The sequence below is a fragment of the Armigeres subalbatus genome, chromosome 2, assembly GCF_024139115.2.
Source record: "Armigeres subalbatus isolate Guangzhou_Male chromosome 2, GZ_Asu_2, whole genome shotgun sequence".
In the NCBI taxonomy this organism is placed as follows: Eukaryota; Metazoa; Arthropoda; class Insecta; order Diptera; family Culicidae; genus Armigeres; species Armigeres subalbatus.
This window is the reverse complement of record NC_085140.1, coordinates 392,921,230-392,992,827: the sequence shown is the minus strand read 5'-3', so window position 1 is coordinate 392,992,827 and position 71,598 is coordinate 392,921,230. Positions and strand designations below refer to the sequence as shown.

At 39.0% G+C, this 71,598-nt stretch overlaps 4 protein-coding genes across 5 annotated transcripts; 1 reads left to right on the top strand and 3 right to left on the bottom strand.

The window, feature by feature from the left end:
* The first annotated feature begins 12,031 nt into the window (after positions 1–12,031).
* On the top strand, positions 12,032–14,560 carry LOC134210210 (transmembrane protease serine 9-like). Its single transcript, XM_062686253.1, has 4 exons — positions 12,032–12,095; positions 12,157–12,891; positions 13,587–13,682; positions 13,742–14,560. The coding sequence occupies exons 1-4, from the start codon at positions 12,041–12,043 to the stop codon at positions 14,506–14,508; spliced, it is 1,653 nt and encodes a 550-aa protein (XP_062542237.1). The 5' UTR covers positions 12,032–12,040; the 3' UTR covers positions 14,509–14,560.
* A 5,120-nt stretch (positions 14,561–19,680) lies between these two features.
* Positions 19,681–20,951, bottom strand: LOC134217398 (chymotrypsin B-like). The gene is made up of 4 exons (XM_062696145.1): positions 20,715–20,951; positions 20,339–20,649; positions 20,121–20,270; positions 19,681–20,058 (listed from the first exon to the last, which is right to left on the bottom strand). The coding sequence occupies exons 1-4, from the start codon at positions 20,779–20,781 to the stop codon at positions 19,738–19,740; spliced, it is 849 nt and encodes a 282-aa protein (XP_062552129.1). The 5' UTR covers positions 20,782–20,951; the 3' UTR covers positions 19,681–19,737.
* A 763-nt stretch (positions 20,952–21,714) lies between these two features.
* On the bottom strand, positions 21,715–22,348 carry LOC134217397 (uncharacterized). The gene is made up of 3 exons (XM_062696144.1): positions 22,190–22,348; positions 22,055–22,131; positions 21,715–21,996 (listed from the first exon to the last, which is right to left on the bottom strand). The coding sequence occupies exons 1-3, from the start codon at positions 22,260–22,262 to the stop codon at positions 21,844–21,846; spliced, it is 303 nt and encodes a 100-aa protein (XP_062552128.1). The 5' UTR covers positions 22,263–22,348; the 3' UTR covers positions 21,715–21,843.
* A 762-nt stretch (positions 22,349–23,110) lies between these two features.
* Positions 23,111–64,613, bottom strand: LOC134213206 (uncharacterized). Of its 2 annotated transcripts, none has more exons than XM_062691922.1 (3): positions 63,863–64,613; positions 23,880–24,040; positions 23,111–23,818 (listed from the first exon to the last, which is right to left on the bottom strand). In XM_062691922.1, the coding sequence occupies exons 1-3, from the start codon at positions 63,915–63,917 to the stop codon at positions 23,612–23,614; spliced, it is 423 nt and encodes a 140-aa protein (XP_062547906.1). In that variant the 5' UTR covers positions 63,918–64,613; the 3' UTR covers positions 23,111–23,611. The 2 variants fall into 2 exon arrangements, with proteins under 2 accessions (XP_062547906.1, XP_062547907.1); XM_062691923.1 differs by lacking the exons at positions 23,111–23,818; positions 23,880–24,040 and adding exons at positions 24,116–24,462; positions 24,525–24,679 and having other exon boundaries at positions 63,863–64,607.
* Positions 64,614–71,598: the final 6,985 nt, after the last annotated feature.

Below are 71,598 nucleotides of genomic sequence, written 5' to 3'. Positions count from 1 at the left end.
GCCTCCTTCAAGAGGCCCAGCCTCCTTTCAAGAGGCCTGGAAGCCTCCTTCAAGAGGCCCGGAAGCCTCCTTCAAGAGGCCTGGAAGCCTCCCTTTCAAGAGGCTCAGGCCTCCTTTCAAGAGGCCTCAGGCCTCCTTTCAAGAGGCTCAAGCCTCCTTCAAGAGGCCTGGAAGCCTCCTTCAAGAGGCCTGGAAGCCTCCTTCAAGAGGCTCAGAAGCCTCCTTTCAAGAGGCTCAGAAGCCTCCTTTCAAGAGGCCTGGAAGCCTCCTTCAAGAGGCTCAAGCCTCCTTTCAAGAGGCCTCAGAAGCCTCCTTTCAAGAGGCTCAGAAGCCTCCTTTCAAGAGGCTCAGAGCCTCCTTTCAAGAGGCTCAGAAGCCTCCTTTCAAGAGGCTCAGCCTCCTTTCAAGAGGCCTCAGAAGCCTCCTTCAAGAGGCCCGGAAGCCTCCTTTCAAGAGGCTCAGGCCTCCTTTCAAGAGGCTCAGAAGCCTCCTTTCAAGAGGCTCAGAAGCCTCCTTTCAAGAGGCCTCAGAAGCCTCCTTCAAGAGGCTCAGGCCTCCTTTCAAGAGGCTCAGAAGCCTCCTTTCAAGAGGCTCAGAAGCCTCCTTTCAAGAGGCTCAGAGCCTCCTTTCAAGAGGCTCAGGAAGCCTCCTTCAAGAGGCTCAAGCCTCCTTTCAAGAGGCTCAGAAGCCTCCTTTCAAGAGGCCTCAGGAAGCCTCCTTTCAAGAGGCTCAGAAGCCTCCTTTAAGAGGCCTCAGAAGCCTCCTTTTAAGAGGCTCGGAAGCCTCCTTTCAAGAGGCTCAGAAGCCTCCTTTCAAGAGGCCTCAGGCCTCCTTCAAGAGGCTCAGAAGCCTCCTTTCAAGAGGCTCAGGCCTCCTTTCAAGAGGCCTCAGAAGCCTCCTTTCAAGAGGCTCAGAAGCCTCCTTCAAGAGGCTCAAGCCTCCTTTCAAGAGGCTCAGAAGCCTCCTTTCAAGAGGCTCAGAAGCCTCCTTTCAAGAGGCTCAGAAGCCTCCTTTCAAGAGGCTCAGAAGCCTCCTTTCAAGAGGCTCAGAAGCCTCCTTTCAAGAGGCTCGGAAGCCTCCTTTCAAGAGGCTCGGAAGCCTCCTTTCAAGAGGCTCGGAAGCCTCTTTTCAAGAGGCTCGGAAGCCTAGTTTTACCACTTAGTCCAACAATTTAGCTCATATTCTTATTGCACTGAACATTTTTTTCGTTAATAAACATTGTTTTATTTAGTTTTTCTTCGAAATAAAAAACATCGAAATTTTGTATGTACAAAAATAATGCGGGTAAAATGAACACTGCCTGGTGGTAAAATGAACATCGCTTCTAAAACCCTTTTGAAACATTTATTTTCTTTTTTTTAACTCCGGCACCGTAAATATAACCAATAAAGATTACGAGAGCCTTTTGGAAAATCTGGTATATCTTTTGAAAAGCTCTTAATTATCAAATTAATAATAAGAAGAAAAAAAGTTTTGGAATATTAGATATTTTGAAATTAAATTTGGATATTCAAAGTTTTATCTTGGTTATTTGATATTGTTTGTTTCTTGAACTTCACAATTGCACAACTTTTGTCATAAACTCGTGTCAGTTTGATACAAGTGTTCATTTTACCTGTATAGGGTAAAGTGCCCAATAGTGGACCCCTAACCAATAGTGGACCCTCCAGCCATTTTTGCATTATTGCAGTACAATGTAAACATTTTGCTATGAAATTCCATCGGGAGAACCTACCTTACAGTTCTATGATTTGATTACATGCATTGGAAATGCTATGAAAAGTAAAATTATATAATGTTTTACAATTTTATAAAAAATAAACACGAGAGTGTCCATCATAGGAATACTTTGGGGGGTCCATAATAGGGATCGATAGGTCCATCGACTATGAGGAAATAATTTCCTATTATGGACCCCCAGGGGGTCTACTATAAGGCAAATTCAGTCAGACTTTAACATGTTGATTCCAACGAATAACGTTATGTATTTGAGTGTTTTATGTATGTTTCGTGAAGATGAGAAGAAAAACTTGTTATTAGATATCAAACAGAATTAATATGTTGAAAATGTTTACTCCATATGACAGGAAGAGCAAAAATCCGCTACTAGGGGGTCCACTATTGGGCATTTCACCCTACATGCCATGTGATAAATAACTCTTTCTATAACGATGCAAACCAAAAATTTTACTATTTACCCCTGCAACATCTTTGTGAAGGTTGTCCTGTTTGCCGTTGTAGTTTGAACCAATGATGAATTTATTAAGAATTAAAGCTTACGGAAAAATGGTTTAAAATTACATCAGACCCTAATTTTACGGCCTTGTTCGATATTTTGGATAGTAATGGCTATGCATTCGGTCTCAAAACCAAAATTTTTGCTCGGGTACCTTATTTTATTTCGAGGAAAACTTGTTCATGGTTAATATACGCTAAAATAATGGTGGAGGTGGTTATCGACTGTAATTGACTCGTTGAAGTGTTTATCGGCTATGCAGTCAGATGACCAGCTAAAACGCTATATTAATTCTGATCCGACGTTTCGGTACCTTTATTGGTCCTTTTTCAATGGATTCTGTAGATGTAGTGTATAGTTAGTTAAAAAATTTAGTATAATGTTATGTTCTATTGTGTCTTACAAAATCGCTCAGCGTTTCATTGTCATAAGTGTCCTTCGTATAGTCAAATAATTGAGTGTTCTTAAAATCATCTAATCCCTATTGAATATGTGGTTAATTAAATTATTTTTGTTTTTTTTTTGTCATTTCTATATAATCTAACTTATGGTATCCGTTATATTATGTGAACTGTTAATTTAAACACCAGATTATTATCACGTCAGGTTATTATCTATGGCACAATTGTTATGAAATAAATAAATAAATATTGTATTTGTTGTGTTTGTGATTATTTCTTGTCTATTTTGTGTTAGGCTGTTCTTTAATGTTTGTAATATCCCTGCATAGGCTGAACTTAAGTTGTCTGTGTCACTACGCTTGTTTATGGTTTGGTTGTTTACAATATGGCATGTTTCTAGAATAGCAAGAGCTCTATTATTTTTGTGATGATCAAGGATGTTTGTTTTGTCTAGTGCAAATTTATGATCTGTTTCTGCTACATGTTTAATTAATGCTGTTTTTTCTTTTAGGTGTTCTATTCTAGGATCGTTAGGTGCGATGTTCAGATGCCAGAGGGATGGCCATCAGTAGCACCTACTTTGCACGAAAGAACATCCGAAAGCACACCTGGAGACACCCAAATGGTGAAACTTGTAACCAGATAGACCATGTTCTGGTGGATGGGCGCCATTTCTCGGATGTTATCGATGTGCGGACATTCAGAGGTCCGAACATTGACTCTGATCACTACCTCGTTGTCAGTAAAATTCGATCACGGTTGTCAACTGTATCGAACAAAAGATCACAGCGAACGATGCGTTACAATATCCAGTGATTGTCGGCGGAAGGAGTATCGGCTGAGTACCGCCAGAAGCTCGACGAACGGATAAGTGCAATCAACGTTAGCGACAACATCAACGATCTATGGGAGTCGATCCATGGAGCCATGGACCAAGTGGTAGGCACTGCACAGAGGCGACCCAGGACGGGTTGGTTCGATGTGGAGTGTCAGAGAGTGACAGACGAGAAGCACGTTGCCAGAAGCCGGATGTTGGTGTCGGGTACCCGATCGAATAGAGATCGATATAAGGAAGCAAGAGCAGCCGAAAAACGAACCCACAGCAGGAAGAAAAAAGAGTACGAAGAACAAGTTATTAGTGAGGTGCAGGAAAAAATGGAGCAGAACGATATGCGGAGGTTTTATGAGTCTGTCAATGGCGTGCGGAGAAAGACAGCGCCATCTCCCGTCATGTGCAACGACCAACAAGGGAATTTGCTGACAGATAAAACTGAAGTGGCTGCCAGGTGGAAGCAACACTTCGAGACTTTGTTGAATGGAGGAAATGACGGTGCATCGGTGAACAGAATAAATATTAGCGACGATGGACAAGCTGTGGAGTCACCTACACTAGATGAGGTTAAAAAGCTGTCAAAGAGCTGACAACAATAAGGCTGAGGAGAAGGATCAGCTCCCGGCTGAATTTCTCAAACATGGCAGTGAGCAGCTTTATGAAGTTCTGCACCATATTATGTCGAACATATGGGAAGACGAGGAATTGCCTGCTAGCTGGTTGGACGGCCTTATTTGCCCTCTCTTTAAGAAAGGGCACAGACTGGAGTGCGCCAATTACCGAGGAATAACCCTCCTTAATTCGGCGTACAAAATTATGTCCCGTATTCTGTTCAACAGGTTGAGACCGCTTGAAGAGTCCTTCGTCGGCGAACACCAAGCAGGTTTTCGGGGGCCGATCAACGACGGATCAAATGTTTACCCTGAGACAAATCCTTGATAAATTCCGGGAGTACAACTTGCAGACACATCATCTGTTTATTGATTTCAAGGCGGCGTACGATTCAGTGAAACGGAATGAATTATGGCAAATTATGCTTGAACATGGTTTTCCGGCGAAACTGATACGGCTGATTCGTATAACGTTGGACGGATCGAAATCAAGTGTAAGGGTGGCGGATGAAATATCGAGGTCATTTGTTACCTTAGATGGATTAAAGCAGGGTGATGCACTCTCGAACCTACTGTTCAATATAGCGCTCGAGGGAGCGATTATGAGATCTGGTGTGCAAAGAAGCGGTACCATTATCACAAAATCACATATGCTCCTGGGATTTGCGGACGATATCGATATTATCGGAATTGATCGCCGTGCCGTGGAAGAGGCTTTTGCGCCTTTTAAGAGGGAGACAGCGAGGATTGGACTCACGATCAATACCAGCAAAACGAAGTACATGGTCGCTGGCAATCAACGTGGGTTCATTAGTAGTGGTGGTAGCGAAATAGTGCTGGATGGTGAAAAATTTGAAGTGGTAGAAGAATTTGTGTATCTTGGAACATTAGTGACGTGCGATAATGATGTTACCCGCGAGGTGAAAAGGCGTATTGCAGCTGCAAATAGGGCTTATTACGGACATCGTAACCAGCTTAAGTCCCGTAGTCTGCAAACGAAAACAAAACTCGCGCTGTATACTACCCTGATTCTTCCGGTGGCTTTATACGGCCATGAGACATGGACGTTAAAGGAGGCTGATCGGAGAGCTCTCGGAGTGTTTGAGCGTAAGGTGCTGCGGACAATACTCGGCGGTAAACAGGAGAACGGTATCTGGCGGCGTCGCATGAACCACGAATTGTACCAGGTGTATAAAGGGCTGGATATTATTAAGCCTATACAGCACGGCAGACTACGGTGGGCTGGTCACGTTGTTCGTATGCCGGAAGAACGTCAAGCGAAGATAATATTTAGTAGAGAACCCGGAAGAGGCCGCAGGCTTCGTGGAAGGCCGCGTACACGATGGCTTTTTGCAGTTGAAGAGGACCTGAGGGCGCTCAATGTTCAGGGCGACTGAAAAGCGATTGGCCCAGGATCGAGTCCAGTGGAGAAGGATACTCCATTCGGCGTAGGTTCATCGAAGAGCTGTAGCCCATCAAGTATCAAGTAAGTATTTTATTCAGATAGGTGGGCATAAAAGCAAATTATAGTCGTTCCATACTCTCCGACCATCACTCATAAGTATCAACAAGAATAGTAAGAACTAGAGCACAGTGTGGTAGATCTTACTCCGTAATGCACCACGTAAAGGTGTCTACCCAGCATTACGGGTCAATTTTTCGTTTGCTACCCATCTGATAAAACATCATGCCGTCAATAAAATGTGTTTGTTCAATTATTTTCCGCATTTTTCGCAACATTTTCTTTCTTTTAAAATAGAAATTTGATGGCAACACTACCCACGTACATGTTCAGCACTTACTGAATGGTAGTACAGCCAAATCTTTTTTTTATGGGATTGTACTTGGAAAATTATCTGCACTGGAACCAACAACAAACTTGATTAGTACTTTCGAAATTGACTGATATTATACTTATTATACAAGAGGTCACAAATAGTTCTTCCAGTTATCTAAGAGATTTCTGGAACAAACAGCTTTAATTCTACACTCGTGAACAAAGTTCTATAGTGCTGTTTTAAATATGATACCAGCTCCTTGTGGCCAGAGAAAAGATATTGTAAGCAGTATATGTTCTGGTCATCCAAAGAATCCATGAAGTAAGTCCTTTCGTAATCAATCTGCGAGTTGTGGTGCCTGCCTAGGATGTCGTGGGGTTTGACATTGGGATCTGTTAGAACTTCTATGAAAAGCAGCATGTATCCGCAAGCAGGCTCCACCAAAGCGACTGTGTACCGCTCAAAGTGCCCAGCCCAAGCCCTGGTGTTAGGTGGGAAACTAAACAGACCTGACACGAAGGCCCTCCGATGCGACAGGAGGTTTGCCTAGGCCCGAAAAATCCATCTGTAAAACCACAAATTACAAACGAAATAAGAGAAAATATTACCTGAAATAATCGGCAAAGACCCAGGCGACGAATAAAGGATCTCGATTGGAAGCTTGTAACATGGAACTGAAAGTCGCTAGTTTTCGCCGGTTGCGACAGGATAATCTACGATGAATTTCGGCGTCGCGGCGCTGCAAGAAATTTCCTGGACAGGACAGAAAGTGTGGAAAAGCGAGCATCAAGCGACTACAACCAACGAGCTGGGAAGCGGCTTCATAGTATTGGGCAAGATGTGCAAATGCATAGTGTTGGGTCAAAATTGGACGACTGCGGTGGGCCGGGCACGTAGCCAGAATGTCGGACAATAACCCTTTGAAAATAGTTCTCGTCATCGATCCGACGGGCACGCGAAGGCGAGGTGTCAGAAAAATAAACAAATAAATGGAAATTGTCGGCCGAACATTTGAAAAGGCGGCAGAAATGCACTCCCGCTTGAAACGTGAGGCAACAAAAGTTATACTGGTGGTGAACGCTTCGAAGACAAAGTAGGGGAAGGGTACGATGGGCAGGGCATGTTGTAAGAATGCCGCGAGCGAGGTGGGCTGACCAGGTGCAGAATGACTTGGCGAGCATGGGGCGCATTTGTGGATGGAGAGATGTAGCCTCGCATAGTCATTGTGACGTCAAATTGCTAATTCAGTGTTATATGTTTAGATGTAAGCTAAATAAATTAAATAAAAAACTTCAGAATTATTTGAAATTAAAGGTAAAACATGGTGCCCTCCATAGCTGTGCGATTCCCAGTGCCGGTCTAGGCAATTTTGAGATTGGAAATTATCTCGACTTCCCTGGGCAAAAATATCATCGTGTTAGCCTCATGATATACGAATGCAAAAATTGTAACCTGTCTTAGAAACCTCGCAATTAATAACTGTGGAAATGCTTAATAAACACTAAGCTGCGAGGCCGCTCTGTCCCAGTGTGGGGATGTAATGCAAATAAGAAGAAGAAGAAAGGTAAAACATATAATCCTATGTGATAACTGACGTCTCTCTGCAGCTTAAGTTAGTGATAAACTACCGGTTTTTTCCTCCGAACTTAAAACCCCTATGGGTAAGGATACAGATGTTGTGAAATCACGTTGGAGAACAGTACCCCGGCAATAACCGCCATGCATGAGCCGCTCTGACATGTAATTCCTTGGAGTATCGTTCGCCATCCTATCCAGCAGACCCTTTTGCTACATTTTATATCGTAGTTCAAAGCTACATATGCTACCTATTCGGAAAATTTGACGTTGTTCAATTTTATCTACTTCGGTTCTGGCCCATCACAGCGGATCACGTTTGGGTTAGTTTCTTTGTAAATTATTGATATCTACTATAAAATATTGTATGCGACTTCTGTTTAATTAAGATTTTTCAAATTCAAAGAGTGAAGAATATTCCGAAATAACCGGATCACTTAAAGGTGTAGTACAATCTGCAAGTTTTGCAAAAATGTTTGACTAATAAAACTTGGTGTATCTACATTATCTTAAACTTTACCCGAAGTTCATGAGACATTAAGTTCCGGTGTTACAGGCCGAAAAGCGAAACATTTTCGCAGCGCTACGAAACACTGTTACACTGGGGTCTTTTTTACGCTATTTTTTAGGCGGGTTTTGGAATTTATTTGGTTTTTCGTATTTTCGCGGTTTTTTACACGCCAAACTTTTGATAGAAGGCTCGGAGACCCGGGAACGGGGAATCCTGTCCCATTGTTTGCTATTGAAAATTGGCCAGATTGGACTATGGGATCAGAAGTTATGGCCAAAATACTATTTTCTATGCGCAAAACACGCTAAAAAAACACTCTCATATTTTTTTTGTATTTTTTTTGCACGAGAAAGGCTTCAATACCGCTATAGATCCAGTGATGAACTTAAAAAAATCACTTTAATAAAGATTAAAAAAAACGCTATAGATTTTATTTTTCAACATTTGCTGTCGTTAAAAATAAAAAAAAATAAAAAAAATCTTAAGCCACCAGAGTATACTACGTCCTTATATTGAACAACTGAAAACATGCTTCATTCCCGATATAAAATTCATTGTTAAACTAAGTTTACGAATTTGATACACTTTTTCACCGCCAAGAAGAATTTACGCGAGATTCTTAGTTGTCAACTGTGATAAAAAAATTTAATTACGTGACGCAAAAATTGGCCATTTGTAACACCCCCCTCCCCCCTATGTCACACTTTTTGTATGAATCATTCAAAAATTTTGTATGAATTGTCACACTTCGGTCAACCCCCCTCTCCCTCTAAGCGTTACGTAATTTATGGATGCTCCCTTTCTCGTGTATGTATTATAAAACAAGAAATCACATAAAAGTAACAAGAAAAGCACATAAGAGAGGTCAAAATTGCACTTTAGGGAGATAGATTCAGTTATTTCCATCAATTCATATCTATTTCTGTTCATTTGAATGCATTGCAGCAGTCTTTGAAATTTTTTTTTCGTTTTTGAAAAAAAATTCCAAGGGGGGACCCTTTGGAAAAATGAAAGAAAAAAACAAACTCCGGAACGCAATGGCCGATCGAGCCAACGAAAAATTAGGAAGGATTCCGCGTCGAATGCAACCTGTTGATACGAGCAACTTTAGGGAAGATCGGGGGAACTATGGTCGTATGCCGACAGGGAAGGGGGGATTTGCTCCTCTCCGGAGGTGCAAATCTAATCGAGCGTCTGTCCACTGTTAGGAGCGGCTCACAACAGCGTCTGTTCCCCATGTTAGGGGCGGCTGATCATCGTCCGAGTACCAGCGAGGTACCCTAAACCAAACTGTGCACATCATGCTGCATCGTGTCAGCATCGAGAAGGCAGCCCCTTCAACGCGATGTAGGTAGCGCAACCCTGGTAATGTAGCCTAGCGAAGATTCTACAGCTACCAAGAAAGGCAAAAATTAGCAAACGGATTGATTCAACGGCAACAGAGCCGGCAACGAATAAAGGACAACGATTGGAAAGTCGGGTCTTTGAACGGCGTGAGTGTGGCAGCCATCCAGGAAATACAGTGGCTCAGAACTGGAGAACGTGAATTCCGGGCGGTGGATCCCATCGCGAACACTTTATTCAAATACCACATCTACTATAGCGGCGGTGACAGAGCAGAACGAGAAGTTGGCTTCATGCTGATCGGGAAGCAGATGAAGCGTGTTATCCGGTGGAAGCCGATAAGCGACCGTATTTGCGTATTGAGAATGAAGGGCAAATACTTTAACTATAGCCTGATCAGCATCTATGCCCCAACGATAAGCCCGATGACGTGAAGGATGAGTTCTATGAAAGCCTTGATAAGGCTTACGGAGAGTGCCCAACACACGATGAAAGGATTATTGTCATCTTTACACACCTGGCAACATCCGAGTGGAGACACTTGCTCACAGATAGACCACGTGCTGCTCGACGGACGACATTTCTCGGATGTTATAGATGTAAGGTCATTTAGAGGTCCGAACATCGACTCGGATCACTACCTTGTAGTTGCAAAAATTCGGGCGCGACTCTCCAGCGTCACGAATTCACGAAACAACAGAACGATGCGTTTCAATATCCAACGCTTGCCAGTTGAAGGAGTTGCTGAACAGTACTACCAGAAACTGGAGGAGCGGATTGGAAATGCCACCGGATCTGGCGACGTCAACAGATTGTGTGAAAATATCGAAAATATCCACGAAGCTGTGACTACAACAGCGCAGGAAGTGTTAGGCACTGCACAGCGATGCCAATGAAATGGTTGGTTTGATGAGGAGTGCCAGCGAGTGACGGACGAGATAAATTTTGCTAGTAGTCGAATGCTAGTGGCTCGTGCCCATTCCAACAGAGAGCGGTACAGTGTAGCAAGGGCAGAAGAGAAACGAATCCGCAGAAAAAAAAGCAACACGAAGAGAGTGTGATAGCTGAAGCGCAGAAGAACATGAATAGAAACGATATGTGGAGGTTTTACGCAACTGTCAATGGCACGCGACATAAGACTGCCCGCCATGTGCAATGACCGAAAGGGGAATTTGCTGACAGACAAGACTATGGTGGCAGCCAGGTGGAAGGAGCACTTCGAAGATTTGTTGAACGGTGGAAATGAAGGTGTATTAAAAATCAGGATGGACATAGTCGGCGACGGTCAAGCTGTGGAACCACCAACGCTGGACGAGGTGAAGAAAACCCAAACGAGCTGTAACTTCTTTGAACTTCTGTTACAAAAAAGTGCTGTAACCCAATAACAAGTTCTGATATAAATCAGTTACCATCTTCTGACGGGTACTGTAGAACAATGAACACTGGGCTCGCACCGGAAACACGCATGTCACGAATGAGCGGCGAGGGCTTCAGCTGGCCATAAATACTGTGCGGAGGTCGGAAAAAGGCCGTTAGATTATTGTGGCTTGGCAAAACGTCAAAGGTTATTAAAGTCCCCTGTGCGATAGCATAAGGAGGAGCCAATCTTGAGTGTACAGTTAAATTACTACCAAGTTTGAATAATTTTTGGTGGCTCCAAAAATGTCAAATATAATCACTTTACTCCACATATTCTCTTTAGCTTTAGGCGTTCTTAATCATGATAATATGTGAAGTAGAGTGATTGAAATTTTGTTTTTCTGCTCGCTTATGCTTAAACGATCACATTTGCCCACAAATAATCTTTTTGCTCGAAATCCACTCTGCTGCTTCTGGAGAGTCGCATCGTTTTTCTCATGAATCTGGGTAAAAAAAGGACACAGTTAGGTCATTCTTTTATGAATTTACCCAACATCCTGTGGACCGGGAAAATTGCGGTATGGCGGATATTATGGAATTTATTATGTTGAAATTTTCACTTATGGTGACTGTTAGCAATGTACTTTTCGGTGGTTATTTGGCGTTTCAGTCTATATTGTGAATGAAAAACAACTATATGCTTTCTGCCTCCAACGTTTCGATCCTTATTGGATCTTTTTCTTCCAATAAGGATCGAAACGTTGGAGAAAGAAAACATATAGTTGTTTTTCATTCACAATATAGACTGAAACGCCAAATAACCACCGATAAATGAAATTTTTACCTAAATTGGTATAAATAAAAGTTTTTATACGATTGACAGCCTGCATGATTTTACATATCGATACTCATAATTCAAGGAACGCTAATATGAATGATTTGCAGAACCAGGAGCATCTTACGTTGCTTCGACAGGAGTTATCTCAATCGATTAGAAAATACTGTGAAAACCCATTGCTTTGGTGTTACCCATTGGTCTTACCAATTTGATAAGCAAACTCATACGAACCGCATTTAGATTAAGCAAAGACAAACGAACTTACAAAAAACTTCTGACCATGCCTTGTTATAGTAAATATAGTTTGGTTAATCAAATAGACATTCTAAATCACTGGTGAAAATATCATTATCCTGTACCATGGCCAAGAATTATCGACAAAAACAAGTTTAAGTCTGATTCTCTATGATCAAAATCAGTTCGGTATCAGAATAAATGCATTTTAACAAACGATCTCATCTAAAGCAATATGTAATTGTATAAGCAACACCCCCCAAACCCCAAGTTATATAAATAGAAGCTTATGCAGTCAAAAGCTACAGTTGGTTTGCAAAAATGAAACTTCTAGCATTGTTTCTGTTCGCAGTTGTTGCTGTCTCGGCAGCTCCTCGTAAGTAGATTTAATTTGTACATACGTTAATGAATTAAACTAATTGTCCTTTAATTTCAAGACAATGACTACATTGAGCTAGCCAAAGGAGGACGCGTGGTTGGTGGAATCAATGCTTTGCCAAATGAGTTCCCAAGTATTGTGTCGGTTCAAAGGTTGATCCTTACCCTCTCGGCTCACATCTGCGGTGGTACCATCATCAATGGACGTTTCGTCTTGACCGCTGCTCATTGCATTACTGAATCCCCTGAGAATGCGCGCTTCGCCATCTGGGCTGGATCGCACGACATTACTGTTGCCGAAACTAACCGTCAGACCATTAACGTGGACGAAGCCATTGTGCACCCGGAATACCTCGGAGGAGTGAACCCATCGGACGTTGCAGTGATGCGTCTGTCCAGTTACCTAAACTTCAACGCCTTCGTTCAACCAGCCAATCTACAGCCAGCTGGCGTCACCGCACAACCTGGTCCGGCTACTCTCGCCGGATGGGGAAGCACTTCCTCCACTACCGTTCCATCGATGCCCGCTATTTTGCAAAAGGTCGTCAAACCCATCATTGATTACGATACTTGCACCGAAGCCAACGGAGGAGCAGGAAACAGCCCGCTGGGAGTTACCAACGTCTGCACTGGACCGCTAACTGGAGGAGTATCTGCTTGTTCCGGAGATTCCGGTGGCCCACTCTACACTATCACTGGCGGAGTGCAGACTCAGGTCGGTATTGTTTCTTGGGGATGGATGCCATGCGGATCGATTGGACGCCCTTCGGTCTATGTCGGTATTTCTCACTATCGTGATTGGATTGATGCCAATTCAGCGTAAAAGCTAATAAACTTGTATTTATCGCATTGAAACTTGTTAGTGTTCTTTATTTAGATTTCTAGATAGCATCGAGAAACTTAAAAAATCTCTGCGCAGGTGGCTGATTATTGTAAAAATTCAATCAAATCAAATCTAATCTATTTAAATAATGATAAAGCACGTTTAGCTTGAGTTGCGTTTAATGTCGCCAAACGTCAATCGTTTGCGTTAATCCTATGCTCTTTATTCGGAGTAACACCACAATTGAGGCCAAACCTACTCAATATCAGATAGAAATATGGCAATTCATTTTATGTCTTAAAATGTTGTCCTGTAGTGATTACGAATCACTTGTAACTAGAATTTGAACCCTGCCTTTTCATCTAGCATCCATAGTCCATTTTATTGGATGTCGCAACTAAGTTAAATGTGATCCTACAAAAAAAACTTATCAAAGTGAAAATCTCTTTGATAACCGTACCATACGTAGCGCGTCAATACGATGAAGTAGTAATCATATGATTATCGGATATTGTGAATTTCCCGAACATTACGCAGGTTATTCTGAACGATAAGCAACCACTTGCCTATCAACATATGGTAGCGCGGATTTTTGAAGATAACGGAAGCGTTTGAACTTTACCAAAATGTGCCTCTGACTATGAACTGCCTTAAATGTATAAATAGGTACAGCTCTACTCGATGAAGCCTACAGTAATTCGTCGAAAATGAAACTGTTGGTGCTTTTAGTTGGCTTGATCGCTGCTGTCTCTGCAGCGCCTAGTAAGTACTATTCATCCGTTCTGCGTTGCATCACATTCTATAAACTTAATTTATTTAAGGCAAGGACTACATTGAATTGGCCCGTGGAGGACGCGTGGTCGGTGGAATCAATGCCCTCCCAAATGAGTTTCCTAGCATTGTATCTGTCCAACGTTTGATTTTGACTCTATCGGCCCATATCTGCGGTGGTACCGTCATTAACCAGCGATGGGTCCTGACAGCTGCTCATTGTATCACTGAATCGCCTGAGAATGCTCGGTTCGCCATTTGGGCCGGTTCACATGATATCACCGTTACGGAAAGCGCCCGCCAGGTGGTAAACGTGGATATTTCTATCGTTCATCCAGAGTACCTTGGTGGAGTGAATCCATCGGATGTGGCCGTCATGCGTTTGGCTAGCTACTTAAACTTCAACAATTTCGTCCAACCAGCCAATCTGCAACCGGCAGGATCAACTGCTCAGCCCGGCCCAGCAACTCTGGCCGGATGGGGCAGCACCTCCACCACCAACAACCCATCGATGCCCGCCATCCTGCAGAAGGTTGTGAAACCAATCATTGATTACGATACTTGCGTCCAGGCCAATGGCGGCGAAGGAAACAGTCCCCTTGGAACAACCAACGTTTGCACTGGCCCTCTGACCGGAGGAATTTCGGCCTGCTCTGGAGATTCTGGCGGCCCACTGTACACCATTGCCAATGGTGTGCAGACCCAGGTCGGTATTGTATCCTGGGGATGGATGCCATGCGGTTCTATTGGACGCCCATCTGTTTATGTTGGTATTTCTCACTACCGCTCTTGGATCGATTCCAATTCTGTATTGTAAAATGTTTCTCAACCAATCAACTTGCAATAAATTTGATTTTTGTTTCTAGTTATGTTTGGTTTTTGTACTTTTTCCGTGTCATACATTTTTTTTTCTTGTCATACAGTCCCGAGATGTGCTGAGCTGATTTCTGATTATGCTACGAAAAATTTTTGGATAAGAGAGTCATATAAGCAATAATTTAGCTCGACGAATTCAAGACAAAATTTTCAAAACGACTTATCTGCTTTTGTAAACAAAGATTCAAACGACGATTTGACGAATCTGATAGCTCTCCCACGCAAACCAACACCATTAACAGGAAGCGGAAACCTTCACCTACCTATTGATGGTGTTGGTTTGCGTAGGAGAGTTATTAGATTCGTCAAACCGTCGATTGAATCTTTGTTTACAAAAGCAGATAAGTCGTTTTGAAAATTTTGTCTTGAATTGAAGTTTGTATGTAATGTGTGAGTGTGTGCTAATATGCATGGTTTGTGCACTCGTTGTTATGTTGTTTTCTATGAATACTCTAGTCGCATGGGTAGGAGTCTGCGAGTTTTTGGGATATTTTGAGATTCTTTGGAAAACTCTAATATTAAGAGTAAATCTGCCGTCCCAAACAGTTGTCTAATGTCTCTTTAACCAACTAAGCTACAAAGGACCTCCGTCGGCCTTTGCGACCTAGCGGCTACTTAGTGGGCTCGAGATTCCCAAATTGGACACATAGTCGACCGACATAGGCCAACTGAGGGTCGTGGGCTCGAATCCCATCGAAGGGAAAGTGGTTACCTCCAATACATTTTTCAAATCAATATCTTCCACATAATGTAGGGGAACGGTTTGGCACTTCATCTGTAAATTAATGTCCAAGTCGGGTGGTTTAATACCTGGAATATAGGCAATTAACTTTGATTGAACTATCCAATGCCATTTTTAGATGATGGTCCTTTGTCCTGGAAGTCACCAGAAGTATCCATCAGTGGATTTGAAAAAAAAAAACTAGAATTGATTGCTGGTAAGTCTAGTACAGTGGATTAAAATGTACTGTCTTGAACTGTAAATCTGTTGATGGTCACGTGTTGCATGTGTAACGGTCATGGAACACAAATCAGTAGCATGACAGAAAAAAGTCATGAGCTACCGTATGTCACAAATGAAACGAATGAAATATAATTTTGAAGGTGATGAATGCATCACCAATGGAGCAAAATATTTGAAAATAATACAGTTAATTATACGCTTACATCGCATTTTGTGCTTTTTTACGCGGATTGTGGGATTCATAAGTTTATTTTCCTATTTTCCGGGTGTTGGCCACCCGAAAAGAACAATAATTACAATATTATGAAAACTCGATTTGCATATACACAGCAAGTGAAAGATTCAAGAAAGCTGAACGCTAATTTATACAAAATGTTTTTTTCTTTCACGCGAGTAAAGCCACTAGAAATCGATTTCGTTGAGCCGTTTCTTACGTTTATTTTAAAATTCGCGTTCACGGATTATCGATATTGATTTATTAGTTTTTTTCGGCATGCATTTTTTTCAAAATCAATCAGGACCATTGGAAAAAAATCCAAGAAATATGACCATAACATGTGTCCTTGTCCTTTTCCGGGCAGCAGGGACTTATCCAAGTACGATCCCTCCCCAGGCCATCTGCGAGTTGTGAGGCTTGCCTAGGATGTGGTGGGGTTTGACAGTGGGCCCTGTTAAACCTCTATAAAAATCTGCATGTATCCGCAAGTAGGCCCCACCAAAGCGACCGTGTGCCGCTCAAAGCGCACAAGCCCAAGTCCTGGTGTTAGGTGGGACGCTAAACAGCCCTGACACGACGGCCATCCGACGAGACAGGAGGTTTGCGTAGGCCCAATAAGCCGCCTAGAAAACCAATCATTACGAACAATATAAGAGATAATGCGACTCGATATAATCGGCAAAGACCTAGGCGACGAATACAGGATCACGATTGGAAGCTTGGAACATGGAATTGCAAGTCGCTATGTTTCGCAGGTTGCGACAGGATGATCTACGATGAATTACATCCCCGCAACTTCGACGTCGTGGCGCTGCAGGAGATTTGCTGGACAGGACAGAAAGTGTGGAAAAGCGGGCATCGAGCGGCTACCTTCTACCAAAGCTGTGGCACCACCAAAGAGCTGGGAACCGGCTTCATAGTGCTGGGTAAGATGCGCCATCGTGTGATTGGGTGGCAGCCAATCAACGCAAGGATGTGCAAGCTGAGGATTAAATGCCGTTTCTTCAACTATAGCATCATCAACGTCCGCTGCCCACACGAAGGGAGACCCAACGACGAGAAAGAAGCGTTCTACGCACAGCTGGAGCAGACATACGATGGATGCCCACTGCGGGACGTCAAAATCGTCATCGGTGACATGAACGCACAGTTAGGAAGGGAGGAAATATATAGACTGGTCATCGGACCGGATAGTCTGCATACCGTATCGAATGACAACGGCCAACGATGCATAAACTTCGCAGCCTCCCGCGGAATGGTAGTCCGAAGCATCTTAAAAATATCCACACCGCAAAAATATCCACAAGGCCACAAGGAGATCACCTAACCAAGAAACGGAAAACCAAATCGACCACGTTCTAATCGATGGTAAAATCTTCTCCGACATCACGAACGTCCGCACTTACCGCAATGCGAATATTGAATCCGACCACTACCTCGTTGCAGTATGCCTGCGCCCAAAACTCTCGATGACGTACAACACGCATCGAAGTCGGACGCCGCGGCTTTACATTGGGCGGCTACAAGACGGTAGGCTAGCCCAAGAATACGCGCAGCAGCTGGAAGTGGCACTCCCAACGGAAGAGCAGCTAGGCGCAGCATCTCTTGAAGATGACTGGAGAGATATTCGATCCGCCATTGGACGCACCGCAACCGCTGCACTTGGCATGGTGCCCCCGGATCAGAGAAACGACTGGTATGACGGCGAATGTGAGCAGTTAGTAGAAGAGAAGAATGCAGCGAGATTGCTGCAACACCGCACGAGGGCGAACAAGGCACGATATAGGTGGGCGCGGAACAGACAAAACTCGATTTTCCGGAGGAAAAATCGCTAGCAGGAAGATCGAGACCGTGAATAGACGGAACAACTGTACCGCGCTAATAACACACGAAAGTTCTATGAGAAGTTAAACCGTTCACGTAAGGGTCACGTACCACAGCCTGATATGTGTAAGGAAAAAAACGAGAACCTTCTTACGAACGAGCGTGAGGTGATCCAAAGATGGCGGCAACACTACGAAGAACACCTGACTGGCGATGTGGCCGAGGATGTGGCAGACGAAGATGGCGGTATGGTGATGGACCTGGGAGAACGCGCGCAGGACATAGTTTTACCTGCTCCGGATCTCCAAGAAATCCAGGAGGAGATTGGCCGGCTGAAGAACAACAAAGTCCCTGGGGTCGACCTTCTACCAGGAGAGCTATTTAAACACGGTGGTGAGGCACTGGCTAGAGCGCTGCACTGGGTCATTACCAAGATTTGGGAGGAGGAAGTTTTGCCGCAGGAGTGGATGGGAGGTGTCATGTGTCCCATCTACAAATAAGGCGATAACCTGGATTGTAACAACTACCGCGCAATCACATTGCTGAACGCCGCCTACAAGGTACTCTCCCAAATTTTATGCCGTCGACTAGCACCAATTGCAAGGGAGTTCGTAGAGAAGTACCAGGCGCGTTTTATGAGCGAACGCTTCAACACGGACCAGGTGTTCGCCATTCGCCAAGTACTGCAGAAATGCCGCGAATACAACGTACCCATACATCATCTATTCATCGACTTCAAAGCCGCATATGATACAATCGATCGGGACCAGCTATGGTAGCTAATGCACGAACACGGATTTCCGGATAAACTGACACGGTTGATCAAAGCGACGATGGATCGGGTGATGTGCGTAGTTCGAGTTTCAGGGGCATTTTCGAGTCCCTTCGAAACCCGCAGAGGGTTACGGCAAGGTGATGGTCTTTCGTGTCTGCTATTCAACATCGTACAATTTTCAATAAGTCCGTCCAGCTATTTGGCTTCGCCGACGACGTAGATATTATGGGACGTAACTTTAGGAAGATGGAGGAAGCCTACATCAGACTGAAGAGGGAAACCAAGCGGATCGGACTAGTCATCAACACGTCGAAGACGAAGTACAAGATAAGAAGAGGTTCAAGAGAAGACAATGTGAGCCACCCACCGCGAGTTTGCATCGGTGGTGACGAAATCGAGGTGGTAGAAGAATTTGTGTACTTGGGCGCACTGGTGACTGCCGAAAATGATACCAGCATAGAAATTCGGAGACGCATAGTGGCTGGAAATCGTACGTACTTTGGACTCCGCAAGACGCTCCGATCGAATAGAGTTCGTCGCCGTACCAAACTGACAATCTACAAAACGCTCATTAGACCGGTAGTCCTCTACGGACACGAGACCTGGACGATGCTCGTGGAGGACCAACGCGCACTTGGAGTTTTTGAAAGGAAAGTGCTGCGTACTATCTATGGTGGGATGCAGATGACGGACGGTACATGGAGGAGGCGAATGAACCACGAGTTGCATGAGCTGCTGGGAGAACCATCCATCGTTCACACCGCGAAAATCGGACGACTACGGTGGGCCGGGCACGTAGCCAGAAAGTCGGATAGTAACCCGGTTAAAATGGTTCTCGACAACGATCCGACGGGCACAAGAAGGCGAGGTGCGCAGCGGGCAAGGTGGATCGATCAGGTGGAAGATGACTTGCGGACCCTCCGTAGACTGCGTGGTTGGCGACGTGTAGCCTTGGACCGAGACGAATGGAGAAGACTCTTATATACGGCACAGGCCACTTCGGCCTTAGTCTGAATAATTAAATATTTATATGCCCGCCAATGTATGAATATGTATTTTGTGTGACAAGTATAATGGATACACTATGCCCAGGGAGTCAAGAATGTTTCCCACTCGAAAACATCCTGATCAACTCGTCATCTCCTGATTGGAAATCCTACGTCTTTGCACGCAAGGATAAGTGGAGACCCATCCCCTCCTGACAGATTTTTTTGGCTACAATGCTGGTGAGCTACGTAGAGCAAAATATTTAAAAAGGAAATTTCTTGCACACAATCAGTTCAAATTTCATTGAAAACATATTTAATGATAAATTATTACTGAGCATCTTAGAGGAAATGTTACAGAGTTAAAAGACTTCACTATTCCATTTACTTCCAATATGATACAATTAAGGGAACACATCAATAGTTTCAATAGTCTGCACAAGATTTGGAGTAATAACGTCGAGAATCCAGTTGATGTGAGGCGAAATAAGAGTATGCATCGACGGTCCGCTACCGCACGGGCTAACCGTCCAGGATGGTATCGCTATCAAATTGAAGGCTTGCTGCTCTGTAGCAATAATGACTGGACCACCGGAATCCCCGACGCAGGTTCCAGCGCCATCAGCACCGTTATCAGTACAGATGGTATCAGTTGTCAGATAAGCAGCCAGATAACCGAGTCGTTGGTAACATTGTTCGTTTGACAGTATTGGAACGGTGGCGGCCTTCACAGTGAGCGTTTCAAAACTGATTATGTTTCAATATATTTTTATGACTTCATCCATACCTGTAAACCATTTGCTCGCCATCCTGCTACGTCGTACGAAGATAATCCATAACCGACAATTGTGGCCTCGTTAGATGGAAGCGGCTGTCCATCCCAAATTGTAATGGGTTGTACGTTGTCACTGAAAACCAGTGGTTTCTTGAGCAAAACCTATGGTAGAAGAAACCGAATAAAATGAAACAAGTGCATTGTCCACTCAATTACGGACGAGAACACACCAACGCCAAATCATTTCCTTTCTGTCCCTGGACATAAGCCGGGCTGGTTTGAACCAGCTGGATGGTGCGGGCTTGGCGTAGGCCACAAACAACCAATATACGAGCGATATCTAGGCCGAAAATGCAATGAGCGGAAGTGAGCAGCCAGTTCTGATTTACGACCGTTCCCCCGCACAACCAGCTCCATTGGCCGTTATCTACTGGCGGTCCCGTATTTCTCTGACGGATGGAACAAATGAAGGGAATTGCACCGATGGTGATGCTGTAGCCACCGACGATCCGAAAAGCCGTTGAAGTAGCATTGGGCTCATCTGTACGAGGAATAATCTGGCAATTCTCTAAAGGGAGGGACAGAGTATCTGACATGGATACTTACCTGATGTCGTCGCTGCCGAGTAAAAGAAAAGCAAACCAAAAAGAAGAACAATGAATGAACGGTTCATGATTGGGCTGTCGGACGATCGGTTGTCGAATGTTGTCAAAGGGTGGCATATGACTAGCGTGATTTACAACGGATATATCAACTGGTTACAGTGAACCTTTGTTCTGGATATGAATAGGCTCCGAACGGCAATTGAAAGTGGAACGGTTGCATCACTGCATCATCCACTGAGAGCATTGAGAATGGCACAGGCATCAGATAGCACACAATTAGCTTCAGAAATTGCGAAACCTCAGATAACATAGTCGATAAAGGTACGTAAAATACCAATCAGAGAAGTCCTGGGTTCGATTCTCTGACTTCTCGATTGAAATTTTGGGTTAGAAAACAATAGTGCTTTTCGCACAACATACGCGTTTCTGCATTGGTTATTGGAAATTGACAACTTGGAAGTATATTTTACAAAACATGACTAGGCTATTTATATTACAAGCTATGTCACATGGTATGGACTAACTACCTAGATGCCATAGTTAATACATCTAATTTTCATTGGTGTGATGTTTTATGTCAAGTACTGTACATGTTTGTAAAACGTATGTATCGCAATCTAAATATCCTATAAGTTGGGAGTCGGCATGAGTAAGTGAGCTTGCAAATGCCTGGAAGATAATGCAACCTGAGGTGGTTAATAGAAGTGGCATTGATTTATCGGAGAAACGGTTGAGGCTGATGGGAATGACGTTGGCCGCTTCTGGAGTTGTGGTTGGTAGCACTTGCACGGACTACTTATCGTGATTTAATGTTGATTGTTCAGACATAATAGGTGTGCGTTTGTCATCAGATTGATATGGATTATATTGTGATTAGCTACCACTAAAATACATAAAGCAATAATATATTGTATGAGATGAGGTACATATTTTATTATTCATGATCTTTTAGAATGAATTGTGGTTCTCTCGGAATTAGTTAAAAAGAAGTTGTAATCAGCTAACTTTATATAACATATAAACATGTATTTCAATTGTTATAGTTAATTATTATAATAGTCATTTGTTCGAATGTTTCACACGTTTTACGTCTTGAAAACATTTATAACGTTTTGAAGTTTGAAACTGCCTCAATAATTTACTTGTGGTATTTGGTTACCCGTGTTGATCAATGAATTGCCCGTGTTGGTGGGAACATACGGTACTGGCTTGTACTTCAATTCTTCCGAACTATCGTCGTGGCTGTTACTGGACGAAGACCATTTGGCGTCCGATTGAAGAAGCTGCGATTGAACTCATTTTATTCTTGGCATCCCAATCTAACTGAGTCATTTAACTTACCCGTATAAGATCATCCTTACTGAGCTGCTTTAAATTGTTTTCGGAAATTATGTCTTGGCGGTATGCAGGGGTGCTTTCTTTAAGAGGAGGAAAAATGTACTTCACGGAACCGCTGAATGGAAAATCACCACTTACCAATTTTGGCAATTAGGACGAATGCCACCAACAGCAGCAGTGCCATGCGAAGCGCACTTGTTGTAGTTTTCATTTTAATTGGACTAGTCTCGTTGCGTCTTGCTGGGAGATGCTACCAGAACGTAATGGCTAAGCGATTGTGTCTGACGTTAGCTTTTAATATTTCTATAACGAAGAGATTCTGCTTCGCGGTGCAGTTTTTTTTTGCGATCTTTCACTCAGTTCTGGACGGTTGCAAAGATGATAACGAGGTGCACAATGGTTTTACTATGGGTCATAATATCACGACTTTGATCTCAATGGAATAGAACAATTTTGACTTCCACGTACGTGAGAATGTATTAAAGGCATTACGGTTGGCGTAAATTTAAACAGGCGATTTTTGATAATTTTACGAAATTTAATCGAAGTTGGGTTCTTTAAAAGGATTGGTCAATATTTATATAATTTAGGGTTGCACTGTTAAACATTGTGTCGGTTCGTTTTGCTCCTGCAACACAAAAATAAGTTAAATTTATTTTGTTTTTTTCATACTCATTTTTTATAACGTGCGATATACGAGATGAAGAATCAGAACAGAAACCCTATAACATATTTGTTACGATGTTTTGAATTTGTTACTATACCCCTTTCAACCTTTATTTCATAGTCAGAGGCCATGTTTATTTTTCATAAGCTACTCTCCTATTCTGTATGTTCTTTGGGAATCCACGCATTTTTTAGTTGAAATACAAACATTTACCAGAAACTCTGAGAATGATACAACAAAACCTGCCAAAACCATATATGGTTGAGAGTAAAAGGGTTCTTTCGAAGATTCTATTTTCGGCCATTTGCGAGACATTGTGCACTGTTCACGACATAATTCAAGATTTCGCGAAATAATGGGAAATGGGTCATCAAATTATAGAGCGTCAGCTGTTTTCGTTTTATTCCCTATATTTATATTTTCGAAATTGTTCTTATCATTGCTTGTTTTTATTATGGGTTAGTACTTATACTTATGCATGCTGATGATGTTCTTAATACGCAATTGATGAGGATGCACGTGGAGTAGGGAGAAGTTATTCTTCGACGGCAATATATATTCCTGCCCGTAGCCACAATTACTCATTCACAATCCAATCGAATAATTTGATTTTTTGATATTCAGATATCAACAATGTTTGAACAGTCATGAATTTGTTTGGAATGCGGATGAGTAATAAACGTTAAGGACGGAAGATGGGATGCGGCCCAAATAGACTTCCTAACCCAGTTTAAAATAATAATAATAATAATTATGATAATGATGATGAATTGAATCACATTCTGCATTTGAAATCATTCGGGCAGTATTTTGTATTATTTCAGTCACAATAGATGGCAGTGTGAGTGTTTTGCGACAAGCTAACCAGGTGCAACGGTCATGGTCGCCATAGTCTAGACCACATTGTTGGAGATAGCCGAAGGCTTAGCCCGAACAAAATCGAGTAGCAGCTCGGAGGAGTTGGATTCGCTGGAGTTTGAGTTCGATTCGGAACTGATGCTCCTGTTATCAATGCTGCGGATCTTTGGAATGATATTGTTCGCCTCCTCGCTGGAAATACTGCTTGATTCGGAGGAAAAACGTGCGTTGTGATTTAGCTCCTGCAAAACGTAAGAAAATGAGATTCATATTCAGATGGATTTCCCAGATTATGATTGTTACCTGAATCATTGTTCCTCGAATGCTGCGGGCATTGGCCTCTTGGAAGGCTCTGGCCAAGTCACGGTTTATTTGCTCCAACGGAGTATTGCCAACGCGAATATAGACAGGGACGTATCCGGCTTTCTTGGGTAGATCCTGATACTTGGAAACGGGCTTGGAATCTGGAATTATTCGAATCAATATTATTGTGCAATAGTGAAAACGGAAAATCCACTCTTTCCCCGGACACTGAAATATAACCCAAAGCACGTTTTTTAAGTTTTGCGGCTCAGATATGGCGTTTTATTGAAGTCTCTCGGTCAGTACAGAAATATGTAACGGAAAAACATTAAAAAAAACTATTTGTTAACGTCTTGTCTAACTGTGGGTAACTGCATCTTGCTGGTAGCTCCGGTTACCGAACACCTTCCCTCTGTCGTAGATTTGTCCATGGTGGACCTAGTTAAGGTTTGGCATTTTCATTCGCTTTTCGTAGTTCAGCTAGTAGTGCTGCACGCACTTCATCCGACGCCGAGATCGATGCCGAGTGGGATGTTGAATTGCTTGAAGTGTTGACGCCCAATCCATGGTCGGCCTGCAACGCCTGGAAGATAACAAGCTTTGTGTTAGTTTGGCTTTGGTACCAGCACGGGTGACAGATCAAACCTTGGCAAGTTCCGCTCGGCTGATGCGCAAAACCGGTTCGTTGAAAGCGGCAGCCAAAGCGGGGTTGATATCGGCCAGTGGCTCATCACCGTACCGGATGTATACCGGGACGTAGCCTTTTTTCGGTTCCAGGACCTGGTACTTGGGCGCGGCAACTGAAAATTTGGAATAACGACAGAGAGAAAACGGTTAAAGAAGGATCAACTGAAACCGACTGAAAGAGAATAGTGCTTACATTCAGGATGCCAGAGAGGTGATGACTATGTACAGTACAGGATGTGCAGACATGCAGCCGTGCTTGTAGGATAAGTTGCACACTATGTCGATGATTTGAAAACTTTGATGATACACATGCATTTGAAAAAAAAGATACATAAACGAGACATGCAAATAAACTGAGCTTAATTTGAATTAAAGGAGCTGGGGCAATGGTTAAATAACTTTTTACACAAACAGCATGCATTAATTGTTTGTAGTTATCTGGTAAAAGATAGATAGAAGATGATCAAAGAATATGTGTAGTGTAATGCAACAGATAGGTGTGAAATTGAGTATTGTAAATTGTAATGAGTTTGTGAAGTTGGTCTGATTTATTGTAAATATGATGATGCAATATGTGTATTAATGTTATGTGTTATTTTGTATTTTATTTTAAATATTCATTAAGTGCATAGCATTAAGTTCTATAAATAATTAGTGAAATATAAATACTCAATCGGCATAAATACAACTTTATATTAATGCAAATATAAGGGAAATGACATTTCAAATGTCTGCTTCTTCTTCTTCTTCTTATTGGTATTACATCCCCACACTGGGACAGAGCCGCCTCGCAGCTTAGTGTTCATTAGGCACTTCCACAGTTGTTAACCGCGAGGTTTCTAAGCCAGGTTACCATTTTTGCATTCGTATCATGAGGCTAGCACGATGATACTTTTATGCCCAGGGAAGTCGAAACAATTTCCAATCTGAAAATTGGCTAGACCGGCACCGGAAATCGAACCCAGCCACCCTCAGCGCGTCTTACCGCACGGCTATGGAGGGCCTCTTCAAATGTATTTTAGTTAAAATTGTTCTCTGCTTGTGTAAATCGGCTCACATGAGTAGCAAGCGCATACAAGCTTCTATCTTGAAACTGTTGAGAACCGAAGCTATGGATCCACAGCTCTGGAAAAGGATGCTGGTCATGATAATAATATTAAGAAAAGTCCACGAAACGAACAAGCGAACAAAAATGTCCAAAATGGAGCAGAAAGATCGATTTAAGGGCTATAGACTCGACATCGACAACAAGCGAAGGAACCCTTTGGGAAGTCTAATTTTGAACCGTGTGAATTTTGAATTCATCCACGCTTGTTAGAATTTTAAGCTGCACTATGTCGGAGTGATAGGAAAAACGCCCAAACTGGAGAATTCGGAACGGTGGACTTCATCGTAAAAACTTTACCATGTAGGAAATATGGCTCTAAATCTTAGCCTAACATGCTGTGGTTGAGCATATTTATTGTAGTAAATTTTCATATATTGAAGTTCTAACCAAAACTATGCCACTTGCTTAATTTTGTTTATTCCGCCAAGTAGTCCAGAACAACAATAATTATGCACAATCTTTTATTTAAGCCATCATAAGTCGCGAGCAAAAATATTCGGCAAATTTTCTTAATCTCAGCTCTGATGGTGGATGCTTATTCAGCCCATGATAGGTTGAGGCCCTCCTTAGACTGGCGGTAAGATGTGCGGCCATTAAGCAAGACCATGATGATGGTGGTTGGGTTCGGTTCTCGGTGCCGGTCTAGGCAATTTTCGGTATGGGCATAAAAGTATCATCGTGTTAGCTTCATGCTATACGAATGCAAAAATGGTAACATGGCTTAGAAACCTCGCGGGTAACTGTGGAAGTGCTGAATGAGAACCCTAAGCAGCGAGGCGGCAATGTCCTAGTGGGGGATGTAATGCCAATAAGATGAAGGTGAAGAAGACGGTTGGTGCATTATCTATATAAACAAAAATGAATTTAGGTATCCTTCCTGACGATTTAACTCACGAACGGGTGGACCGATTTGAAATATTTTTTCCCCAATCGATTTGTTTTGAGGTTCGCATGGTTTGTATATACAAAAAGTTAGTGAATTTAACGGGGAAAGGTAAAAAACCATTAGAATACATTTATGGGTCAGTTGCTAAGGAAAGCAAAACAATCACACGGAAATTGATCTAGAGTGCGGTGCTGCAAACAGTTCAGTATGTGACATTTGCAACATAAACACCCGGGCAAAGCTGGGTACATTTCGCTAGTTCACTATAAAATCGTTTGTAAAAGTCGTAAGGCCGGTTTCAAATGAACATCGTATGGTCGTAATTTAACAACGAGGGCTCCTATTATTGTTCCAATAAGTTTTGGATAATCGTGTCACTATACTAATAAAAATTGTGAAATTAATATGAATGCTTCAATAGTTTAGTCCGTTCATCTAATGTGCGAAAATAAGTCCATTCATAAAACTATTTGGCAAAAGAAAAACTCTGGCATAGTCTGCCTGCTTGAACAGCTGCTAAAAAATGAGTAACAATCTCGCGCTTAGTTTCATAGGGGCGTAACTGTATTGATCGATTTTTCTTAATCAATTTAATATTTTGTAGTAACTCATTTGTTTCAAAAGCTACAACCGTGATTACTGATTCTGATGCAAGATACAATCATCCTTTATCAATTCAAACCATTAAATCATCGACAAACTAGCACAATTCGGTACAATAATAAAAAGAAAACATCGACGAAGAGAAATCGATCAATACAGTTACGCCCCTATGAAACTAAGCGCGAGAAATGATTTTTCCCGCATGTTTATTGCGTTGCTCATATGGTGGCAGCTCACGTCGATTATTCCAAAGAAAACGCCATTATTTTTTACCGGCGCGCTGCTACAATTGTCTAACTGAAATAATTTTAGTGCCATAGTCTGTAGGTGGTTTGTGGGGTTAATTCCCATCTCCCCAATTTGGTAGGAGAAAAATTCCATGCAAACCTTTATACATTTGAAATATTTCATCTGCGCCTATGAGTCGATATCGAGTCATAGAAAATCGACTCATGGAGTTTTGACTGTAAATGCATAGTTTTGACTGACCTAAAATACAGGGAACCCCATACCAATTGATAAGAGCACATACATGACGGGTGTTGGAGTTGAGGATCATACTCACAACAACCCCAACGATCAAGATGTAGTATGATGTAATGTGCCATCAGAGGGTGGGACACGGTGATCAGTTTAGCATTTCTAGCAACTTGCCATTTTACACACACAAAAGAGCTAGAAATCGTAGCGAACACCTTCTTACATAATTGGTACCAAAACCAGGAAATCTTTCTGGTACCATTTATAGGAAACCCTCCTTGGGATCTATTTAATTACTTTAATAAAGTGATTTCTATAAAGAAATTTAAAAAAATCTTAAGAAGAAATTTTCCTGGGAAATATCTTCTCTTGGAATTCTGGAAAATGTGTTCTCCAATGAATCTAAGTTATTCCATCTACATTCTACAAGCATTCTGAGAAACTCCGCCAGTCATTCTTTCTGCCGATGTTTTGGGGAATTATTTTTTCAATCATTTTACACAATTACTCCTCTAAGAATTCTGGGGAATTGCTCTCCCCACTCCAGATGTTCTGGAAAGTTGCTTCATCCAGAATTCTGGGACCTCTTTCTTTTTTTAGTTCTGAGAAAATCCTCCCTCAGGAAATCTGCGAAAGAAAGATTTTGGGAAGGTTATATTACAATAATGCAGGGTTATTCCTTCTCTAGGAGTTCTGGGGAAGGAAGGAATCTTCCGCTCGGCTCGTCTCAGTAGCATTCAGAGCGTCTCTAAAAATACGGGGGAATTGCTTCCCTAGGAATTTAAGGACTTACCGCTTCAGGAATTATGGGGAATTCTCCCTCCAAAAAATTTAAAGAGCTTCGACCTACCCTTCACCCTTTTCAAGGAAATCTCCCACCAGATATTTTGGGGAAATTATTCTTTAGGATATCTTGGAACTCGTTCTACAAGAATTGTGGAATATTCTTGCTTCAGGATTTTTGGAGAAAATCTCCTTCAGAAACTCTGGAAAATTCCTTCTTCAAGAATTTCCTCTATAGAAATACTCGTTCAGGAATTTTGGGGAGTTGACCCACCAGAAGATCAAGGCAAATCCTCTGGCACGAATTATGGTGAATCCTTCCCATCTAACTTAACAGGAATTTCTTTTTCAGGATCTACTCCGTGGATCTCTGACAACTGATTCCCCACAGTTCCCCTATCACGAATTATGACGTATGCTAGAGGAATTCGTTCAACTGAAATTCTGAAAAGTTCTTTCTACAAAAATTCCTGTGATATTCTCATCAAAGAATTCTGAACGGTTTTATTCTTCCAGATTATTCATTCACCCCAAGATCTTTTTATTGAGGAGTTTGAGACATCCTTATTCAGAAGTTCTGAGGAATAAATAATATATTTCTCAGAATTTATGAATGGAAAACTTCTGGAAAAAAAACCTTAGCAGTTTCTGAAAATTCATGCGTGAATTCTCTCTTCTGTCCTTTTTTGATGGCATTACATCCACCATTTCAAAAATTGCCGCATTGCAGATTGGTGTTCATTAAGATCTTCCACAGTTGTTAACTGCAAGGTTTCTAAGTCGATTTCCCCTTTTGTGAATGGCAACAAAATAAAATTTCCATATAAAATTAGACATTTTCCATAAAAAAAATCAGAAATTTCCCATAAAAAATCAGGAAACTGCCAATAAAGAAATCATAGTATAAGCAATAACAAATATAATAAAATCCCCAAATAATGCAATATTTCCATAAACAATTAAGATTTTTCCTTGAAACAAAAATAAATTATCACTTTTAAAAGAATTTTCTATTAAGAAATCAAAGTTACCCATTGAAAGAAATTTAAAATTCCCATAAAATTTTTTTTTCCTAAAAAAATAAAAAATTTTCCACATAATAATTATTAAAGACCAAAAAGAGAAAGAACATATCCATAAAAATAGAAAATGCGATAAAATTAATTGAATTTTCCATGAAAAAACGCTTTTAACGAACATATGAACATTTTCATTTTTTATTGTTCTTAATTGATTTTTTAAAAAAGTTTTAAATTTTTTGTGAAGAAAAATATAATTTGTTGACAACTTTGTTATTGTTTGTTGCTAATATAGATTTATTTTATAGAAATTTTATTTTTTGAAATAGAAAATTTTAATTCCTGTGTGGAATTTTTTTTATAATTGCAATTTTTGGTTTACAAAAATGCTAATATATATTTTTTTTTGTGGTATAGTCTTAATTGTTTATGGAATTTTCTGCATAATTTAGGGAAATTTTATAGTTATATATTGCTTTTTTATGTGGTAATTTTCAATTTTTTTATGGTTCACTTCTAATTTTCTAGAGGAAGTTTTAATTTTAGTCTTATTGCATTCCTGTGTCTACAATGTGAATTTTCCGAGGAAATTCTGAACAATTTTCTGAGGAAATTCCGAAAAATTTCCGAGGAAATTTTAAAGAATTTTCCAAGGAAATCCTAAAGAATTTTCCAAGGAAATTTGAAAGAATTTTCCGAGGAAATTCTAAAGAATTTTCCTAGGAAATTCTAAAGAATTTTCCTAGGAAATTCTAAAGAATTTTCCTAGAAAATTCTAAAGAATTTTCCTAGGAAATTCTAAAGAATTTTCCTAGAAAATTCTAAAGAATTTTCCGAGGAAATTCTAAAGAATTTTCCGAGGAAATTCTAAAGAATTTTCCGAGGAAATTCTAAAGAATTTTCCGAGGAAATTCTAAAGAATTTTCCGAGGAAATTCTAAAGAATTTTCCGAGGAAATTCTAAAGAATTTTCCGAGGAAATTCTAAAGAATTTTCAAGGAAATTCTAAAGAATTTTCCAGGAAATTCTAAGGAATTTTCCGAGGAAATTCTAAAGAATTTTCCGAGGAAATTCTAAAGAATTTTCCTAGGAAATTCTAGAGAATTTTCCGAGGAAATTCTAAAGAATTTTCCGAGGAAATTCTAAAGAATTTTCCGAGGAAATTCTAAAGAATTTTCCGAGGAAATTCTAAAGAATTTTTCGAGGAAATTGTAAAGAATTTTCCGAGGAAATTCTGAAGAATTTCCCTAAGAAATTCTAAGGAATTTCCCTAGGAGATTCTAAAGATTTTTTCGAGGAAATTCTAAAGAATTTTCAGAGGAAACTTTTAACAATTTTCCGAAGAATTCCAAAAAAAAATCCAAGGAAATTTTAAAGATTTTTCCGAGGAAATTCTAAAGAATTTTCCGATGAAATGAAATTGATGAAATTCTAAAGAATTTTCCGAGGAAATTCTAAAGAATTTTCCGAGGAAATTGTAAAGAACTTTCCGAGGAAATTCTAAAGAATTTTCAGAGGAAACTCTTAAAAATTTTCCGAGGAATTTCTAAAAAAATTTCCGAAGAAATTTTAAAGAATTTTCGGAGGAAATTTTATAAAAATTTCCGAGGAATTTCTGTAGAATTTTCCGAGGAAATTCTGAAGAATCTTCCGAGGAAATTCTGAAGCATCTTTCGAGGAAGTTCTGAAGAATTTTCCGAGGAAATTCAGAAGAATTTTCCGAGGAAATTCAGAAGAATTTTCCGAGGAAATTCAGAAGAATTTTCCGAGGAAATCCTGAAGAATTTTTCGAGGAATTTCTGAAGAATTTTCCGAAGAATTTCTGAAGAATTTTCCGAAGAAATTCTTAAGAATTTTCCGAGGAATTTCTAAAGAATTTTCCAAAAAAATTCCAAAGAATTTTCCGATGAAATTTTAAAGAATTTTTCGAGGAAATTCTGAACAATTTTCCGAGGAAATTCCAAAAAAAATTCCAAGGAAATTTTAAAGAATTTTCCGAGGAAATTCTTAAGAATTTTCCGAGGAAATTCTGAAGAATATTCTTTGGAAGTTCTGAAGAATTTTCCGATGAAATTCTGAAGAATTTTCCGATGAAATTCTGAAGAATTTTCCGAGGAAATTCTGAAGAATTTTCCGAGGAAATTCTAAAGAATTTTCCGAGGAAATTATAAGAAGGATTTCCTCTGGAAATTCCGAAGAATTTTCTTTGGAAATTCAGAAGAATTTTAAAGAATTCCCCTTGGAAATTTTAAAGAATTTCCCTTGGAAATGTTGAAGAATTTCCTTTGGAAATTCAAAAAAAAAAAATCCTCGGAAATTCTGAAGAATTTCATCTTGGAAATTCAAAAAAAAATCCCATGGAAATTCCGTAAAATGTATCGTGGAAATTACGATATTTCCCGTGGAAATTCCGTAGAATTTCCCATGGTGGAAATTTCTGGTGAAAATTTAGAAGAATTTCCTTTGGAAATTTCGAAGAATTACCCTTAGAAATTCCAAAGAATTGCCCGTGGAAATTCCGAAGAATTTCACGTGGAAATAATGAAGAGTTTCCCGTGGAAACTCCAAAGATTTTTTTTTCTAAAGAATTCCCAGTGGAAATCCCAAAGAAATACCCGTTGAAGAATTTCCCTTGGAATATATCATTCTGAAGCACTTACATACTGTGGAAATTCTGGATAGCTTACGGTGGAAATGCCGAATAATTTTCCATGGAATTTTCGAAGAAAGAATTCTCGTGGAAAGTTTAGAAAAAAATCGAAAAAGAAATTTTAGTGAAATTTTTTACGAATTTTTCGTGGAGATACGAAATTTTTTTGAAGAATTTCCCAAAAAAACCCAGAAGAATATCACGAGAAAATTGCGAGGAATTTCCAGTAAAAATCTAATTAGTTTCTAGTGATGATTGCGTAAGCAAGTCTTGAAGGAATTTTGAATTATATTCTATGGAAATTCCGATGATATTCCGGTGCGAATTCTCAAAAGTTGCCCGTGAATGTTCCAAATAGTTTTCCCTGGAAATTTTGAAGAATTTTCCGGGAAATTTCCGAAAAGTTTTCCTGATAATTCTGAAGAATTTCTGGTGGAAAATTCGAAGCTATTCACATGAATTCTAAAGTATTTATTTCTTGTAGAAATTCTGACAAATATCCGAAAAATTTTCTGTGGAAATGTTGAATAACTCCAGTAGCAATTTAGAAGATTTTCACGTGGAAATTCATATGATTTTTCCATTAAAATTCCGAAGAGCTTCCCGTAAAAATGACTAAGCGCTTCCTGCGAATTTTTTGAAGAATTTCAGTACCCATTAGAGATTAACGCATTCTTGTCCCAAGACCCATTGTAAACCTTAATAACAGTATCGCCAAAACACAAAGCAATTAAAAGAATAACAAATAAATATTGGCAAATAAACGTAATTTCCATAGCTTAGATATGTTAGCACTGACATTTTCAGCGTTTCACACCTCCACTATTGCATCGTAGTGTGATCGATGACGAGATGAAATGGATACCGTGCCGTGTAAAACTGCGTTATTTATTCCGTTCATCACCCGACCCGTTGACACCATATCATTTACATGTCAGTTCCACTTATTCCTAGCACTGAAAATGCGAGAACATAATATGGAGATGTCCGTTCAAGTACCTACCAACACAATCACCAAGGGTCGACCGGTAAAAGAAAGGCAAAAAATTGGCCAATCATTCAAGAGAAGAACGATCGATAAAATCAGTAGGGTAGTTGATCTAATTTCTGACTGATGATTAGGAAGCGATTTTTTTTAATTCGTTTGGCAATTTAGGCATACATAGATTCGTATGCTTCCGGAGACGAGCCAACCTCGGGCTAAAAGTCTCCTTTATAAAGACACATTAAAAAAAATATTCGTATGCTTAAAGAATCTATTGTTGAGTCATATATACGAAAATTCGTGCTTAGAATGAATCGACACTAAAGCCAACTATTTATCAGACAGCCCAAATAATGAGAATCAATCAAAACATAATATAAGACTCCACTTCACACCATTTCCTCTGTTATGCCAGGTCCCTGCTGGCGTCCTTTTTGTTTTTATTAAAGAGGGTGTTTATTCAGGCAGCACAATGTAGGCTGGATGGGTATGTGCAATCGTGCAGAGCGAGCCCCAGTGTGTACTCAATCACCACCCGAAATGTGCTGTACTTAAGCTGACACGAACGATGTGTCGCTGGCAGAAGAAAAAATCTCGCATTACAGGTTCCAGCTGATGGAACTTCCTGAATGAATCATGCGCTAATATGCGAGGGCTTCTTTCCGATTGAGCTATTAAAGCTCTGCTGCAAAGCGGATGGTGAAGCGAATAATATACGTGAGGTTGAGACATGGGAAGATGTGCGATTTACGATTCCGTTTCGACCTCTGATGTGATGAGTTTTTTTTCCTCTGATCCGATGCGACGTGTTCGAGCAGCATCAGCAACAAACTGACTGACTGGACGAAACTTGTTTCATTTGGTGAATCTTATTATTCTCGGTTTTTTTTTTGCTTCACTTCACCTGACGATTTTATAGTAAATTAGATGTGATATAAGGGAAGCGACTGCCATCACGGGTCATAAATCTAAGCTTCAAAATAATTCTTTGTTCTGAGACGGAAATGATAATCTTAAACAATGTTTCTGTTTTCGGAGATGAGCTTGATTTCGAATTTAGTTTTGTTTTTTCTACTTTTATTGTTCGTTAAACTGTTTCCTGTCGAGTGACCCCCACCGATGCCAGGAAGACTACGTTTGGACAAACTCATATTTACATGGGCTAAGAAAGGTGGTGGCAGTGTAGTTAATATTCGAAGGGAAACGTGACCAGACATTCTTCGTCTTACAATATGGGGTTGCCGTAGAAGAATTACAACAAATAACAATTATTATACTCTTACTGCCAAATTCATTTTATAGAAGAAACCCAATATTGTACTCCTGGTCATTTTCGCATCAAAATTTTGGTTTGATTATAGGTATCTTTCTAAGGTGATGTCCTTTTGTGGTCAAAGTTAATAGTGATCAAACAGACTTTGCGCCCCGTCTAATGCAACTTGTTGCGAAGAAACCTATTATAAATTATCGTTTGGCTATTTTTCCTTATCTTTTATGCACACATACACACAATTTGCCGAACTGAGTCGATTGGGCCTCCGAGCCTCCCATAAAAAGTTAGTGTTGGAGTGAAACCATAGTCATTCAGTGCAACTTTTTTGTACGAAAATCCCGAACTTGAAAAGAAAAACAGAGAACAAATGACACGAGATTCATATATAGATATACTAGCTGTATGTACCCGGTCTAGTACGGGATTAAAAGTCGATTTTGTAATTCAAGTTGCCAATGCTGAACAATCGACTGTTGTTCCTCTGTGTTCGCAAATATCCGATGGAAAATGACTCCTAATGCGAGGTCGAATTATTCAACAATCGTCTCATTATTCTGCATTGTAGTTATACAGCATATATAAATTGCCAATCATCGAACTGAAATGATGATGACTTCATCATTTTCTGAGAAAATGATTTCATAAATTCTCCTGTGCCAGAGCTGTCAATCTGCAACTGATGTTCGTTGCAAGTAGCCAATCGAGCAATAAATAATCCTTCTCTGGAATTCTCTCGAACCCGATAACCATCAAATATACGTCATCGACCGGAATATCGTCTTTCAAGTTTACTGCCATCGGGCAACAATGAAGCTGCGATTCAATTCCCTTACCAGTTCTCAACGTAGATATATGTACAGAGCGGCATATACTTTGTAGAACATCCCGAAGAAAGGGAATCGTCGCAGGTACACATTACATTCACTAACTAAAGCAAACTAGACCAGATCCATTTCCTGTGCTCAGTTGCTGTCCTGTGCTCCCCATCGTTTTCAACTATACCACAAGTTTTATTCAAGTTCAAGAACGACGTGAATTGGAAAGCATAAGATGGCATAGACTAGAAGAAGTGCAATGTGAGCACATTTATTCAAGTATCAATGGCTCACATAAGCGATTAACTTTTTTCAACATAAAGGGGAATTATTCTACGAAGTTCCAATGAAACGATATAGGTAGTGGAAATACTTTTTCAAATCTTTTTCAAACATGATTTTTTATAGTTTGATTTTTAATGGCCGCTTATTTTAATAAAACATCATGTTGAGGGCAAGCTTCGCTCCAGAATGGGTGTAGTTCCATAGAACCAATCTGAAAATGTGTATGCCATCCCTATGTTGGTTGTCTGGATCTGAGAAGTTTTGGATCAACATCCTTCGCATCTCAGAGCACGCCGTCTCGCGTCAACAGCATGAGTAGGACTAATAATATGCCAATCGCTGAATCCAGCCATCCGTTGCTGCTAGCGATATGTGCCGCAGAGTGTTGGCAAGGCGAAGGTGAAGGTTGAACATCGGCGTGCATGACCCGGCCTGAGCATGCGGGAATAGTGAGGAAGTTGCTTCATATCCATATCGTCAGCGAATCGAACATCAACAATCCACGTTGCGATAAGATGGACTAACACACTGGAAGGCGGTGGTGATGTTGGAAGTAGCAATATCAGTAACGAGTCAATTGATTTTGAAGTACACAAGAAGACATGTTTATTGTTCGCGGTGATTGACTCTGTGATTGTAGCTGAAGAAAATCACATTATGTCTGTATTCCATACGATTGGCTTATGTCGTTTTCGGTTATTGCTGGGTCGAACCTAGTTCTTCACCGGATCCGCTCTAACTGCTGTCAAAACGTTCGGTTATTCGTTCAGGTTGGATCGCGATCCGCACCAGATCCGACCCAAAATGAATGAGGTTCGCTCTGCCGATTTATCGCGATCCAACCTAGGTTCACCAATACATTCGAACACAAACTGTCAAACTGGTGTTTATGTTTACGCTAAAGGAAAATGAAAACGTAAAAGATACGGATGGGTATTTGATTTTGTTTGTTTCATTTGTTAAATTTATCAATTTTGTTGCTGTTTTCCACGCAAAAATGGATTATTTTAATTTTGTGCTGTCTTCAAGCTTCTTTGATGGTGAATCGCATTCCGATATCGACATATTTTTCGCTGATTACCTCCATTATAAACAAAATGAGGGTTGAAAATTTGGTTGAAAATGTGATTTATAAAATGCAGTGACGAGAAGGTAGCTGCTATTTATTCACTATTACATTGTGTATTTGAACCTATACTTTAGGTATAATTGCTCTATCAATGGGAAAATAGCGTACCAGAGTATCTGCCGCTATGAAGTTATTTATACCAAAATGTTCATACCATTATTTTATTCATTATTGCAGTTCTGTGCATAATTTGTTCAAGGTTATGGATTTGAAGAACATAAACATAATGTATTAACCCTGACATTAACCATTTATAAGGCTTTGGCAACTATATTGACATGAACAAATTTATTGTATTTATTTATAAATGATTATTCATAAATATATTCAAATGTTTATTTAGGAACAATTTTTATACGAATGAAGCATAATTTTTAAGTGGAAGAAGGGTTTTTACTTGTAATTCATTAAAAAACCGACAAAGACATATTTTATCCCATTGATATTTATTATGTTGAATCTCCTGTTTAGATTATGTAGTGAAAAATGATTTGCCTCTCTTGTATATTTGGTTTTTGCAGTTCTGACGAAATCGCAATTTATCCCAAATGGTCCCCTCTTGGGGGAAAAACAGCAACAACAAAAAATGCAAAAAGACAAATAGAATGCTGTTTAACTCTTGTGCGATTTGATTATTTGTTTTAAAATAAAAGGCCCCAAATCTCAATTGCTTTCATATTTTTTTGTTCTGTTCCATTTCAATGACATAATTGATAATTCAAATCTACTGTAACACAATCACTGTTACCCAAAAAGCCATATAGAATCAGCATAATAGTTTATCGGGAAACACGGATTGGCATAAATTTCACGGCAATCCACATTGCCGTCGTCATTCATCACAAGCTCCTAATCACATTAATTTATTGATGGATTAATAGTCATTTTAGTCATTAAACAATTAACAGAAGAAACGTCTGATTTCCCCCATAATTCATAAAACAAGAAAAAAAGAACACTAATAACAAAATTCAGTATCTAAAATATGTCTGTTTCTGCCAGCTGATAAAAGTGCGAATTGAAAACAAAACAGATGATAGGGATTAAGTTCTCACTAATACCATCATACTGACTCGATCCCGATTCGTTTTTCGTTCGGTTATTCAGAGTCGGGGTCGGACCTGACCCAGGTTTAAAACCGAAAACGACATTAGACTTTTGGATGTAGGAAGCGAAAGAGTGTATCTGACATTTTGATACATTTTGTTTTTTTTTTTCTTCTTCTTATTGGCATTACATCCCCACACTGGAACAGAGCCGCCTCGCAGCTTAGTGTTCATTAAGCACTTCCACAGTTATTACCTGCGAGGTTTCTAAGCCAAGTTACCATTTTTGCATTCGTATATCATGAGGCTAACACGACGATACTTTTATGCCCAGGGAAGTCGAGACAATTTCCAATCCGAAAATTGTCTAGACTGGCACCGGGAATCGAACCCAGCCACCCTCAGCATGGTCTTGCTTTGTAGCCGCGCGTCTTACCGCACGGCTAAGGAGGGCCCCATTTTGTATATCTGTACCTTCATTTATAACTACCTTAATTTGACATCCAGTAAATTCATTTACACATAACTTATTCAGGAAGAAAATAGTAAAATCGCAAATATGTCTTATACAATTCTTATCAATTTAACATTGCGTTCTTTTTTATTCTTACTGCATCGGGACATTTATTTTATTTCAATGCGAAATCCTTAGGCGACTTCTGGTGTTGAGGCGCTTAGGGAAGATCTATAAATTTCGTAACGCTTAAAGGGGGATGGGGGTTGCCTCACCCATACAAACTATGCAGATACTCCATACCAAAAGTGTGATGCGTAATTAATGGATCTTCCCTTATTGCTTTGCCATCCATTGTATATTTTATCTACGACAGATAGTTAAGATTACGATAAAATGTGTGGACTTAAACATCACGAAACTTTTTATGTAATAAAGTTTGTAGTTTGAATGGGCTATTAGAGCTTGGTGGCAACATGTAGTTATCATTTCTGCGTAATCAGTAACTTTTTTTTATGAAGCGTAGGAAAATTGCAAACTGCTTTCCCCTGAGAAGCCAGCACGCCATTACTGTACAGGAAAAATATATAGAAATGATTCGAAATTAAGTGATTGCAATTTACGCTGTATTGCTCACTCACATTTAGAATTTAAAACTTGTAAATTAACATTTCTGCAATTTGCCCATCTGGCCATTTGACATCTTGTGGAACTTATTTTCCACATCTGAGTTCTAAGAAAAGAAAAAAAAAATGTTTGGCATGATGACAAATTGTGTACGGATAGCTTGAATAAATTCATCCTGATGGATTCTCAATACTCTCACACCGATGACTGCATCATCGTGTACATGGAAACCAAGCAGCCAACGAGTTAGAAAGAGAAATTTTTAGCATCTTAGTAGTAATGATATGGAAATGCTAATATCATCTTCCAAATTCGGACGTACATGTTCATGATAGCATTGGAGGCGAAAGTATAGAATTGATAGTTCCGTTAGGATACGGCAGGCATGAAGAATGTTTCTTATAGAAGTCGATTTGAAAGCGAGCGGAGGGCAATATTTGTGATGGCACATATCGCACGACCTTCCTTCTGCCAAGCTCCCGTATGAAGGGGGAGGGAAGAATATCAGTGTGGAAGCTGATATATCTCCACTGGCAAAAGGAAGGTGATTTGACTTGCTCATATGCCATCGCGTGCGGAAGGATTTGCTATCGACGAGTACTGTCTCCAAATTTCTAATATGACATCAGCATTTAGTCGAATAGGATTTTTATTGCACAGTTCTGTTTTCTCATTGCGTTTTCTCATCTCTTAGTAGTACTTTAATTTCACAATGTGTCATATATTAATGGGAACATCTCATTTGTTTTATAAATGTTTATCCGATCAATCCATCGTCAGAGCCGTAGCGTGGACTCCCAACGCCCTTGGCGAAACCGTTATTAGGCGCCCCTTACTTTCATACGTGTTCAAAATAAACATCATCAGCTGGGATTAAAATCAATTGCCCTGGGTCCTTTCTCATTGCTCGGTCCCAGGATTGAGAAAACGGGCTCTTTGGAATTGGAAAATCATCTTCGATAAATGTAGAAGGAAAAATGGGAAGTTGGGTAGATGGCTGTATTCAATTCGCCCGCAGATGTCGAAAAGTCCATTGTTCAAAACATTGAATATGGGACGAGACTTCATTTGAACCGTGTGTCGTCTAATGTCCAATCACTATACTCCAAATGCACATCTTTTCAGAGTGAGGCTCTCGGAAGGCAATCTCTGTGTTTGCGGCGAGGATTATCAGGATATTGATCACGTCGTGAGCGTGCGAGGAGCGTGGCCCCAGATCTGCACTAAAGGAACATCCCCGGGTCCAAGGAAAACAACCAAAGCTTATTAGGAAAGTGTTGGTGGGATTTGATCTTGATTATATGTCCCTTGTTCACCAATTTTTGGGAGTTACTGATGTAAAACTGTCATGGTCATGTAATCATGGTCCGCCCATCCTCTTGCCTGCCGTACCCCATCACAAATGTTTTCCTCTTGTTGTCCATTTCAATGCCTGTCGTTCCCCTTCCATATGTATTCCTCTCGTTGATGTCTCCCAAGAAAATGTTTGTTCGTCCCGTTACAAAAGTGACACGTCGTTAACAATGGCAGCTAAGTGAACATCAGAATCGTTATTACTTAAGCTTAAGCTCCATTAGTTCCCTTCCTTCCCTACTGTATTATTGTATTCCATAACCTCGACCAAAACGCGAGTCGTCCTCAAAACTAACATTAATGCATAAAAATCATGAAAAATTACTATTAAAACATGATTTTGGCGTTGTAATGCTTAACGGCAAATAAACCTTCCAAATGAACGATAGTTTTTTTTGCGTGGTGGATTTAATAAATATTTGCTTTATGAATACCTTAAGCCTCTATAACCGGCATATGTTTCAATAAGTAGAAAAGGAGGTAAGGATTATTAAAAACAAGAAGATTTCTAAAAATCCATTTTCTAGAAATTTTACCGATTTTTAGAAAGGTTAAATAAGCCCAATAAGCCCAAAATAACTAGATCCAATATCGCGTGAGTTACCGACAAAAAAACAGACTTGCTTGTTGTAAATTCACGCAGTAGTGGATCGGACGTAGTCGCATCAAGAGGAATCCTACTTCGAAGTGGATCGAATGACCCGTCTCGGAATTGCCATTAGACCTTGGTCGGTGGTTTGAAAGAACTTCTGGACTTGAAATAAACTTTAACTTTGGAGAGAATTGGTAGAAGGTAGGAATAGCGATTTCATCAAGTCATATCAAGAAAAAACGAACTCCGGACCTATTCAGATCAAGATTTTAACAATTCCTGGAGTGGGTCTATCGGAAGTTTGGAGGCGTTGGTTGACAAATAAATTTCAACTTTGAAGTAGATCAGTTGCTAAAAATAAAATCAAATTCAAAGTATCATCGAATATTCCATGTATTTTCTTGTTATTTTTTACCATCATAAAGTGTCTGGTTTAAAGGAATCGAAAATGTCACTGGATCAAATGCGTTCGTTATGATTCCTTTTCGAATCTGAAATAGTTTGCATGCATAAATATGAGAGAATTTATTTCAAATTCAAACAAACTCACAATCTCTATTTCCGGGTATCTACACCCAACCGGCGGTTGTTAGATTTTCCAACAATTATGCATAAGAATCTACCAAAACCTGTATAAGAATTAGGCATATGCGAAATTGCCAGATTCTTATACAAATATTGTATAAGAATCTAACAATGTTGTAAGCTTTTCTTACATTTTTTGTATAAAAATCTAACAATTTCGCATATGCTCAGTTTTTATACATGTTTTGGTAGATTCTTATACAGAATTGTTAGAAAATCTAACAATCGCCGATTGGGTGTACTATTCAAAAACGGTTCAGATGGCTTAGTCATGAACAAAAATTATGCGTAGTTTCTCTGTGTTTCTGTGTTTCTACTCTGTGTTTCGCCTTTGGCGTATTGAAGTACTCATATAGGGCTTCTTCCCCAGAAACTTGGTCCAATATTCTTTTCAATTGTATTTCCTGTCCAATTCAAGTATTCAAACGCGTAAAAAACCTCGATTAGATTTGTCATAATTTCTTATAGTTCTGGATTTCGGTGCCCCCCTAAGGCCTGGCGCCCTTGGCGGGGGCCAACCTGGCCAACCACACGCTACGGCGCTGTCCATCGTCACTATTTTTTGTGGATCTACGGGTTGAATTAACAACGTTGACCACTGTTCGGAAAGTCTTTTCCTTTTGTGTATTTATTTCTCCGCAAACAAATTAAATACTCAAGTTTTTGTACAACAACAAATCACATAAATAAAATAAATGAAAAAAAAACAAGAAACCAAGTACAAATTCCATTCTATATTGGCAGCAAGGCAAATGTTTATACACCGGAGTCTGTTTTAAAATCGTAAAAACGCGGTAATTCTAAAATCCCGTAGATCTTAAAATCCACTTAAAAACTGGCAACATAAACGTTTCGAAAACGAACAAAAAAATCTAATAGGATCAATAGTTGGGATGTAGTTAGTCCGAAATCCGAATAATAGCTGTTGGGGGCGGACATTATGGTGTACTGCCGAAATGATTCTTCTCAAAATCCGTGGGCAAATATTTGAAATTAGAGAACATGGTAAGGAGGCTGATTAAGATGAAAACAATGAATTCGAAACTGGTTAAATGAGAGGTGAAATGTTATCAATGCTGACAGTAAAAGTACTAGACCGCTAGTGGCGCTATAGTCATTTATTTTGCCAAATTATGCTGCAACAAGCTTCAATTGGCCATAATTTATGCATCATGTATTAGTGCATGTGTGGTACCGAACTGTCAAATCGTATGTATTTTTCCTTCATTAACATCATCATCATCAAAGGGCTTTAGTTTTACTTCCGAGAAGAGATAAAACGGATAAGCTCCCCTTATATTCATTAAATCATTGAAATATGGTAACTCACCATAAGAAAAATGTATCGTTCCGAGAGTATGCTCGAAGAATTGTCCAGTAATTAATAAATTCTTTCAAACAGATTACTGTTTTCAAGACAGTTTCGGAAGCTTCACCAATATAAGTGATTTTACCAAACAGTGATGCATTATAACGCAAACAGACAATGGAGGAGCACTAGCTCGTGGAACCGCTTAATTGCGTTATTCCGTATTACCTATAGCATCCACGGCCCATCCACGCTGGCTCCGATAATAAACCGCGAATGAGCACCATTTCACGGTTAACCGCCTACGGGTGTGGAATAATTCAAACATCTCAGAGGTGTGAGAGCAATCATCGTACTAAAGCCGATCGTACTTCATCGAAGGCATGGTTAATGCTCGCCGGTCGAACCACGCGGAGTTCCCCCTGAAAAATGCGCCAGATTGTTGGAACCGAAGCGTTAAGTTATTCCCGAACGTATTCCGGATACATCCAACTTTGCGGCTACCGTGCCGACGGTAGGTATCTGCTCCCATTGCCAATTGAACCGATGTGGTAGCCCATGAACAATGGCCGTCTAATTTATCATTTGAACTGGATTGTCAGAATAAAAAGCGGAAATTAAGTTCGTTCGATGAAACTAGTTGGCTGAAAGCTGGAAACCCGTCCCATGAGGCGGGGCATGCCGCGTTCTGGTATGGTGTGGCCTTGAAGTTGATTTCTCCTCCCCTCCCCCAGTTCCAAACTCCTGTAAGGTTCATATAATTCCACACCGTTCATCGATGTAGAGTAAGGTGCACAAACGTTCGCAGAATGTAAATTAAATTTCACCTCCCGTTTGAATTGCGCGCCTTGGCATTATGGGCAAATGGGATGGAATAGTTTAAGAGAAATCCAGGCTCAATCAGCAATATGTGTTGACGAATATTACACATTTTGTTTGAAGTAGTAAAATCTCAAGAACATATCGTAAAAATTGTCTTGAAAAAATCTGGTGAAATAAAAAAGTTGTCAAACTATTGAAATTAATATTCTTTATAAATTAAAAGGTTGAATAAAATAATTACAAGTGCGGCACACATTCGATTTTGAACCATTTCGTGTTTGTATTTAGACAGTGTAAGGTTTGGTCTCAACTTTATTTTTCCGTTCCATAGTGCTTCATCACCAATGTTTGCCGTTTATGACAGATTGCTCCCGCTTTTCTGCACACATGAATACGGCAGCAAATACCTATTCCAGAGCTGGCAATCCAACTGAAACAATTTGCGTTGTTTATGGGTATGTATAATTTGCAACCGAACAGTTAGCAACCGATTTCGAGTAATAAAAGTTAACATATGTAAGTACTTGTACAGGTCTGAGGGGGCGACTGGTATGGGAACGACTCCAGGGAATGTTTTCGATATATGTTGTGCTATTATTCGTCATTTGAATAAGTTTAATTGTTTCCGTCTTCGACGTTGCCCTCGTCGTCACGATTAATGCAGACAACCCTTATCCAGTAGGGTTGGGGTTGGTCCCCGCGTGCACTTAGTCATACATATTATTCGATACTGGCATTGACTGATATGGTAATTAAGCGCATTTTCTGATTGACAACGTTGCAAATCAACGCCCTAGTGAGAATAGGCCTGGGAGAAAAAAACAACCAGCACATGCATATAGGCATCCACCCGAACGCCCTTTGGATTAGATAAGCTTGCTGAACCGGTTTCGGTTGTTTGTTGCGGTTTACGGTCAACTTGTTTATTATTTTTTCCCACACCAATTGCGACCTAATAGTTCCAAGATTTATGGGGAACGAATCACCCTTATTTTATTGGCCTTTCTATTACTTTCGTTTTTCTTGTAGTACAAGTTGTGATTTGATTGCTCTGGATAAAATTTTGCCCTTCTCTGAAACGTCAATTAAATATAGCAAGAGTTAAAGCCCTCTTGACTCGTCAAACAAAAAGTGATGCACAATTCGATTTGGCTGTTTGAATCTCTTATGCATTGACGTAGCTAGCGTGAGGTTGGTTCGAAATCGAAATCGAAATGCGCTATGGTAAATAGTACAATTTCGACCAATTAATTACAAACCACTACAATGTCTAACAAATAGTTTGGGTAATCTGGAACAAGCAAAGAATACATCTTTATTTCTAAATCAACATGTCAAATCTAGACCAACATTTAAAAATGGTATAACAGCCATTTTTTTTTTCAGGCTCCTCGTCTGCATACATAGACATATACAATACACATAGATAAATATCTCGAAAGAGTAAATTTCGGCTGTTACGCCCTTTCCAAATGTTGGTCTAGTGTTGGTCTTAGTCTGACTGCTGTCCTGGTTTCTCAAGTTATCCCGGCACCAGATACAAGGGATCAGATGAGTAGAAAAAAATCTGAAAGCTTATATGAAAATCGTTTGAAAAGTTTGATACCCGTATTGCGTAGTTTGGATTAGTTCCATGGTTCGCCACCATTACGGTCACAGAAGGACTTCCGGAACCGCAATGCTCTACAACCATTAGGCCAACTTACCTTCAAATTTAATGCTTCGAAATAATTCAGCTGTTTCCAGCGGATTCCCTTTAAAACTACATTCGTAATCAACGGGACGACCGAATTTGTTTTAATTTGAAATGAATTTTGATCGTAGACGTAGGCTCGGTGTTCTAGTGACTACCGCTTCTGCCTTATAAGCAGGAGGTCGTGGGTTCAATTCCAGGCTCGACCCTTTCCTACTTTGTATTTATATCTTAGTTCTTTCTGTGTTTTACGTTCTGCCAAAACAACGATTCCTACTGTTATAACCACCCACACTAACAATTCCAAAACCTCCCGTGGCCCCTGTGAGAGGTCGAGGCCGAGTTCTCTGCATCTTTCTTAAGTAGGTGTCCAACTAACCATCCTCCCTTTCCTCAGCATTCGCAATGACGTGGTCAGGACAGATCTCGACAATTGAAGAGTGCCAACCCATTTGGCCGAAACCCATTTGGCCGAATGCCACTAGGCCGAACAAACCATTAAGTCGAAACCCATTTGGCCAAATAGATCATTTGACAGAAAGGGTCATTAGACCGAAAGGGTCATTTGCCGAAAGGGTCGTTTGGCCGAAAAGGTCATTTGGCCGAAAGGGTCATTTGGCCGAAAGGGTCATAATGCCGAAAGGGTCATAAAGCCGAAAGGGTCATTTGGCCGAAAAGGTCATTGAGTGAGAAATTAAGAATGAAAAGAGAGACGTCTCACTTCTTACTCTTCATTTTTCTCTGTAAAAGTAAGAAGCGCGAAATGAGTAGTGAGACTTTTCACTACCCACTTTTTCGATCAAATATCCCTTTCGGCCTAATGACCCTTTCGGTCAAACACGCTTTCGGCTAAATGACCCTTTCAGCCAAACGACCCTTTCGGCCAAATAACCCTTTCGGCCAAATGACCTTTTCGGCCAAATGACCATTTCGGCCAAACGACCCTTTCGGCCTAATGACCCTTTCGACCATATGACCCTTTCGGCCAAATGGTATATTCGGCCAAACAACTTTTGGCCTAGTGGCATTCGTCCAAATAGCTTTCGGCCGAATGGGTTTTGGCCAACCCATTCCCCCTCATACAATAACCCAGGCTTGTATCACCTACAAATGTGTGCGAATTGCTCAATGCTAATGTTAATGCTATTTGAAATGAATTTTGATCGTTTTGTTTAGAAAAACTCCATGTAGTTGGAAAACCATCAATGGGACCAGTGACGAGTTCAATGGTGAAAACAAAAAACAAAGTGAAGCCGTTGAATAATCGATGAGCAGTGATTAATAATTTGAATTTGTCTATTTTCAACAGGACTTATATGAATAAAAATCATAAAACGGAGAAGCTTTTACATCAGAGATTCTCGTAAACTAAATACCAGTTTTGTTAAAATTGTTATCAGGTTATTTTGACTTTAGCTTTCTCAGTCTAATTTTATTAAGACGGATACTTTGGCATAGTCCGACGTTTCGGTCCCGTTGGGCTATGCCAAACTGGCCGTCTTAATTTAATTAGTCGCAATCTCCTATAATCGTTATCAGGGCAATAACTGATTGTAGGAGAATGTTCTTGAGCAGTGTTGAGGAATGTCTCAATAATGCCATGAGATTGCTATTGTTAATTAGCTAAAATATTTTTTCCAAACATTATTTACAGTTCGAGATTTTTTATTAGCATGCGATGCTTTAAGTAAACTATAACATTTTCTAACAGATCATTGTTTCAAATACGACATGCGACATGTCACGGAATGTCATGACAATTCCGAAGAATTTCCCTTGGAAATTCCGAAGAATTTCCCTTGGAAATTCCGAAGAATTTCCCATGGAAATTCCGAAGAATTTCCCATGGGAATTCCGAATTCCAATTCCATTTCCAAGGGGAATTTCTTCGGAATTTCCAAGGGAAATTCTTCGGAATTTCCAAGGGAAATTCTTCGGAATTTCAAAGGGAAATTCTTCGGAATTTCCAAAAAAAAATCCTTCGGAATTTCCAAGGGAAATTCTTCGGAATTTCCATGGGAAATTCTTCGGAATTTCCAAGGGAAATTCATCGGAATTTCCAAGAAAAATTCTTCGGAATTTCCAAGAAAAATTCTTCGGAATTTCCAAAGGAAATTCTTCGGAATTTCCAAAGGAAATTCTTCGGAATTTCCAAAGGAAATTCTTCGGAATTTCCAAAGGAAATTCTTCGGAATTTCCAAAGGAAATTCTTCGGAATTTCCAAAGGAAATTCTTCGGAATTTCCAAAGGAAATTCTTCGGAATTTCCAAAGGAAATTCTTCGGAATTTTAAAGGAAATTCTTCGAATTTCAAAGGAAATTCTCCGGAATTTCAAAGGAAATTCTTCGAATTCTAAAGGAAATTCTTCGGAATTTCCAAGGGAAATTCTTCGGAACGTCCAAGGAATATTCTTCGGAATTTCCAAGGGGAAATTCTTCGGGATTTCCAAAAGAAATTCTTCGGAATTTCAAAGGGAAATTCTTCGGAATTTCAAGGAAATTCTTCGGAATTTCAAGGAAATTCTTCGAATTTCAAGGAAATTCTTCGGAATTTCAAGGAAATTCTTCGGATTTTCCAAGGAAATTCTTCGGATTTTCCAAGGAAATTCTTCGGAATTTCAAGGAATTTCAAAAAAATCCTTCGAATTTCAAAAAAAATCCTTCGAATTTACACGGAAATTCTTCGAATTTCCACGGAAATTCTTCGAATTTCAAGGAAATTCTTCGAATTTCAAGGAAATTCTTCGAATTTCAAGGAAATTCTTCGAATTTCAAGGAAATTCTTCGGAATTTCAAGGAAATTCTTCGGAATTTCAAGGAAATTCTTCGGAATTTCCAAGGAAATTCTTCGAATTTCAAGGAAATTCATCGAATTTCAAGGAAATTCTTCGAATTTCAAGGAAATTCTTCGAATTTCAAGGAAATTCTTCGAATTTCAAGGAAATTCTTCGAATTCAAGGAAATTCTTCGAATTCAAGGAAATTCTTCGGAATTTCCAAGAGAAATTCTTCGGAATTTCAAGGAAATTCTTCGAATTTCAAGGAAATTCTTCGAATTTCAAGGAAAATTCTTCGAATTTCAAGAAATTCTTTGGAATTTCAAGGAAATTCTTCGGAATTTCAAGGAAATTCTTCGAATTTCAAGGAAATTCTTCGAATTTCCAAGGAAATTCTTCGAATTTCAAGGAAATTCTTCGAATTTCAAGGAAATTCTTCGAATTTCAAGGAAATTCTTCGAATTTCAAGGAAATTCTTCGAATTTCAAGGAAATTCTTCGGAATTTCAAGGAAATTCTTCGAATTTCAAGGAAATTCTTCGAATTTCAAGGAAATTCTTCGAATTTCAAGGAAATTCTTCGGAATTTCAAGGAAATTCTTCGAATTTCAAGGAAATTCTTCGGAATTTCCAAGGAAATTCTTCGAATTTCAAGGAAATTCTTCGAATTTCAAGGAAATTCTTCGAATTTCAAGGAAATTCTTCGAATTTCAAGGAAATTCTTCGAATTTCAAGGAAATTCTTCGGATTTTCCAAGGGTATTTCCAAAAAAAAATCCTTCGGAATTTCCAAGGGAAATTCTTCGGAATTTCCAAGGTAAATTCTTCGGAATTTCCAAAGGAAATTCTTCGAATTTCCAAAGGAAATTCTTCGAATTTCAAGGTAAATTCTTCGAATTTCCAAGGTAAATTCTTCGAATTTCAAGGTAAATTCTTCGAATTTCAAGGAAATTCTTCGAATTTCAAGGAAATTCTTCGAATTTCAAGAAATTCTTCGAATTTCAAGGAAATTCTTCGAATTTCAAGGAAATTCTTCGAATTTCAAGGAAATTCTTCGAATTTCAAGGAAATTCTTCGAATTTCAAGGAAATTCTTCGGATTTTCAAGGAAATTCTTCGGATTTTCAAGGAAATTCTTCGGATTTTCAAGGAATTTAAAAAAAAAATCCTTCAAATTTCCACGAAAAAAATCCTTCGAATTTCCACGGAAATTCTTCGAATTTCCACGGAAATTCTTCGAATTTCAAGGAAATTCTTCGAATTTCAAGGAAATTCTTCGAATTTCAAGGAAATTCTTCGGAATTTCAAGGAAATTCTTCGGAATTTCAAGGAAATTCTTCGAATTTCAAGGAAATTCTTCGAATTTCAAGGAAATTCTTCGAATTTCAAGGAAATTCTTCCGGAATTTCAAGAAATTCTTCGAATTCAAGGAAATTCTTCGAATTTCAAGGAAATTCTTCGAATTTCAAGGAAATTCTTCGAATTTCCAAGGAAATTCTTCGAATTTCAAGGAAATTCTTCGAATTTCATGAAATTCTTCGAATTTCAAGGAAATTCTTCGAATTTCAAGGAAATTCTTCGGAATTTCAAGGAAATTCTTCGAATTTCAAAGAAATTCTTCGGAATTTCCAAGGAAATTCTTCGGAATTTCAAGGAAATTCTTCGAATTTCAAGGAAATTCTTCGGAATTTCCAAGGAAATTCTTCGGAATTTCCAAGGAAATTCTTCGAATTTCAAGGAAATTCTTTCGAATTTCAAGGAAATTCTTCGAATTTCAAGGAAATTCTTCGAATTTCCAAGGAAATTCTTCGAATTTCCAAGGAAATTCTTCGAATTCAAGGAAATTCTTCGAATTTCAAGGAAATTCTTCGAATTTCAAGGAAATTCTTCGATTTCCAAGGAAATTCTTCGAATTTCCAAGGAAATTCTTCGAATTTCCAAGGAAATTCTTCGAATTTCAAGGAAATTCTTCGAATTTCAAGGAAATTCTTCGAATTTCCAAGGAATTTTCGAATTTCCAAGGAAATTCTTCGATTTTCCAAGGAAATTCTTCGAATTTCAAGGTATTTCAAAAAATCCTTCGGAATTTCAAGGAAATTCTTCGGAATTTCAAGGAAATTCTTCGAATTTCAAGGAAATTCTTCGAATTTCAAGGAAATTCTTCAGAATTTCCAAGGAATTTCTTCGGATTTTCCAAGGAAATTCTTCGATTTTCCAAGGAAATTCTTCGAATTTCCAAGGAAATTCTTCGAATTTCAAGGAAATTCTTCGAATTCCAAGAAATTCTTCGAATTTCCAAGGAAATTCTTCGAATTTCCAAGGAAATTCTTCCCAATTTCCAAGAGAAATTCCTCGCAATTTCCAAGGGAAATTATTCCCAATTTCCACTGGAAATTCTTCAGAATTTCCAAGTAAAATTCTTCAGAATGTCCTAGGGAAATTCTTCAGAATGTCCAAGGAAGAAGAAGAAGAATTTCCCTTGGAAATTCCGAAGAATTTCCTTGAAATTTGAGAATTTCTTGAAATTTCCGAAGAATTTCTCTTGAAATTCCGAAGAATTTCCTTGAAATTCCGAAGAATTTCCTTGGAAATTTGGAAGAATTTCCTTGGAAATTCCGAAGAATTTCCTTGAAATTCCGAAGAATTTCCTTGAAATTCCGAAGAATTTCCTTGAAATTTCAAGAATTTCCTTGAAATTCCGAAGAATTTCCTTTGAAATTCGAAGAATTTCCCTTGAAATTCGAAGAATTTCTTGAAATTCGAAGAATTTCTTGAAATTCCGAAGAATTTCTTGAAATTCGAAGAATTTCCTTGAAATTCCGAAGAATTTCCCTTGAAGATTCCGAAGAATTTCCTTTGGAAATTCCGAAGAATTTCTTTTGGGAATTCCGAAGAATTTCCTTGAAATTCCGAAGAATTTCCTTGGAAATTCCGAAGAATTTCTTGAAATTCGAAGAATTTCCTTGAAATTTCCTGAAGAATTTCCCTTGAAATTCCGAAGAATTTCTTGAAATTCCGAAGAATTTCCTTGAAATTCCGAAGAATTTCCTTGAAATTTGAAGAATTTCCTTGAAATTCGAAGAATTTCCTTGAAATTCCGGAAGAATTTCCTTGAAATTCGAAGAATTTCCTTGAAATTCCGAAGAATTTCGAAATTCGAAGAATTTCCTTGGAAATTCGAAGAATTTCCTTGAAATTTGAAGAATTTTCCTTGAAATTCCGAAGAATTTCTTGAAATTCCGAAGAATTTCCTTGAAATTCCGAAGAATTTCCTTGAAATTCGAAGAATTTCTTGAAATTTGAAGAATTTCCTTGAAATTCCGGAAGAATTTCTTGAAATTTCCGAAGAATTTCCTTGAAATTCCGAAGAATTTCCTGAAATTCCAAGAATTTCTTGAAATTTGAAGAATTTCCTTGAAATTCCGAAGAATTTCCTTGGAAATTCCGAAGAATTTCCTTGAAATTCGAAGAATTTCTTGAAATTCCGAAGAATTTCCTTGAAATTTCCGAAGAATTTCCTTGAAATTCCGAAGAATTTCTTGAAATTCGAAGAATTTCCTTGAATTCCGAAGAATTTCCTTGAAATTCCAAAGAATTTCCTTGAAATTCCGAAGAATTTCTTGAAATTCCGAAGAATTTCTTGAAATTCCGAAGAATTTCTTCGAAGAATTTGAAGAATTTTTGAAATTCCGAAGAATTTCCTTGAAATTTCGAAGAATTTCCTTGAAATTCCGAAGAATTTCTTGAAATTCCAAGAATTTCTTGAATGTATTCCGAAGATTTTCCTTGAAATTCCGAAGAATTTCCTTGAAATTTGGAAGAATTTCTTGAAATTTCCGAAGAATTTCTTGAATTCAGAAGAATTTCCTTGAAATTCCGAAGAATTTCTTGAAATTTGAAGAATTTCCTTGAAATTCCGAAGAATTTCCTTGGAAATTCCGAAGAATTTCCCTTGGAAATTCCGAAGAATTTCCCTTGGAAATTCCGAAGAATTTCCCTTGGAAATTCCGAAGAATTTTCCTTGGAAATTCCGAAGCATTTTCTTGGGAATTCCGAAGAATTTCCCTTGGAAATTCCAAAGAATTTTCCTTGAAATTCCGAAGAATTTCTTGTGGAAATTCCGAAGAATTTCCCTTAAAAATTCCGAAGAATCTCCCTTGAAAATTCCGAAGAATTTCCCTTGGAAATTCTGAAGAATTTCCTTTGAAATTCCGAAGAATTTACCTTGGAAATTCCGAGGAATTTCCCTTGGAAGTTCCGAAGAATTTCCCTTGAAGATTCCGAAGAATTTCCTTTGGAAATTCCGAAGAATTTCTCTTGGGAATTCCGAAGAATTTCTCTTGGAAATTCCGAAGAATTTTCCTTGGAAATTCCGAAGAATTTCCCTTGGAAATTCCGAAGAATTTCCCTTGGAAATTCCGAAGAATTTACCTTGGAAATTCCGAATAATTTCCTTTGGAATTCGAAGAATTTCTTGAATTCCGAAGAATTTCTTTGAAATTCCGAAGAATTTCTTTGAAATTCCGAAGAATTTCTTTGAAATTCGAAGAATTTCCTTTGAAATTCCGAAGAATTTCTTTGAAATTCCGAAGAATTTCTTTGAAATTCCGAAGAATTTCTTTGAAATTCCGAAGAATTTCCTTTGAATTCGAAGAATTTCTTTGAAATTCAAGAATTTCCCTTGGTAATTCCGAAGAATTTCCCTTGGAATTGCCGAAGAATTTCCCTTGAAAACTCCGAAGAATTTCCCTTGGAAATTACGAAGAATTTCCCTTGGAAATTCCGAAAAATTTCCCTTGGAAATTTCGAAGAATTTTCCTTGGAAATTCCGAAGAATTTTCTTGAAATCGATGAATTTCCTTGGAAATTCCGAAGAATTTCCCTTGGAAATTCCGAAGAATTTCCCATGGAAATTCCGAAGAATTTCCCTTGGAAATTCCGAAGAATTTCCCTTGGAAATTCCGAAGAATTTCCCTTGGAAATTCCGAAGGATTTTTTTTTTTGGAAATTCCGAAGAATTTCCCCTTGGAAATGGAATTGGAATTATGGCCATGTGACAAAAGCAATTTCAAAAAAGTTATTTTGCAAATGCACGTAGTTTGACCTACACTGAATATTAAAGATACGGGTAATAATCGATCGGAGTAGCGAGCCACAAAACGTTCTGCGAAAAGAATATGAAATACTAGTTTTCACTTCGTTAAAATCACTCCCAAGAAACCTTATCTGAATGAAAGGGAACGGATCCCATTAAGAGTGAATATTGAAATCATTTTCCAAACCACGTGCTCGTTATGTTCAGACGTTGCCATCACCACCAGCTTAGTTGCGGTATTTCAGTTGCCGGAATGTGCGCCGATACCACCCAAATACCCAAAAACGCTAAGCCTTCATTAAATTTACCCCCGTAAGCCGCAATCAGTACACAGCAGCGATTCTCATCACTTTCTGGGGAGGGCACCCGACAACGAAATACTCGCGAGATTTGGTTGGTGGAAGAGGCCGAAACAGTTGTTTTTTGGCTTTCATGCCCAGAAACGCAGAGATCCGAATAACACACCGTGATGGATACGGATTTCGACCGACAAAATGCTTGCGCTTTAGTTTCAGTTGGTTGCACATATGGTCGCGTCGTCGGTTAAAGTTTCACGTACGTAGCTGCCTGTGTTCCTTCGGAGCTAAACGATGGTCGCCTTTCGCAGCACTCAGACAGAGACAAATTTTCTAGCTCTCGCTTTGGACGTATGTTTTTGAGCTATCTGCTTTCACAAAATCAAACGCAAAAAATAAAGTAAAACAAGTTCAAACAGAACAACGAATAGCGAAGCAGTCTTACGGTTAATTGCAATTTTGTTCGGAGTGAAAAAAGGGAATAGCACCGAGTGACATCGTTTTATCGCTGCACTATGGCCACTACTAGTATTAAAAAGTACGAAAGTTTTTCTGTACAAGCCAAAGTTGTTCATTGTGACGACATTTCTGGCAAGAAAAAAAAAGCCAGGACAGGGGAACGCCTTCTCCTGGTGGATTGTTGCAATTAAAAACTGGTTGCTATGCTATACGAGCGCCACCAACTTAACTAGCGCCGAGTGGTATGTTCTGTAATACACGTGTAATTAACCGGTAATCTAATTATCCGGCTCTTGATAATGAAAACGAAAACATAACATTTACTGGAACTGGAAATAGTTGTCCGGATAGAAAGAAGGAGAGGGTAATGAGCCACCATTGCCGGTTAATTGGAGAATAGCGTTATCGAGAACCGATAATGAAGAGGTTTACATTATGAACCAGTTGCTTCGTTACCATCTCGAGGAATACGCTAATGGTTAACTACATGCGTCACACATCGATACATGTGTTTCTTGTTATGTTGCGAAAGTAATTTATCAATTATATCTGTAACATTTTCCCTGCGGAAATGAATGATGTGCTCGTTTTGTTTCAACTGATTTAAACAATTAATGGGTTTAACTTAAGTTCTTAAATCGTAGACATCTAAAAATAACTTACTTAACTAATTTAATTATGGGTCAATTTCTCAGTTTGCAGTATTATTTATTGCTTCTTCGTTAGTGTAATTTAAACAAATGGTTATTTTATGTTTTCACCTAATTACATCACCATTAGACATGCAATCACAAACAGACAAAGCGTACAACCGGTACACTGGATGCAATTTTAATTAACACAAAACTTATACCGGACTGGATGGGACGAACAAGAGCATTTTGTACGAGATGTACATCGAGAACACTCGGACACGAAATGTGGAAAAGATAGTGATTACGATTAGCGTGCAAAAGAATCATAAAACCTCGAATGATATGTACATTGATTCGCCATTTAGAAACGGTATTGCCGGCGCTACCCTCCATCCGGTTGTGATTTTGCCACTGACTGTCCGGTTCGGCGGTACCGATCAAGAGCGAGAGGAAGAACATATGAAACCGTACCGTGAAATTATCGCATGCCGCGCTCGTTGGAGTGGTTCATATCTGTATAGGAGGATGATGAGCCAAAACGGCCCACATGAGCTTCGTTGATGTGTTCCTTTATCTCGTGTTTCATGCGATTTATTCAGCTTTATAAGGCAGAAGATGAAGAAAAAAAATTATTGACATTTACCGTCAAAAATTGTATCTCGTTTTATTGTCTCAGTCGATTCTTTGGCTTATTTAAGGTCAACTTTCCCAAAGAACCCATATTTTTTTAAGCTTAAATCGAAAACAAAAATCTAAAAAGTGCTGTTTTTTTAGATTGGCCCGATTTTGAAAGAACATCGGGTGAATTTTCAGGCCGATTCATACGTGCAGCACTTTTTCGGTTTTTATTTTCGATTTTAGAAATAGTTAGAGGTTTAAAAAAATATGGGTTCTTTGGGAAAGTTGACCCTCAATAAGCCAAAGAATTCTCGCTTAACTTTTCAAAAGGACCTAAGTAACATTTTTTCATGATTTAATTTGAATACTGCAATCAACAGACCAATATGAAAGCTTTTGATTGCAGTACTCAAATTAAATCTTGAAAAAAATGTTGCTTAGGTCCTTTTGAAAAGTTATGCGAGAATTGATCGAGTGTATAAAAATTCTCGACGGGAAAGGTCAATTAGAATAAAATTTTCGAAAAACCGCAGGAATTGATAAATAATGTTTTGATTATACAACATTTTTATTCCGGAGACGAGCCAGCCTAGAACTGAAAGTCTCCTTGATAAGTATCCAACCTTTTTAGCGCAACCAAATTTCGATCATGTTTTACTCTAACTTATTCAATCTTAGCCATTTGTTCGAAATTTTCAGCCAAAAACCATGGCATATATTATTATATTTTAAGATATAGATATGTATGTATGCATACACATGTATATTATAGTTCTAGAGGATTGATCGATTGAATATGTAGGTTCAGCAGTTCCAGATTTATATGTACGGCATCACAGTGGGGTCTGCCAGGTGACCATTTGGGATATTTTTGCCAATAATATTTGTCTCTGCATAACCGTGTCGCGCAGAAAGCCTATTTTGGATGCCTCGGAAGAATGATAGTCAGTTTTGGGCACACTTGAACCGGTGTCATATATATATGTATATCTAGAATACCTATCTCATATCGCCATATCTCAATCTTCGGCATTTTTTTTTGCGAAAAACATATTGAAACTAATTTTTGTATTCTAATGTTATTTTGACTCTTTTGGATTCACAGGATTCGAGACATTCGGAGCCCATTCGGAAGACCCTGTGGAACGCTTAAATCTGATTTTTGAAAAAAAAAACAAAAATAGTTTGCGACATATCAAACTTTTTCATTCTTCATGAAAAATATGCAGAATGACATTTTTATGGTATTGAGAGTACTACTAGGCTGGCCTGGTGAAAAAGCCGGAATTTGTAGAAAGAGGTTCTGAAGCTTGTTTTATAAGACTTATTTCCATCATAACCAAATTCAGAATCACCGTCTCCGACCAGAGGTCGCATAGTCTGAACCCTAGCATAGTTTAGAACATCTTGCATTAGACAACGGATAAGTCAAGTGAATTTTTTTCTCAAGCACACGTCAGAGGTAGACGCTGCAGTCATTAATTTGCATGAATGGCAATAGTAAAGTGAAATTTTCTTTCAATATATTGACTTCGTTTCGTTGCTGTTTGTTTTTGGGATGGCGCATGATTGCAAATACGTTGTCCAACGTCTACCTTGTGGTCGTGTCATGTACAAAACCCTTCTGATTTTTTCCGAATCACTTCAGAAGGAGGACTCGTTTAACCGAAAGTCACTCGGCCAAAGGCTATTTGGTCAAATGCCACTTGGCTGAATGACACATTGCGCCGAAAGTCAGCTAGTCGTATGAAACGTTGGCCCGCAACGGTTGGACAAATGTTGATCGACCAAATGAGACGTTTGGTTACAGAAGCCATTTACTTGAACACGTTATTTGGCCGAAAAAGAGATTTGGAGAACAAATCTTTGAAAATGTCGATTGGTTGAAAATGTTCTCTAACCGATCGAGTCATACAGCCGAAAATGGCCTACGCAAACAAGTCATTTATTCGAAAATGGGTCTAATGAGTCATACGGCTAAAGAGGTCTTTTGCCCGAAAGTGAGGTTCGGCAGAAAAAGCCAAATCGCCGGATATACCTTTTGTGAGAAAATGTAATTTGGTCGAAAATGTTATTTTGCTAAACAGCTCATTCGGCCGAATGGTGCGAAAGATCATACGGTGGAAAGCGTTTTTTTGGCCGAACAGATCATTCCCCGAAAGGAACATTTATCCAAAAAGGCTCGTTGGCCGAACGGTTCATATGGCCGAAAATATCGTTTCAAAAAACGGAAAAACGGTTTCAAAAAACTTCTTTGGCCGAAAAAACTTGATGACTAGGCCTTACATTCAACAATATAAGTCGATTGATAGAATGGTCTGTTTTGGCTCAAGCCGCACATGCTATTTTGTTGAACAAATCTATTAGCCGTGCAGATTCAGACCAGATATCACAGATAGCGTTTAACTTCGAAGTGTTCTAGGTTCTAGGTCATAACATTTGTTTGGCCAGGTAGAATCATACTCAAATCTGAATCATCGAGGCCTCATGAGCAAGCGATACACAGACGATTCTGATTAAGTTTTTCGTTTCACTCATTCACCGATCAATTATTTCGCTCTGAAGGGCCTCAACACTCAATCAAGGCGCAGTTTTTATTAAATTTAAATTAAATTAAATGCATTCAACGAAGAAAACACGTAAAAATCATGCAACTATGCAAATTGCAAGTTCGATTTTTGAACGATTATCTGAGCCATGAGTCTGGTGGGATTTGACTCACGCTTGATTCCAATTGCGCATGAGATTTGAGAATTTGAAATGCTCCCAACACTTTGGTTCGACCAAACGAGTTTTTGTCCAAATCTCCTGTTCGGGAAAACAACATTTTCGGCCATATGAACGTTCGGTCGACTATCATTTACGGTAAAAGGTTATTTTTTGTTCGGGATAAACCATTCCATTTCATTGAGCTTTTGTACCTAGGGATCTTACATTCAGAGATATGCGATAGCGGCCATCTTCTTGAGCCAATTGCGCATTGAGAACTGTCAACTTCTGATTCAAATTAAACATCGTTATCGTTGCAGATCGAGAGGTATTGCGATAATGATGAAAAAAAAATATGAAAAGTTTTATCGCATGAACGATTTATTGTACTTTCGCAAGGATAATAAGTTTTTTTATTCCTTTCTTTATTTGCCTATGTGTTACTTAACCGCTACTGTACCGAGATCTACTGGGGTATTTTGCTGCCAGAATCCACACAGAATCTATTTTTAGATTTTCCATTATGCATTGTTGATGTGCTGGTCCATCTCATCGTGAGTCCATTGTGTCCATTTGTCCGTGTCGTCAGTCAATCCAATGATCGTTGCATTGTTCGCTTGCCATTTATCCGGAGAAATGCCTCCGAGAAGAACAAGTTGTCAGTCGTCATCAGGCAGTCGTGACGGTAAGGCACGTACCCCAAACGCCACCGTATGGGCTGCGGATCCGGCGACTGACGAGGGTTTGGTGCAGGGGCTGGGAATCGAACCCATGACCATTCGCTTGTAAGGCGAACGTGTAGCCAACTACGGGACCCCCCGAGAATAAGTTTAGTTGATTTATTGTATTATCACAGACAAACAGACATAACACTTGTGAAATTCCCATCGCTCACTAATTTATTCGTCAATTTAAATAATCATTAGTTGACCAATCGCTCACTCGCGGCGCGCGCATCGAATTTGCTCTAGTTTGACGTTTGCCCACTACCGCCATCTGGTTCGTGGTTTGCCAAACTTAGTGAAAACAATAGATGTCGTTAGTGTTTGTACGACGATGAATCAGGTGAGTGAATATTCAATGTGTTATGTCTGTTTGTCTGTGGTATTATGTTATACGCAAGGAATGTAAAATAACAACATTGCCAATGACAACTACATTATCCTCTCTTGTAAATGTTGGGACAAACTCAACTCGCAATAAGCGTTTGTCTCAAACTGCAACAGAATAGGACAATGATCGCCTGCCACGCATTTTGAGAAGTAGTCGGTTTCCGATGATGTTTTTGGTTAAATTAGTATCAGTTATCATAGATTAGACATAAACTTAACCATCCGTTGACATGATTTGCGTTTTACTTCTGAAATATACAAGTTATCGCAGTTTGAAAAATTCACAACAATTACCTCTCCATGTTTGTTGCAAATAAAATGGAACGCAACAATGTATCTATCCTCTGCAGATGGGGACAAAGAGTTATCGCTATTCTCTTTTGTCGCTTGTTTTTTGCTTTTTCTGCGACAATTACATTCATTGGTTATACGTATTGCTCTTTTATTTAGGTGAAAATGCACTGCCACCTTTACACAGAACTCTAATCAGTCAGTCTAATTCAGTCAGTTCAGCAGATCCTCCAAATTCGTTTTCGCTTCTTTCCTAATTAATCAGCGCTCTTGGAGATTCTTGGAGATTTATGTCGTCGGCTTCGAAACCTGCCTAAGATTGAGTTTCGTTTTTATACATATATGTATTTTACTCCATCCAAATCGTGGGTCATTAAAAAGCAAATTATAGTCATTCCATACTGTTCCGACAATCACTCATAAGTATCAACAAGAATGCTAAGAACTAGAGCACAGTGTGGTAGATCTTACTCCGTAATGTATCACGATAGATATCTACCCAGCATTACGAGAATAACATTTTACCTCGTGATCTGTTTAGCCGAACGATCTTTTCGACCAAATAACATTTTCAACCAAATGACATATTTGCTCTTATGACCTTTGGTAAAGAGACATTTTTGAGCAAATTACCTGTGCAGTAATGACTTTCACGGAAAAGTGTCATTTTCAGCCAAATGTTCGCTGTTCCGCGAAAGGACATTTTCGGTCGTATGACACGTCCGGCCAATCTCACTTTATGCTACTCTCTTTTCTCTTTTCTCACTTCATAGTGAAAGGTCAGAGTTTAGAACTGAGAAGTAAGACGAAAGATGTCTCGGCTAACCGAGTTTAAACAACTGTTCGGCTAAATGAGTTTTTCGGCCGGGTCCGTTCGGGAAAACAACATTTTCGACCAATTGACTTTTTCGTCTTTATAACCTGCACACTGAATGCCGAGTTCGCGTTTGATATTGGACGCTGAATGATCGCGTGATCATAACAGTGTTTGATTCAGCTTAATCACTTATCGATCGCATCACTTATAACTCTGACAGTCACATCACTTATCAGTGGGAATCCAGACTCAACAATACCTACCCATTAACAAATGTTCCTTCCTATGATTTTGTGAAGACGCAGAGGTGAACAGGGTTTGCAAATAAAAAAAATCATCTACTAATAATCCTTCCTTTTTCCCTTTACGCTAAATGCCATCCTTGACCAAATGGATCAAATGTTTCAATTTCGTTCATAGGTATCGCAAACAAGTTTTTTCCCCACTGGGATTCGGTACATATAGATCCGGAATCGTTGAACCGACATGTACAAACGATAGCACTCTATCTATAAACTTTAAAAACGTCTGAAAATATTAAACAAATCGGTCAAAAATGGAATGAGTAAACATCACCAAAATTTGATTGCGCAAAGGTTGAGGTTGAGGATGAACAGCTTATACTTTTCTTTGGAAAAGGGTGCATTGTTTTCATTTGATAAAACGCACATAGCGTACTATTTACGAAATTAAATTCAAAGTGAAAGTGAAAACTACTGATTTAATATCAAAATATTTTTCTGGTTCACTCAAACCTTCAACTTTTTGCTTTGATATTACTTTAACAACGCAGTATTATGCTGAGCATTATATGGCTGAAAAAGTTAGTCTGCCATTCGACTTTTGAAAACACGATAAAATAAAGGAAAATTATTTCTATAATGGACTCTATTTCCACAACAGTGATATTTTTATCCTGACATAAAGATTTCTATCGTTTTTTTTACGTGAAAAAATGTAACAACTAATACCTTCCCTGATATCCAACACCGTGGTACTTAGGAATGTGTCACTAAGTAATGCTGAAGGTGGCTTGGCTCAAATCCCGGTCCGTTCTAGAATTTTTAGCTAGGTTTTTGTTTTGACTTAGACTTACTCGGATACCATAAAAGCAATCATGATGGTCATACTTATGGTGGTAGTTACGCTACATTGACACTTAACTTTAGAATCAACAAGTTAATTTACAGTAAATAGCGGTGGAAGAACTTGAGGCACACAAAAGTGCATGGCAGTAATGTCATTTCATTCTATTTTCCTGCACTGGCTACTTTTTCAAACATGGTATGTCATGGATAATAAATATGATGTCCGGAGGAAATCAATGGGACGGACTTCGCAGAAACCATTTATGCATACATAGGACTAGATGAATCATTAAAACGTTTTTTGTTTGTCTTTAGATGTTCTACATTTACATCTTTTTTGCGCTGGGAGAATCTCGAGCTCGGATCATTTGGCTTGGCTTTGGACAACAAATATTTTTTTTTTTAAATCGAATGATTAAAGCAGCTTATCGAGTTTCATTGCAATTAAAAAATCTCTATTTAAGTAAAAAAATGGATTGCCTTTGGATACTAATTTATTCGGAAAACATGAAAGGATATTTTTGTCAAAACAGCCATAAACTCATTTGACTATAATTGAAGGGCGTTATGACTTGTGAGGTCAAATACATCGTTGCAGTATTAACCCTGCGAGCAAAGGCGTTGGATTGCCCATCCGGAGATGTCGATTTCGGTGGGAGACATTCTCGGCTTCCTGGGCATAGGTTATCCAATATCCATTAACAGGTATTTGCCACACAAGATATAGATTCATTCATGAAAATTAGTGGGCGTAGAAAAACTGTGGAAATGCTAATAGATAGAAAACTAAATTATAAAGCACGTCAAGTAGATTGTAGAGTCTTTGAAGAAGAATAAGAAGAAGATCTTGTGGAATTGCATGTCAGATAATTATTAGTGATTTAACTAAATTCACCAATGGTTCTTAACCTTCTGTCTGTGCTCAAAAAAACTTACGTTGTCTGTGCTCTGGGGTCAAATTGACCCCAAATTGAAACTGTTATAACTTTTTTAATGTTAGGCCAATTTTGGATTTCTTGGTCTGTTTCGAAAGATTTCAGGTCGTTACCGAAGATTGACTATAGGTGGGCGGGTACATCGCGGGGAGGGGTTTTAGTGAACAAGGGTACAAAAACAGTGATTTTTCATGATCCGATCCGATTATATCCGAAAATCCTACCCATTTTGAACTGCAACTTTTTTAAAAAAGCTATGCAGGAAGGCATGTGCTTTGGCATGAGGCGTTGATAAGTTTAGAACTCGGCCGCCAGGTGGTGGTATATTTGAATTCATTATTTTAGACTACTCAAGATATTCCGATATATAGAATTCTCCTCAGTGTAAATATTCTTATCGCACAATTTAAAAAATGGGAAGAAGTGCTCATTATATTGAGCACCGCTTTGTAGTGCTAGACATCCTGAACAATGTTGCCGAATACAACTTGGGTGTAGGTATGAGGGATCTCAAGCTAAAGCAATATTTCATATATGCAAGAATATTGCAAGTACACTAGCGCCGCCTATTTGTAAATTTCCTTATTTATTCCGTCACATGACAGTCTATTCCCACCAGACGAAATTTGTTACAGACGTCATCTTATCAAATTTCAAAATTGTGCGATAAGAATATTTACAATGAGGAAAATGCCATATATCGGAGTTACTTGAATAGTCTAAAATAATGAATTCAAATATACCGCCACCTAGCGACCAAGCGCTAAACTAATCAATGCCTCATGTCAAAGCAGACGCCTTCCTGCATAATCTTTTTGAAAAGGTGCAGTTCAAAATGGGTAGGATTTTCAGATATAATAAAATAAGCATAAATAATCACTGTTTTTGTACCCTCTTTACGAAAACCCCTCCCCGCGATGTACCCGCCCACCTATAGTCAATCTTTGGTAACGACCTGAAAGATGATTAAATTATCTTTCGAAACAGCCACAAAAATCCAAAATTGGCCAAACATTAAAATAGTTATAGCAATTTCAATTTGGGGTCAATTTGACCCCAGAGCACAGACAACGTAAGTTTTTTGAAAAAAGGACACTGTAGCGCATATTTTCAAGATTTTTCAACCGAATTTGCACCTAGGAGTCAGATCTCGGCGAGTTTTACCAAACTACCAAAAATTAGGAGAATCGGTTGAAAACTAAAAAAATGGCAGCCACTCAAAGTGGCCTGGGGTCATATTGACCCCAGAGCACAGACAAAAGGTTAAGCCTGCTCACCGCGCTATAAAATGTCATCTCCATATTTTTAAATTAGTTTATCAAAAGCTTTATTTTCAAGCCTGATTTATTTCATATTTTTATAAACCCATGGCAAATGAATGTACGTTGTGTGATAAACCCAATTATCCACTATGTCGAGAATTTTCCCAACCACTTAGAGAATCGAACCCAACACCTCCGGTTTGCTAATGCCGTGCTTTCACTAACTGGTTTTCATCTGTCGCACTTGCCCACTAATTATCTCGCACATACCTTCTAATCATTTTTTTTTCAACACTCCATTCAGTTATTTTATTTCATTCGATAACCTTTCCCATTTGAATCCCCTTTCTAATCAACTGACTCTCACTCATCCAGTAAATGTGTTGACAGTCAATTAACGAAGTAGAAAAAAAACACCGGTGAGCCTGCATCCGACAATCTTCCCAAACGCTTGCCACTCTACATGACGGTTTCTTGACAGCTTTCTTCCACCAATTTTTACGTGTGTTAAATTTGCGAATACCTCCGGGAAACGCAATATGCTTCTTGCGATTGCCTTTTTCTTTTCATTACATGTTTTCACCGGTATATATGTACATTTTTCCCCTCGAACGTAAAACTTTTTGGACAGTCAGTGGCAGCTCAATTACCCATCAGGTTCCGCGAGGGCGTCCTTACAGCCTATACGCAATGGGAGATAATTCGCACTTACCGCTATTCTCGACCATCATAGCAATAGCCAAAACTGCAAAGATTAGGCACTTCATTTTTTGCGCTTTTCGGTTTCTGTTGACTGTGGCGTGGAAAGTCGTGACCGGCGAAAACTTTCGAAATTTCTTCTGGCACACACTTTGGGAACGAAAAAAATCACCACCGGCTGCTGTTGAGGTCGTTGGTCGTTATCTTTTGAGTATTTTTCTTCGGGGGGTCGATGGCTGCCGGAGAATATCGCAAGGTCCGTCCAATGTCACGTTCACGGCTCAATGATTGATCGGATACTGATTGCAGCTGCCTTTAAATGATCTCTCCACCTCGTTAGTTGGCAACTTCTGTCAGGTAGATCGTTCGGCTTCGCTTGCAAGACAACCGGCGACGCAAGCTCGTTGCGAATGAGTCAACTAGTCGTCCCGGTACGCTGTCGGTCCGAGTTCATGTACTGACTCACGGTGTGCAGTAGGTTCGATCTGGAGGGCGCGCGCTTAAGTTCCAGCTCAGGTTCGCGAAATTAGCAACGGACGGTTGAACGTTTTTACCAGAACGAACGGATAGGGGACGCGTGGAGAGCAAAGAATTGCTTGGAGGATTTGCGCTCTTGCTCTCCGGGTTTCTTGCCGCTGTGTTATTACGCTTTGTGTGCGATCTTTCGGACTCCTCGGGCTTACACACGCGGTCGCGAATCTCACATTGATTGGGAGAAATGTGTTCCGAGCTGCAGATCAGTCAATCATGGACTGAGGTTTGTGGCGGAGATCTCAGTGATTTTATCAAGATATTTGAGTTTTAGCTGGAGAAGAGACATAAGCCGAAAGAGAAGTTTTCGATAGCCCATCGCGTTAAAGATGGTACTGTGTTGCGGAATGAATATATACTAAGTCTTCCTCAAGACTTACAAAATGAATACTTTATGGGAAACATAAATTAGTTTTTAATATCAAATATTATTTTTAAGATTCAGCACTGGATTAAAATAAAATAAAGAAATTATTTAAATCAGCATATTAAGAACTTAAGTATTATGCTTTTCACATGAATTGGGATTGTTATGATGATAATTTTTCACGAGTGGAACGAATTCTATAATTAGTTTTTCGAAGGCGTAGTTATTTTAGAGGTTTCTGTTCCAAAAGGAATGAGTAATGTTGAAAAATTGTTAATTTGTACATGATGCCATTACTGCATCTTCTATTATAACACATTTTTCGTATAGGTATTGTAGTTCGAAAAACTTCGACTGTGCATCAAAATTAACTAGAACCAAATTGCAGGTTTAGGGGAATAGATTGGAGATGGTACTGTTCCATGAAAGGTCCGATCTTAGGATGCTTTAGGGGGGGGGGGGGATGAAACTCTCGACCCTTTGGACACAGTGTATCTATTGTGCTTGTCACACAAAATAAATAATACAGACATATAAAAGCTTTTAATAAAAGTTGTGAGAATGCTAATAGAATACTTTGGTGAAAAGCAGGCCATGATCCATTTAGAATGCAGAGTCATTGAAAAAGAATAAAATAGAACCATTTAGGTGGCCTCTGGCAGTGACTTAAATCGTGTCTAAAAGGCATACGTAAGGCATACGAATTCCAACATTAGTATCGGTTGTGTTGTGATCTACTTCACTTCGTGCTTCGATTCTGAATCACCTCTTTATTGTTTGTGGTGTAACTCGTATCAAATACATCATTTTGTCCACATCAGGCCCACATTAATCCTAGTGGAAAATATTTATTGAATTGTTAAAATAGAATAATTATAGACCAACATTTAAAAAGGGCGTATCCGACAACATTATTTTTTTTATTCTTTGTCCACATATATAGCTACATAGGGGAACTGCTTCGATCTTCATCTCACTGAGCATATATTTGTCTTATCGCGAAACAAAGCATCAATTTCGTCGTTTCTTTTTGTCAACATTAATGCTCCCTGCTGAAAAAAATCACAAAAATAAGAAACAAATCTAATTGCTTACCATCGCTTTGTTTTAATGGAATGAATATCGGAGCCATGAGATGTAATCTAGGAGCAGTTCCCCTATGTAGAGGAAGAATCAGAAGGAATAATTTTTTTGTTGTTACGCCCTTTTCAAATGTTGGTCTAAAATTAATTGACAACCTGAATCCCAATTTGTTTTTAAATGGTTTCAATCCACATTGTTAACTAGGAAGTCTAAAAGTTTGTGTAAATCCTAGTGAGTAAATCATCAAGTCAATTATAGATCAACGCCAACTACATTTGCAAATAGAAAATAAATATAGTATAGTATGATAATAGAGTTCACTGCGAGTTGATGCAAATACTAACTACTTGTGTTAATGTTATTATCATACGTGAGTCACTCCACAACAATTTTGCGTATGAAGGTATTCTATCCACAGCATTAGCTTATAAGTTGCCTCGGCAAGTTCTCAGTAGTACTACAGCGGGATAATGGATATTAATTTACAAAGACCTCAATTCGTGAAGGAAAGCAAGTTTACCCTCAATACTTGCCATGAGGGTTAATATATTCACAAACTTGTACTACATGCCGTAAATAAAATAACACTTTTCTCTTTTCAGAGTGTTATAGATCAACGAGCTGGACTATCGATATTCATCAGTGCGACTTTATGATACAACTTTTCATATGCGGAATAAGTTTCACATCATATTCAAAATCATCATCAAACACCCTGGTAAATTAATCTAGTCTGGGCAGACCGCATCGTGCTTTCGTGCTGTGCGGTTCTTTCTCTCTTTGCGGAAGGAAGTTTTAATACTACCCGAAGCTATTTTAATTTCAACGGTGCTTCTTAGCGCTATTTGTACCCACTGATCCCGTTACGATCTTTGCAAGGACCCGTGCCTTCGTTTTACGTTGGACCCGTTTGCGGAAGTAAAATTCCGACAAGCGGTGGTAATCCTGCAGGGACACCGTTCTGGGAAAAACCTCTTAGAAGGTCACGTCTCCACGCTCAGCAATGAGTATTAATAAAAACAAGAGGAAGGAGTCTTTGAATTCTCCACTTCCTTCTAAGAAACAAGGTTTCAAGACCGTCCTGCCAAAGCGCGGAAAAATAGAAGGAAGCTGGAGAATTCAGATATTCCTTCAAACTCTAATGTCGGAAATAATTTTTCTCCTATCGAACTGAGCAATCAGTTCGATTTGATTAATGATGATATTGAGCAAATCGAATCTAGCCCAGGTGATTCGATTCATGCGAAAAGCAAAGGATTCCGCCGATTGTGGTATCTGTTGCCGAGTTTTCTGGCTTTAGGAATGAGATTTTGAGCAACCTTCAGGGATCAAGGTTTCATTTCAGATTGCTAGGAAGGGTGACTGCCGCGTTTTGCCGGGATCCTTTGACGATCGCAAACGTCTTCTTCAGTATTTAACTGAGAAGCGCCATAAATTCTTCACATACGACGACAAAACTGAGCGATTGTTCAAAGTCGTCTTGAAAGGTCTCCCCAGTGATGACAAATCACTGGATGAGATTAACCATGAAATTTCTCAGTTACTTGGATTTTCACCAGTCCAAGTAATTAAGATGAAAAAGAAATCCCATTCTGGTACTTCCCAGAGGGGCATTTCTCAAGAATTTTATTTAGTTCATTTTAACAAAAGTGAACTAAATAATATGAAAAGTTTGGAAAAGGCCTGTATTATGTCTCATGTCCGTGTTACATGGGAACATTTCCGCAGGCCTGGGGAAATTTCCAAACCCCACCCAGTGCCGTAAGTGCCAAAAGTGGGGTCATGGAACCAAACATTGTCACATGGATGCCAAATGCATGATTTGTGGTGGAACCTCTCACGCCAAGGACGCATGTCCTGTGAGAGAAGATTCCAATAAATTTAAATGTGCTAATTGTGGAGGAAATCATAAATCCAATTACTGGGAATGCCCTTAACGCAAAAAACTTCAGAATTCCCGTCCAAAATAGATGACGCGAAATTCCAATCAGATCCCAGATTCGACGGGTAGAAATTTTTCAAACGCTCAAATTTCGAAACCGGTTACCGGTCGAGCAATTCATACCCACCACAATTCACAAACAAATTTTGCCGCTCGTCAACGGGTAGCAAGCACTTCAGTAAATTCCAATTTTTCCAATGTACCTACGTATGCAAACATCGCTGCTGGTAGACCAAATTTCTCTTCTCAAAATGAGGTTTATACCCATGTCCCAACGGAAAATAACGGCCATGTTGCCGATTCAGGTAGCATGACAGCCTCCGATTTTGATTTTTTAACTGAACAATTGCATCACATGATTGATGCAATGTTCAAAGCAAATACCATTCCTGAAGCTATTCAGGTTGGTATAAAGTACACACAAAAAATTGTTATCGGACTCCGTTTCAATGGATCCAAATAATTGTGTGAAAGTTCTAAATTGGAATGCCCGCTCTCTAAAGGGTAAGGAAGATGAATTATTCAACTTCCTTACAGTTCATAATGTGCATATTGCCATTATAACTGAAACGTACTTAAAACCAGGACTCTCCATTAAAAGAGATCCAAACTATTTTATCTACAGAAATGATCGTCTTGACAGCGCCTGTGGTGGGGTCGCCATTGTCATTAATAGACGTATCAAACATAAATTATTTTCTTCGTTTGAAACCAAAGTTTTGAAACCTTGGGAGTTTCTGTTGAAACAAATTTTGGACAATTTTCCTTCATTGCAGCCTACTTGCCTTTTCAATGCAATGGGCAGCAAAAGAATTTGTTGAAAGCTGATCTTCAAATTCTGACTCGCAACAAATCAAAATTCTTCGTAATTGGTGACTTCAATGCCAAACACCGTTCATGGAATAATGCTCAAAGCAATTCCAATGGTAAAATTTTATTTGAAGATTGTTCTGCGGGATATTATACTATTCAATATCCCAATGGCCCAACTTGTTTTTCATCCACTCGAAATCCTTCGACAATTGATTTGGTTTTAACGGATTCAAGTCAGCTGTGTGGCCAATTGGTAACTCATGCTGACTTTGACTCTGATCACCTTCCTGTGACGTTTGAAATCTCCCAAGAAGCCATTTATAATCCAATCAGCTCTACTTTTAATTATCAAAGAGCTGATTGGGATTTATATAAAACGTATATCGATAGGAATTTTGATGTTGATATTCCTCTCGATACCAAAAGTGATATTGATAATGCTCTCGTATCTTTGACAAATTTAATTGTCGAAGCCAGAGGCATTGCAATTCCTAAATGTGAAATTAAATTCAACTCCATTATTATTGACGACGATCTTCAGCTACTGATCCGTCTTAAAAATGTGAGAAGAAGGCAATACCAAAGAACTCGCGATCCCGCGTTGAAAGTTATTTGGCGAGATTTGCAAAATGAAATTAAAAACGTTTCGCTATTCTGAGAAATACCAACTTTGAGAATAATGTCTCGAAGTTGGATCCCAGTTCGAAACCCTTTTGAAATTAACAAAATTCTTAAAAACCTCAAAAGCCAATTCCAGCGCTTAAAGAGGGAAAGAAAATTTTATTAACAAATGGCGAAAAGGCTCAAAAACTTGCTCAGCAGTTCGAGAGTTCCCATAATTTTAGTCTAGGTCTCACTAGTCCAATTGAGGATCAGGTTACACAGAGTTCCGAAGACAATCTCAATCAAGAGAATGTTTTGACCCTTCGTTGGGAACTAATTTGGATGAAGTGAGATCTATTACTAGAAAATTTAACAATATGACAGCCCAGGGTGATGCTGGTATTTTTTACATACTTATCAAAAAACTTCCTGAGAGCTCTTTATCCTTTTTGGTTAATTTATTTAACAAATGTTTTCAATTGGCATACTTTCCAGATAAATGGAAAAACGCCAAAGTTGTTCCAATTTTGAAGCCGGACAAAAATCCAGCTGAGGCTTCTAGTTATCGCCCAATCAGTTTGCTTTCTTCAATAAGCAAACTGTTTGAAAAGATTATTTTAAACAGAATGATGGTTCATATTAATGACAATTCTATTTTTGCTGATGAACAATTTGGTTTTCGCCATGGGCATTCAACCACCCATCAGTTATTAAGAGTAACGAATTTAATTCGGCTCAACAAATCTGAAGGATATTCGACTGGAGTTGCTCTTCTTGATATAGAGAAAGCATTTGACAGTGTTTGGCATGAAGGTTTGATTGTAAAATTGATGAATTTTAATTTTCCTCTGTACATCATTAAACTGATCCAAAATTATTTATCAGATCGCTCACTGCAGGTAAACTATCAGAATACTAAATCTGATAGATTACCTGTAAGGGCTGGTGTCCCCAAGGCAGCATACTGGGGCCCATATTGTATAACATTTTTACTTCTGACTTACCTGATTTACCACCAGGGTGTCAAAAATCTTTGTTTGCAGATGACACAGGTCTCTCAGCCAAAGGGCGAAGCCTTCGTGTCATTTGTAGTAGATTGCAAAAAAGTTTGGATATTTTCTCCACTTACTTGCAAAAATGGAAAATTTCCCTGAATGCTTCCAAAACTCAGCTTATAATTTTCCCACATAAGCCGAGAGCTTCTTATTTGAAACCTTCTAGCAGACATATTGTCACTATGAATGGGGTTCCAATTAATTGGTCTAGCGAAGCTAAATATTTAGGACTTCTGCTAGATCAGAAATTACCTTTAAAAATCACATTGAAGGCCTTCAAGCCAAATGTAACAAATATATTAAGTGTCTATATCCACTAATAAACAGAAAATCAAAACTTTGTCTTAAGAACAAACTTTTGATTTATAAACAAATGTTTAGACCTGCCATGTTGTATGCTGTGCCAATATGGACTAGTTGCTGCAATACCAGAAAGAAGGCACTCCAGAGGATTCAAAATAAAATTTTGAAAATGATTCTGAAGTTGCCTCCGTGGTATAGTACCAATGAACTTCATAGAATTTCTAATATTGAGACATTGCAACAAATGTCCAACAAAATAATTTCCAATTTTAGACAAAAATCGTTGCAATCTTCTATTGCAACGATTAACTCCTTGTACCCTTAGTATAAAATAGGTTAAGATTAGTTTAAGTTGAAAACATTGTAATTCCTACATGGTTCAATTCAACCAGAGGAAAAATTCTAACTGCCAGAGGCAATTGAAATGTATTAATAATAACTAAAAAGTAACATAGCAAATAAGGATGATAGTGTTAAGAAAACACGGAACACCTAGTCTAAGAGATGAATGCATGTATTAGATAATTAGCAAATAAAATTAGTTAAAAAAAAAAAAAAAAAAAAAAAAATCTAGTCTGGGCAAAGTCATAACTTTGCGATCATCTTATATGTTGTCAATTCTCTGTGCTTAAATACTCTAGTCTAGTCTACACATACGCAGCCAGTTCGTAAATTATTCTTGGAAAGTGATAGATTTGACTAGGATAATTGATCCGATAGTTGTGTCGTCGAACCGTGGGCACGTCTTTATTTTGATACCTGGAGGATTAGACGCTTACTCAAAAAAAGAAGGAAATCCAACTAAGGGGCTTTCAGGGGTCCTTTCAAGCTAAAAGCGGCCAGCAAGTTAGCTGGACCTGAATCCTATGAATTTCACTGTCTGGAGTATGTTGGAGGCCGTGGATGCTCTAAAACATCATGTATAGCTTGTGTATACCTATTTGTTGACCTGTAATTACATAAATAAGAAGAAAACAGTTTGGGATTTCTTAAATAATCGGTAAAGTATTACTGAACTACTATAATTTATTCTCTGCTTTGTAGCTATAGCT

Excerpts from the sequence above, each read along its gene's own strand:
- LOC134213206 (XM_062691922.1), bottom strand. The coding sequence starts at position 63,917 with ATGAAGTGCCTAATCTTTGCAGTTTTGGCTATTGCTATGATGGTCGAG. Across the intron at positions 24,041-63,862 it reads TATGATGGTCGAGAATAGCG|ATTCCAAGCCCGTTTCCAAG; the intron begins GTAAGTGCGAAT and ends GAATAATTCCAG. Across the intron at positions 23,819-23,879 it reads TTCGAGGAACAATGATTCAG|GAGCTAAATCACAACGCACG; the intron begins GTAACAATCATA and ends TACGTTTTGCAG.
- LOC134217397 (XM_062696144.1), bottom strand. The coding sequence starts at position 22,262 with ATGAAAACTACAACAAGTGCGCTTCGCATGGCACTGCTGCTGTTGGTG. Across the intron at positions 22,132-22,189 it reads CGTCCTAATTGCCAAAATTG|AAAGCACCCCTGCATACCGC; the intron begins GTAAGTGGTGAT and ends CTCCTCTTAAAG. Across the intron at positions 21,997-22,054 it reads GTAAGGATGATCTTATACGG|CTTCTTCAATCGGACGCCAA; the intron begins GTAAGTTAAATG and ends GTTCAATCGCAG.
- LOC134210210 (XM_062686253.1), top strand. The coding sequence starts at position 12,041 with ATGAAACTTCTAGCATTGTTTCTGTTCGCAGTTGTTGCTGTCTCGGCA. Across the intron at positions 12,096-12,156 it reads TGCTGTCTCGGCAGCTCCTC|ACAATGACTACATTGAGCTA; the intron begins GTAAGTAGATTT and ends TTTAATTTCAAG. Across the intron at positions 12,892-13,586 it reads TGTCGGTATTTCTCACTATC|GTACAGCTCTACTCGATGAA; the intron begins GTGATTGGATTG and ends ATGTATAAATAG.
- LOC134217398 (XM_062696145.1), bottom strand. The coding sequence starts at position 20,781 with ATGAACCGTTCATTCATTGTTCTTCTTTTTGGTTTGCTTTTCTTTTAC. Across the intron at positions 20,650-20,714 it reads CTCGGCAGCGACGACATCAG|ATGAGCCCAATGCTACTTCA; the intron begins GTAAGTATCCAT and ends TTCCTCGTACAG. Across the intron at positions 20,059-20,120 it reads GGCGAGCAAATGGTTTACAG|GCCGCCACCGTTCCAATACT; the intron begins GTATGGATGAAG and ends CTCACTGTGAAG.